Source organism: Carettochelys insculpta, chromosome 33, assembly GCF_033958435.1.
Source record: "Carettochelys insculpta isolate YL-2023 chromosome 33, ASM3395843v1, whole genome shotgun sequence".
In the NCBI taxonomy this organism is placed as follows: Eukaryota; Metazoa; Chordata; order Testudines; family Carettochelyidae; genus Carettochelys; species Carettochelys insculpta.
In genome coordinates, this window is record NC_134169.1 from 840,010 (window position 1) to 896,364 (window position 56,355).

Here is a 56,355-nt window from a genome sequence, read left to right on the forward strand (position 1 = left end):
GCAGGTGACTGACAAAGGGGAGAAACACCCCATCGTGTACCTGAGTAAGAAGCTGCTGCCCCGGGAGCAGAGCTACGCGGCCATAGAGAAGGAATGTCTGGCCATGGTGTGGGCGCTGGGGAAGCTGCAGCCGTACCTGTTTGGACGGCGTTTCACCGTGTACACCGATCACTCACCCCTGACCTGGCTGCATCACATGAAAGGGGCCAACGCCAAGCTCCTGCGGTGGAGTCTGCTCCTGCAGGACTACGACATGGAGGTGGTCCACGTCAAGGGGAGCAACAACACCATAGCCGATGCCCTGTCACGCAGGGAGGGCCCCGAACTTCCCCAGGTCACTGGCTAAGTGACCCCGCTCAGTGCGGTCTGGAAGGGGGGAGAGATGTGATGGAGTGGGGGGGGTGCATGTGTGAGTCAGGCTGGATGTCCGAGGCAAGCAGCAGCTCCCAGTGGCTAAGGATGACCCTGGGGCTACAACTGGCAGATAACACCTCTGCCTGAACAAAGAGCAGGGAGGAGCTGAGCTGGGTTTTGAATCGGGGGCGGCAGTTAGAGGCAAGGAGAAGGGAGAGCTGGAAGGCAGCCAGGCTGAGGAGGGGGAAAGCTACACCCCAGAGGGGCACCCCTTGGGGTCCTCTCCCCAGGACAGGTTGGAAGGACTGTCTCTGGCTGCTATGCTGTTGCTTCTGTGAGAAACTGGACATTTGTTGCCTAATAAACCTGCTGTTGTACCTGCTGAGTGAGAGTCTCTCCTGCCAGCGGGTGGGGTGCAGTGCAGGGGGACCCCTGAACCCCATCACAGAAGGGAATAAAGGACAGGGCTCCTCCCAGCAAAGCAAAGTGAAACCTCCTGAGCAAGACTCTGGTCTGGTCTCCAGAAGCCACTCAACTTCCTCCATGTCTTTGGACATTGCTGCCTATAGCAGTCCAGCAAAGGGTAACAGAGGAACACCCTGCACTTGTCTACTGCCTAGCAAGTGCTCCACCCCTTGGTTTTATGAGAACTGTGCTCTACCCACCTAAACTATCCAAGCTACAGAGAAACAGCTCACAAGGGCCCTTTCAGAAAGGAGCAACAGGCAGCTGTAGGTACAGTGTGGTTCCTGGAGTGAGATTACTGTCCCTCCCCCACTGTTCAGCATCCCACCCAGGCATCCCCTCAGCCCCTCCCCCACCACCCTGAACCCCAACCTGGAATCCCCCCCTCAGACTGTGTCTCCCATTTCCCACTGCCCTGAGTCCTGGCAAGGAATTCCCTCAGACCCTGCTGCCCCTCACCCGCTGTCCTAGGCCCCTGCCAGGTGTCCCCTCAGACCCTGCCTATCCCCTCCCTCTCTTCCCCTGAGCACAACATTAACACAGCCCATGTTCCCTGGCAGAGGGATAACACCATCACCTCCTGCTGCAATGTGCTTCCGATGGAGGGACCCCAGTCTGCTGCCTGCTCCTGAGCTCAGCTGCTCCCAGCTCACCTACAGCACATGGCCTTGGAGCAGCAGCTGCCCTGTCTGCTCTCCTACCCACAGACACAGAGCCCACAGGAGCAGACCCCACAGCTGTCACCCCAACTCCAGAAACTTTTGTATGTGCAGTGTGAAACCTGCCCACCAAAACGACCCACCGGTAACTCGTTCCTACCTGCTCCAGGGGTAACTTCCTCATCAGTACATGGCTCACCTGTGCATCACCACTTTCTCTCACCTGAGGCAGCCCATGGTCCTGACTCCCTCTTTCAAATCCAGCCTCCAGGTCAGAGCACTTCCTCTTCCCACCAGGTGGGAGACAAGATGTTGACAGTGCTCTCTTGTGCCATTGCACATCACTCTACACAGACAGCCCCAAACCCCCATGTACATTGTGAGTTTCCTGGGGGGCAAAAGGTGCCCTGAGGAGCTCATCTTGATTCCTTGGGCAGGTAGTTTCAAGAACATCACTTTTATTGGAGAATGTAGGGATCAATCCCACTATCTCTTGTATGCTAAGAAAGGGCTTTAGCATTTGAACTAATTTCCCTCTAAATGAGAAAAGATTCTGCCCCACCCATCTCATTGCAGACTCCACATGTCCCTGCAGCTCCCCTGGCTCCTTTCCTAAAATGACCCTTGTAAGCCCAATACCTACCAGCTGGCTGGCTGAACTGTTCAGACAGTGCTGCTAATAACATCAAGGAGATAGTTTCAAGCTCTAGGTGAGACCTTGGGGCATCTTGGCCTCTTCAGGGACAATGCTCTTAACAGCTTGGAGTATGATATCTTCATGGGGGATATGGATTTAAAGACCCTCTACATCCATGGTGGCCCGGCTGGTGTTTTCAGGAAGGTCATCGATGGACTGTAGTTTTCTGAGGAAGTTGGTGGGATTTTTGCAATTTGTGGGATTCTTTTGAAAAGGACCCCCATGTAGCCATGTCACATCTGGCAGCATGCTAATGCTAATGAGGCACTGAATATTCAACCCCATTAGTATTCATTTATTTGGCAATTAGCATGGCCATTTCGAAGTTTCCGCCAAGTGTGGCCACAGCCCCAGCGATCCATCCCCTTTTTCTAATTCTCCATGAACTTACCCAGCTCTTTTTTAAGTCTATTAGTGTCTTGGGCTTCACAGCATCCTCTGGTGGGCAGTTCCACAGGTTGGCTGTGTACTGAGTGAAGAGATACTTCCTTTTGTTTGTATTTGTTTCAACCCTGCTTCCTTTAATGTCATTGGGTGACTACTAGCTTTTCCATTACGAGAAAGAGGAACTATCACTTGGTTGGGTACCCGAAAGAAGATAATAGGTCAGCCCCATCTTTCTCATGTCCCGAGATGAATGAGGATAAACCAGCACTGCAAACAACAAGGCTCAAAGTCAGTAAAGTTAGAAGGAAGAATCTCATTTTTCATTCCTTATATTTTCATCTGTATCACTGCTCCAGAGGGTCTTGCATGCGTGGGGGCACAAGTCCTCTGGTGCCTTCTTAGCACAGCTGGTAGTGCATCAGTCTCACAATCTGAAGGTCCTGAGTTCAAGCCTCAGAGAAAGCAATTGGTTTTGCTTCCTGCTTCAGCTTTTCTGAAGGAAATCCCATGGGAAGTAGAGTGCTTTCTGGATCCCCTCTCGCCCACCAAACACACCCACACAGGTTTGACTAAGACATGTACTCTTCCTGTACTTTCCTGACTCTTGACTGCAGCTGGAAAGACCAAGCCCTGACTCCCATTTCCTTTTCCTCCTCTGTATTGTGGGGGACCTGACCTGTCTTTAGTACTTTGTGCCAGAACATTTTTTCATGGGCAGCATTTCCCAGGAGTTGGGGCTGCATTCTGGCACCAAACTGTCACTAGAATTTGATGGGCAAAAGCCTGTGAGACAAGGAGTCCTTTACTGGGGACTGAAATGCCGGGCCCTGTGTAACTGCCCCTCTCCTCCCCCATAGGCGGGGCTGCCCTGCTGTCATTGGCAGCACACTGAGCAGCACAGCTAGCCAGCACTTGACAGACAGGCTCACAAGTGTCCCTTTCGGAGAGGAGCCTCAGGCAGCTGCAGGGACATTGCAGGCTCTGGAACAGGGTGGGTGGGTCAGGGCGGCTGCACCTCAGCAGGGGAACTAGCTCATGTGGCAGAGTGTGAGCTTAGCCTGTGGGAGGCAGTGGGATAAACACCAATGTTATCCAGTCCCGTCCCTCCCCTCCACTGCCTACTCGATCTCCCCCAGTCCTGGAAGGCAGCTCCCAAATGCAAAGTGCTCCCTCTGTGACGGGTGGTGCGATTGCTCCCTCGTCGGTATACAGAGTTGGCCCCTCTGTTGCTCACCTAACCCTTATGTCAGCAACACACTTCATGCAGGGACCTTTGTGCTGGAGTGGGTGGCCAGAATGCAGGACTCAGACCCTTCCTCAGATATGGGCTGTTTGCCCCCATATGATACTCTTCCACTTAAGCTGTGTGTCTGCCTCTAGCGTGGGCTTTGCTCAGGGACCACGAGAGTGATCTGCCTACAGCTGGGAGGTCATCAGGCCCCTGCCACCAGTCTGTTCCATCACTCAGTGCAGCCCAGGGAGCTAAGTCACCGTATGCTTGAGTGAAGCCGGGCAGGGCAGGGCAGAGCTGGGTGTGGCCCTGTGTCCGTGGCCATGTTCCCTGTCAGCTGTGCACTTGAGCAGCTGCTCAGGAGAGATTCCAAAGGTGCTCAGACAACTATTTGCTGCTATTGGTGAGGCCCATTTGTACATATCTCAGTGCAAATAGAAATTATCCCACACACGGCTGGAGAAGCTAAGAGGGAACATAGTCTCTGGGTGTCCCACTAGGCTGAGAAAAGGCTGCTCACCATGTGCTGGGCCAGGGAGGTTGTGTAAGTCCAGATGGGGATCCTGAGCTGGGTATGCTCCTGAGATTGTCGGGTTCCATAAAATTGATATTCTCTTCTGAGGTGCGGTGCTTGTTCTGGGGGCTAACGTTAATCCCCATGACACACTTCATTCTGGGATCATGGCTGGAGCCAGGACTCTGTACCCCTTCCCAAAATATAAGGATCCTTCCCTGCATCTGAGACTCTGGTCTATGGAAGACCCCAGAGCCATACGTTTGCTTGGCTGATGTCTCAGCTCACTCCAAAAGGTGGGGAGCCAGTCGAAATGCTCGTGTTCAATGGGAAAGGTCATGGCATTCATTTCTGAGTTCCCCAAAGAATGCGATGGCATTCCTTCTTTCTACATCAGTGCTGTAACTCTTCCTTTCTCATCTCCTGGGTGGGCCTCCATCTTGTTAACAGCAGGCAGAAAAGCAAAAGGTGTCCGTCCCTGTGCCTTAGTGGGTCACAATTGAAAATATCAAAATCAGAACTGCTGAGAAATAGTCAGCCTGGACCCCAAAAGCAGTAGTTAGTCTCCCAGAAGTTGTAGGAAACCAGCTGCAAAAGGGAACATAACTCTATCACCGCACTAGCTATCAAAAAATCACACAAGCTGTCTCCTTCTGTGTTTTATCCTTATTTCACCCCCCAAAACATGGACTTTTCTGATGAGTGGCTGTTTGAAACCAATTCCACCATACAAAAGTATTCATCTGATCCTGAGGGAACAGCCACACACCCAGGTTGGTAGACAGCTCAGATCTTTCCATCTATCAGTCTGTGGCCAATCTTTCTTTAGCTAAAGGATCCTTGATGAGGAAAGAGAAAGCTGAGAGTCCAAACTGGCCAACGCACTCAAAAAACCTACACTCCAGAAATGCCATTCAGCCCCATTCCATTGCCTCAGCTTTACTTCACAAGGCTCAAGATGAGGAATAGGCCAGTCTTCGATGGAAAACGCTCTGCTTTCCATCAGCCTTGCAAAGTTGCAAATGCATTTCTATAGGAAAATGCACAAACAAACGTTGATGTATCACTATCAGAGAGGTCATGGTGTTAGCCTGTATCTTTGAGAAATGCATCTGATGAAGCGGGTCTCTGCCCATGAAAGTGAGTGGGAGAAGCCAGGTCAGTGGGGGGAAGCTGTGGTGTGCACCTGGAGAAAGAAAGTTTAATCAAACCCCATTTGTAACACCACTCTGGCTTGGGACAGACAAAGGAACCTGGAAAAGAAGGGTTTGTCCTACAGGGACCTGAAGGTCAGTAACAGAAGCAAGAGTGAAACGTGGGTGTAGGTCAGTGGTAGAGTTTTTGACTTCAGACCAAGTGGTCTTATTTCAAATCCATTCCCTGTCCCCCCAACTTAAAAGGCAACTACTTGAATGACAATAGCTGTGTCACCTTTCTCAATGCACTTTGGGTTTCTATTGTGTGGGGATTCTTAAAATGGAGATGAACCATCAACGTTTGCCAGAGCTGTTGCATATAAACCAAGCAAACCCCTCCCGCAGCTGAAATCTGGCTCCACAGGGAAACTGACAGTTGATACCGATATGAGGAGTTTTGGGTCTCATTTCTATAATGAGGTGCTCATTCATCGTCTATCAAATGTATCACATTCAGCGACAAGGTATCTGCACGCTTTGTAAATGTGTGTATAGAGAGGATGTCAATTACTCTGGGAATTCACACACAGGGCCATTATGTGCTTCCTCAACCAGATATTCATACACAAGTATCACCAAGCTCCCCAGTTTCTGCATTTCTGTTAATTCTTTGGCGGCTGCTTATTGTAAAAGAAAAATGAACCTGTTTCTTCACTCTGGGGGTTTCAGAGAAATGTTGCCCTCCAGCCAGGAGGGGTTGGCAGCAAGAAGGGCTGGGCTCAGTGGCTGTGCCCACACTTGGCCAAAACTTTGAAATGGTCACGGCCATGCAAAGATTGCTAATGAGGCACTCAATTGAATATTCAGCACCTCACTAGCATTAGGACACTTCTGGCTGCGGCGCTTCCAAAGCGCAACTTTTGAACGCTCGCAGCTCAGTGTGGCTACGTGGGGGTCCTTTTCAAAAAGACCCTGCACCTTTCAAAATCCCCTTATTCCTCTCCAAAACAGCTCAAATTTGTAAGTCCCATTGTGTAAATGGCAGCACCCAAGAGGCTGACTTCTGAAATCTGAATTCAAACCTCTGTGGGACCTTCTGATGCTGTCGTGGTTTGTTGTAAATGTCGCTCTCTCCAAGGGCTGGGCTTCTTTGTACACAGGTGTATCTGAGTTAGAGCTCTTTATCCTGCTAGATAAGTGAGGCCCACTGGAGCTAGGCCTCTGGTTGGGCTGACTCACCCACATGCTTGTAACAGATTGGGGTTCTGGAACTCATCAGACTGTGAAGAGATACAGGGGGACTGAGGCTGTGCATTGTGGATGGAATTGAGAGGTGGAAAAACAATGTAGTAAGACCTTCTGTAGTGTAGCAGTTATCCCATTGGCCTACCACCCAAAAGGTCCCTGGCTCAGAATGAGGCAGAGGTGTTAACGTTTTCATTCTTGTGCATCCCCTTTATGCCCAGGATGTCTCGTCTCCTTCTGCCCTGGCCTGTCCCTCTAATGAGTCCAATTCCTGTGGGACAGAAGGTGGTGACATCAGTTGAGCATTCCCTTTGCTGTCCGCGTGCGTAAGCTACACGAGTTAAACCAGTCATTTTTATGAGGCTTGTGGCCTGGATCTCCTGCCCTTGGATATTGGTCCCTGGAGGCCAGGTCTTCCTGCTGACCTCCTTTGCTTGAGTTGCTGAAGGAAGAAGTGAGGCAGGAAGGGGGCAGAAGAAATAAGCCAAGACCAGGAAGACAAGAGGAGACCCAAATGGGAAGAAGGGGTTTTCGAATTGAGGGGGATTGTTTTGAAAGGTCCCCAGCTACATGGGCAGCATACGTTTTGAATCTGGCACTTTTGAAGCACCTGTGGCCACCATTATGCTAAGGTTGAGACAAAGACAGGGGCGGTGACCAACCCCTGGGTGGGTGCTGTGGAACAGTGAGCATCAGATGGTCACCAGGCTCAAGGAGAAACTTGCATATGAATTATACTCAAAACTTAGGGCATTTGTCAGGATGGCCGAGTGGTCTAAGGCGCCAGACTTAAGGTGACGCTTTCTCAGTAATCTGGTCTCTGTAGAGAGGCGTGGGTTCAAATCCCACTCCTGACACACCCTTTCTTTAGCCTTGTTATGACCTTGGGGCTGAGGGGCTCAGCAATGGTGGAGGGAGGTGAGTCAACATTGTGCCCTTGGAGCCAGGGAGGCTAAAAGCATTTTGGGGGGCCTTGGCAGGAGAGTTTCTAGCAGATCTTGACACTTTATTATCTCCCCCTTGATTCAGAATTGGTGAGGCCACAGCTGGGCCTCATCTACACTAGCCACCTCCTGGGAAGGGGACATGTAAATGAGTCAGCTCCGTGAATTGCAATGAGGTGCTGTATTGCACACACAGCACCTCATTTGCGTAATCCTCACAGCCCAAACCTCAAAGTTCCCTTCCTCCCAAAACACGTACTGAGCAGCATGTTGTGCGTATGTGGGACACAGGTGATAATTAAAGATTCAAAGAGAAGGCTACTGGCCTTTGAGAGGAGTTGTAGTAGAAAGCTCCGGAGAATAGGATTGTTGCGGAAACTCGCGGAGGAGGAATTCTACAGGAAGGCACAGCCAAAAGAGAATCTGTACAAGGGAAGATACAGCCGTTCGGGCATATCTGCAGAATGAATGATGAATTGAAAACCAAGAGCCTGGTATTAGGCATAAGGGAAGGTTCAACAAGGAGAGGCAGAGCCCACAGAGAATGGGTAGATGACAAAGCAGATTGGTGCAGAGCTGGGCTACAAAAATGAAGCGACTCCTCATTGGACAGGGAAAGATGGAAGGAAATAGTGAGACAGGCATGGGACACCAACGGCTGCTGAGCCAATGGTGGTTGTTCATGATGATGATGATCCCAAAAGCATCCCTTGTGTGCTCCCTCAACAGCAGCACAGCCACTCTTCAGAGCAGGAAAAGGGGACCCGAAATCACTGATGGTTCTGGCTGGCAAAGGAGACAGGAGACGTTCACCTCTCCCACACCAGCGCTTGACTTTCCAGCAGGCCGTCACGGGCACCTCTCAGGACAAATGCCACAAAAACGAATGGCATTTCAGAGCTGGGGTGAAAGACCTCACCAGCAGAGGGGCTTGTGATGTGCGCTTGACATGCAAAAGGAGCCTGAATCAAAAACGGGCAGAAACACGGCCTGTGGTTCTCTGCAGTTCCCCCTTCTGCCCTGCCAGCTGCTCCTTCTTCATCTACTGGGACAACCTGGGAAGGAAGGTGGGAATGGGGCAAAGAAGTGGGCCAAGCTGAGGGGAGCAGGCAACATTCAGCTTGCCTGCAAGGGCCACAGGGAAGAGCTTCTTTCTCGTGCACTACGGCTGAGCCCGAGAAGCGGCAGTGGTGGAGGCTGCAGAGCAGCTGGCAAAGTACCTCAGTTGGACAAGTGTTGTGCTGAAGCTCTAAAGGTCTTGGGCCTAATCCCAGACTTCGCCAGAGACCTTTCTCACTCTGGAGAAGCAGCTATTTGGCTGCTTTCGGGAGACGACAGCTGCCTTTTCCTGGACTGTCATTGTCTGCTCGGTCACAGCGTCAGTGTGTGTTTCCTTTCTTCTTTTGTTTGGCAAAGTGGATGAAAAAGGACGTGCTCCTTCGAACTGGAGTTCAACCGGCCACTTGAAGATAACTTGGTGAACATTCCCTATCGTCTTGGGCTCTGCCAGCTGAGCTATTAAAGGGCAGCTAGAAGCTGTCACACTGTCCAGGGAGGCCCCTCTGCATGTGTCAGGTCGAGTGCCTCCCAAGCGGATGGCGTTTCAGGGGAGAAGCCAAAGAGGCCAGTGCAGATTGTGTTGCCCACTGGGCTCTCGTGTTGGCCAGGCATGCAAAACGGCCCCCGGTTGAAAGCGGATGGAAACACTTCATCTCTTTCTTTGCACATCCCCTTTCTGTTCTGTCAGGCGCACCCAGAAATGATGCTGTTCAGACTCTGCTCCTCAACACACGCAAGAGGCAACTTTCCTCGCTGAACACTGCTGTCAGCTCAACTCCCTCATTCTCTCATGCACCTCTTAGGGAAATCCCAGAGTACACACACTCCCTCGGATAGAGTGTGACATCACAAACGAGACAGTCTTCTTCTGTCCGAGCAGCCACCCGTGGGAGCAGGTCTGGCAGGGAGAGGGGCAGTGACTCCAGGGCCTAGGGCTGAGTGATAGCTGGAACTGGGGAGCCAGAAAGCTTCAGTCCTTGAGGTCATCTCCCAGTTATCTGTGTATTGGTGAGATGGACACAGAAGACAGTTGTTGGCAGATCCTCAGTGAGTGCTTGAGAGAGCCCCAAGGAGCCTGTGACATTCAAGCCCCACTGACAATTCCCAAAGAGATTGTGACAGTCCCTCTCCTGTTCTTCCACTTTCACAGAGTGCTTCAGGGTAGATGGGCGGCAAGACATCAGGATCAACAAGTCAACTCATCAGCAAGACAAGAGCCCTGCCAGAAGCTTCTTCAACTGGAGGGAACTTGCTGGGCTCTCCCTACAGTCCACTGCTCTGCTACGTGAGCTATTGAAAGGTAGCCATTAGCTGCTTCCTCAGTCACTTTCTCCAGGGTGGCCCTTCCAGGGGCACCAGGGTAAGTGCCATCCAGGAGCTTTGCATTTCAGGGGAGGGACAGAAGAACCCAGCTGACATTCTGTGGTGCATTGGTTATCACATTGTCTTGCCTGCAAATGTTCCCCAGCTAAAAGCAGGAAGGAACCCAGTAGCTCCTTTCTATCTTGGCAAGTGTTGCTGGCCTCTGACCCGGCATTCCCTGCCCCTCTCAGTGCTGGCAAGCAGACAGCACGCAGAACCTTTCAATGGGACAGGGACCACTCTTCTAATTAATGAAACAAAAACATCAGGCAACAGCCTTGGCCAGGTCGCTTGTCATCTCCTCACTTGCTGCTGTGGGCAAAGCCTTGAGAAGAACCTTTGAGCACTTCCTTCATCTCCTTTCCTCGGCTATTTCCTTCACCCTTGGACTGAGAAGGACTCAGGCTCTCAACTCAGGTTCTCCCTAACCAGCCCTTACCCCAATGGCCAGAGGGGATGTTGGTCACAGGGTTCTCATCTTTGCCCCATTGCATTCACCCCATGGCCCAAATTCTTGCTGCCCAAGTGCACCCCATGACACACAGGCTCTCCAGCCCATGCACCAGATGAAGGATTCATAATCACTCCCTCAACCTGAGGTAGAGGCTTCCTCGTGTACCTGGGCCAGGTGAGGTTCAGACATGCCTGGACCCAACCTCTCAAAGTTCAGAGCCACCTGCCCTAAGCCCACACTGCACAGCACTGCTCACACAGGAAGGAGCAGCAGGATCACTCTCCCAAGGGCACCAGCCCTCCACAGCAGCCCCATTGGCTTTCTCTGCTCCTCATTTCCTCGCCAGGTCTTCTGGCCTCAAGGACTCCCTCTTTAGGAGGTGGGGAAGTCATAGAAACAGGAATCCAGCACCTCAACCAAAAGTGCACAGCCACAATTTTGCAGAGAGTCTTTTGGCACCCTCAAAACCCCATTCAGCCTGGTTCAAGTGCCTCTGGGTATGTCTGCACTAAAAAATTAGGCTAAATGAGTTCAGGTGAATTTTGTATTGCCTCATTGTAGTAAGAGGGAAGCCAACCTTGGAGAAAAGAGATACATTTGCAGGCTGACAACACAGGGCTCTTGGGAGAGAGGCAAACCAGCAGCGGGAGAATATGGACATGGAACGGACTCTCCTCTCACCAGCTAACACCCCACATATGCAAGCAGTTTGAGACACCTGCCAAGCAAAGTGAAGGCTCCAGGGTTTCAAGTGGAAGAGGGTCAGGGGTGTGTGATGAGAGGCGAATATGTATATTCGCGGAAAGGATCCTGAGTGCCAGATCCCAGCCACATGCTTTAGCACAAAAAGCAATGGCCCCTGCATCAGGTGTGTCGGGGGATAAGAGTTACCCCCACAAAAAGCACCACACCTCAGAAAAGAAAACCACTGTGATGTTACCCAACAAGCCCAGCTGCACACCCAGCTCAGCATCCCCAGCTGGCCTTCCCCAAACGCTCAGTGAGGCGCAGCACACACTGAACAGCCCTCCCTTAGTCAGGCTGAACACCCGCAGACAATGGTCCCTCCAGCCTTTTCCAGCCTCATGTGGAATAAATTTCATAGGCTCTGAACTAGTCACCAATGTGTACCACCACCAATGGAAACCAAAGCCTCAGCGGTGAGCACTCTGCTAATCAGCTGAGTGACATTGGAGTCTCTCCTGAGCAGTTGAACAAGCCCACAGCTGACAGGGAACAGGTCCTCAGACACAGCGCCGCACCCAGCCCTGCCCCACATTGGCCCTGGGATGCACTGAGAGGCAGAGCCAAGTGCCCCTGAGCTCAGCCCATGCTGGAGGCAGCCAGACACCTAAAGCAGAACACAGTGTCAGAGCAGGGGTAGACAGATATATTTGGGGAAGGGGTCTGAGATCTGCATCCCAGCCCTGCCCTTGATCCATGGCCCCAACTTCCTCTTTCAAATCCAGCCTCCTGGTCACAGCCTTTCCCTTTCCCTCCCTGGGGGAGGGGAGTTGTTCATGGTACTCTCTTGTGCCATTGCAAATGGCTACGCATAGACAGCCCCAATCCCCCCCGTGTGCTGGAAGCCAGGTTACTGTTTGAATTCTGCAACCTGTCATTGTAGCTGAATGCATTTCCCCTTCCACCAGCACAGCCATCCCTGGTGCTTCTGTGCTTCTCGCTGCTGACTCCAACGGGCTGCAGGGCCACATTTCTCTGAAGGCCCCAGAGTGATGAGATAGGGCCATTCTCCTTTTACAATAACCAGCTGGAGACAAATAACGGAGGTGCAGAGATTGGAAAAGTTGGGGGTGATTGGAGAGGAATATCCGGCTGAAGGAAGACATAATAGCCCTGGCTGTGAATTCACAGAGTAACTGACATGCTCTCTGCACACACATTTCCAAAGTGTGCAGACACCATTCGGCTGAATGTGACACATTTGATAGACTCTGAATGATCATCCACCAAAAGAACAGTACAGCAGAAAGGGATCTAGGGGTTATAGTGGACCACAAGCTAAATATGAGTCAACAGTGTGATACTGTTGCAAAAAAAGCAAACATGATTCTAGGATGCGTTAACAGGTGTGTTGTGAACAAGACATGAGAAGTCATTCTCCCGCTCTACTCTGCGCTGCTTAGGCCTCAGCTGGAGTATTGTGTCCAGTTCTGGGCGCCGCAGTTCAGGAAGGATGTGGAGAAATTGGAGAGGGTCCAGAGGAGAACAACGAGAATGATCAAAGGTCTAGAGAACATGACCTAGGAAGAAAGGCTGAAAGAATTGGGCTTGTTTAGTATGGAAAAGAGAAGATTGAGGGGGGACATGATAGCAGTTTTCAGGTATCTCAAAGGGTGTCATAAGGCAGAGGGAGGGAACTTGTTCTTCCTTGCCTCTGAGGATAGAAGAAGAGGCAATGGACTTAAATTGCAGCAGGGGAGGTTCAGGTTGGACATTAGGAAAAAGTTCCCAACTGTCAGGTTGATCAAACACTGGAACGAATTGCCAAGGGAGGTGGTAGAATCTCCATCACTGGAGCTTTTTAAGAAGAGGTTAGACAGATGTCTTTCAGGGATGGTCTAGAAAGTGCTTGGTCCTGCCATTGGGGCAGGGGGCTGGACTCGATGGCCTCTCGAGGTCCCTCCCAGTCCTACTCTTCTATGATTCTATGAAAACGAGCAAGCTGCTGACTTTTGCAGTTCACAAAACCGTCCCTGTTGCATGTGCAGCACCTGGCCATGTAGCTCAGCAAACCTGTGAGAGCAGGTAGGTGACAGGCCCAGCAGCACAGAGGACACCAAGAACCCACACCCCATTCCCTGCCAGCCCCAACACCTGCCCAGCTTTGCTGGTGTTTGCATCCTTAAGGCAGCAGGGAAATCTTGGCTTGTGCTGGGTAGAGTCATACAGAACAGGCACGTAAAGGGGCTGTGAAGGAGTAAGGCCAGCACCACCAGTCCCCCCAGTTCAGGGTGTGTGAATCTGACTCTAGGCGGGAGGGAGTGTGGGGAAGGGTTTGGCAAGGTGAAATCAGGTGGAGTTGGTGTGAGAAAGGATGTTTGTTTTTCCTCCACAGCCTGGTTTGTTTTGCAAGGCCGAGTGTTACTCAGAGTGCAAGAAGTCTTGAGTTGAACTCCCTGATGGTCCCTCCCAGAAAAAGTGTGTTTGCTGCTCTCCTTGACTGTGTGTTTCCTGACGTTTTTCTCCCACACAGTGTGGTTTGTGATTTGTTCAGAGTGTGAAGTTGGTTTCTTGCTTCAGCGCTGTGAAGAGACCTTGGAAATGACCTTGGAAAGGTGAAGTTAGGTGTGGTACTTATCAGAGCACTGGCTATTTGTTCAAACCTCGTCATGGCACATATCCAGCACACACTTTCATGAAAGGTGTGTTTGGTCTGGGGGTTAGATACTCCCTTATGGTGCCATAAGTCCTGTGTTCAAATCCCAGGCAAGGCATTCATCTGCTTCTTCCAGATTGTCTTTGAGGGTTTTTTCTTCTTATTTATGTATTTATTCTTATTCTTTTTCTTATTCTTCTGATTCTCTTTCTAATTTTTCTTCTGTTCATTTTTTCAGTGTGATGGAGCAGTTGCTTCCCACTGCATGGCTCAGCCAAGGCATTAGCTCTGCCAGGATGTGGCTCCTGCCAGTGACTACAGCCCCTCGTGTTCACTGAGGTAGGACCAGTTGCTGGCGGAGGCCACCAATGCCCAGCGTGCGACTCAGCTGTGTTTTGGATAACTTGGCATTTCCCATCTTCTGGGCTAAAGGCCCTTCAATTCTCTGCCACTCCCCCAGTGCACCAGGCAGTCCCCTTTTTCCCTGCCACAAGCCCAGTCTATGCTACTCCATCAGTGGCTGTTGGGGGAACTCAGGCTCACCAACCTCTGGTTCCAGGCCAGCCTACACACCTACGCACCCCATGCCTGGCCCTGCTGGGTTCCAGCTCCTCTGCTGGGCAGACTCCAAGCACAACCTAACGGCGTAAGGGTGGGGTGGGATGGTTTAATTATCCCCCATAGAGCCCAGCCTGTCCCCTGTGTGAGCCCCACAGTGCCACACTCACCCCAGCTGAGCAGGGACACAAACATACCTGGGGGATATGGTGCTTCAACCAGGCACAGGCAAAAGGGCAGCTGTGACTCAGCTGCAGACAGGGACATGGCCAGTTGCTTGAAAGGGAAGGGTCTGTCCCCACAGCTGACTCAGGGGCTGTGGTCTCTCCCAGCTGCTGGGCTGGGCTGGGCTGTGCAGAGCTGGGGAAGGGGCAGATCATTGCCCTGAGGGAGTGAATGTCACACTCCCCACTCTGCCTCTGACAGCAACAGGTCAGCCTGCAGCACCAGCCACAGGACCTCCTGTATCTCCAACCAGAGAGGACATTTCTGGGGCCCCAATGTATCACAGAAACGTTGGTGAACCAGCCCAAGCAGAGACCCAGCTGCAGGGGAACCAATTCAGCAGGCAGGAGGGAGAAGCCCTCACGCAGGGGCAGCTGGGGAGAAAGAAGCCCAGCCCTGACAGAGATGTATCATAAACCACACACAGGTCCCACTGAGAGCTGAGCTCAGAGTGCTGAGCGCCAATCATTGCACCATGGAACCTGCAGTTTAAGCCCTTTCTGAGCACCTCTGACTCTTGGCAGGCTGCTCCCCTGCCCTCCTTGCCCCCCTCCTGCTCTTTCACCTCTCAGGACACTGCTTCCTGCTCCACTTCCCCTGCTCTCCTCGTCAGACGTCCATCTCCGCCCCTCTCGCTGCAACTCCAGAGTGAGGAGGCAGGTTCATTTCTCTCTGAAAGTGACCAGCCTGGAGAGAACTGGTGGAGAAGGAGAGACTGGAAAGGCTGGTGGTGATTGTAGAGGAGGATGTGGGTGGGGGAGGACACCACAGCCCTGGCTGTGAACTCACAGAGTGATCAACATCCTCTCTACATGCACTTAAAGCTTCACAGATACACAGGCCTGAATGTGATACATTTCGTTAACCAGGGACAAGCACCTCTTCATAGGTATTAGGCCCAATATTGCTCATGTCACTATCTACTGCCAGCTAAGGGACAGGTTTGCAAGATTTATGTGTGTCAACACTAGCAATTGTTGAGGCTTCAGCTCTGTTTAAAGAATTCCCATAGATTAGAAAACCAGAGTGTGTCAGAAACAAGGAGATCAGTAACCGTCTTTGAAAGGGAGTGCTTGGATTTGAACCAAGGGTCTCTTGATCTGCAGTCAAATGCTCTACCACTGAGCTACACTCCCTTACCCAAGCCCCCTTTTGAGTCATTGATCTTGAGTATCCTGCAGAACAAACTGTTTTCCCACCTCCTTTCCCTCCCTGAACCCAGAGTGGTTTCACAAACGCGCAGACGGGGTTTGATGAAACTTTATTTCTCCCTGTGCATGTTACAGCTTGTCCCCTGCTGACCTGGCTTCTCCCACTCAGAGTTACAGCCCCTCAGGGGGGCAGATTACCGGCATACGGGGGACAATTCTCTCCCAGCCACTTGAAGCAACATCAGTGGTTACAAAGAACGAGGAAAAAACCTACTGCAGGACACCCACCAATCAATCAGATATAGTTGGGTTTGCAGTCAGTGTCAGTCACTTCTCTACCTGGCACAGGTGGTGACCCCACAGCCTGGTTCCCTGAGGTGCTGGACAGCAGATCTTTTTCAGTGCTAACACGTCAGCCCTCGTGACAATATGAGCGCACTGTTTTCAGTAAGAAGGTGCTGGGATGCATTGAACATGCCCGTACCAGTGACATTTAATCCGTTTGGGGTTCAATACTTTCACAGTGTCACACACCTTTTAAACTGCTCTGGCAGCACAATTTCCAACAGTCCCTTTCCCAGTCATATAGTCAGAGGCACGTTGCTGCTAGGAAAGCTGGAGCGGCCTCTGCATAATAACAAACCTCTCACCATTTTCCAGTGATAGAGAGCCTGGCTCAGTGGTGGAACACTTGACTGCAGATGAAGCTATCCCAGGTGCCCCTGTTTGGATGGTTTTCTTAATGGAAATCCATTTTCACCTCTGACTCCAGTATGTTTTGGGGTTGCACTGGATGCTTGACATGGATTTAAACACTTCACACTTTCCTCTGCAAATGTGCGAAAACTGAGCAAACCCGTCCCTCAGCTACCTCAGTTCCCAGCCTCCGAGGCTCAGGTTTCTGTTTCCATCGATCACACAAAGGTGCAGTACGCTGCACATGCGCAGGGCTCTGCTTGCCATGGGCTGCACTGGGCAGGAGAACCAGACCCACAGGTGGGAGACTCAGGAGTGTGACACAGAAATGCCCTTGGTGCAGGCTGACACACCTAGGCCGTGTCTCACTCAGCCAGCAGCAACAGGGACTGAACCAGGCCCAGGAACAAGCCTGTGGTTCTGAGCAGTAAATAGTCACCAGGCAGGGGGCAGAGCTGGGCAGAGGGCCAGGCAGAGTCCTCCCACAGAGGGAGCTGCAGAAAGGACCAATGCAGCAGAGAAACAAAGAGACATAACTGCCGAGTCTCACACATTGGCTCAGAGCTACCGAAGCAAGACACGAGTGAGCCAGGCTGATGCCAGCCCCACAGCCATGGGTCAGTAATTCACCCTGAGACTGAAGGGGCGAGAGGTCCCGTGAGTGACTCCTTCCCCCAAAAGGCTCATTTGTGAGTTTACCTCTGGGCACCCAGAGGGAACAGACCCCTTGGGGCACAGCCCATGCACAGCACAGTTTAGTAAGCAAGAAAGGAAGCACAAAAATCTACCCCACGAGCCCCAGTTTGAACTCTTATTGCCAGAGACAACGACATCTCCACTGCGGCTGCTCCCAGAAAATGGAGCATCCACCAAAATGCTCGCAAGTGGCAGACTTGTGCGGTTGACACAACCAGCCCTGTTGCATGTATCTCACCTGCCCAACTAGCTCAGCAAATCTGTGTGACCAGGCAGGTGAAGGGCACAGAAACACAGAGGATGCCAAGAACAGTAACAGCAGGTTACTGCCAGTCACCAGTACCCCTGGACAGAGGCATTTGGAATTCTTTTGGTGATACCAACAGTGACACCCAGCAACCCCCCACCCTCCAGGCTGACCCCTGCACAGCCCCCTGGGCATCGTAGAGCCTATTTGTCCATTGCAGCCAGGACAACAAGCAAAGGTGAGCTAAAAGGTACCGCAGGACTTGAACCCCTCATGGGAGCATAAGGAGACTCCCAATAACCAGTTCATCTCACCAGCCTCGGTGGAAAGGAGCCATGGGCAGCTGCAGAGAGTTTGTGGTCTCTGGAATGAGCTGTGCGGGTCAGGACATTTGCTTATTCTGAGGGTCATGCGCTCCAGGGGTAGAACATTTACTAGTGCTCGTGGGTGAGTGCCCAGGGCTGGGGCTGGGAAGTGGCCATGTCAGTGTCTCACTCAGGTCAATGCTGGAAGGGAGTTTAGCTGGTGAAAACAGCCCAGGGGCAGGGAAGTGTTTCCCTGGACTCTCCAGCATTTCAGTGGGTCTGGCTGCTTTGGGGCTGGAACACTGACCTCTCCTGCTGCAGTCGTTACCCCAAAGGGGCTTGGGGGTTCCAGTCTCAGACACAGCACACAAAGCCGGGCTCAGCAGCACTGCAAGAGCCACCCCACAGTGTGGCAGCCGCCATGTGCAGTTTGACCTGAAAGCCCAGAGCTCCTCCTTTCCCAGAAGGACAGGAGTGTCCAGGGGGCCTGAAGCACTGGCCTGTCACCAGCATGTGAACCTTCAGAACATCCATTGTGGGTCAGAACAAAGGTCCCTCCAGCCCCATGTCCTGTCAGGGCCAACACCAGGGGCTGCAGAAGGTAGCAGCCTGGCACCCCTGGGTGCTGAACCCAGCAGCTCCTGTGTGCTCCTTTCAGCTGTGGAGCAGGAGATATGTCCCAAAGAGGCTTTTCCCCAGCTGCTGAGAAGCACAGAAGAATTCAGGGCTTGCCCAGGGTGAGACAGTGGAATGGAGACCTGCCCCAGGCCCTGTGGCTGGATCTATTGCTGTCAGGGGCAGAGAAACATTCCTTCCCCCGGGCAAGTATCTGCTCTTTTCCCAGGTGTGCACTGCCCAGCCCAGGAGCTGGGAGAGACCAGAGCACTGCATCAAGCCTTGGGGAACCAGCCCTTCACTCAGAGGCAGCTGCACCTGTGCCTGACCTCAGCTGAGTCAGGGCTGCCCCTTCCTTGCCAGGGAACTACACCCCTGGCTGTGTTTGGGGCCCTACTCGGCCCCACACAGCAGCCCTGAAGGGGGCAGAGCTGAGTGGAGCTGACACTTCAGTCAGGCTTGGCACTTCCAGGGCAAATGAAATCATCCCACCCCCCAGCTCTGGCAGCCAGAGCTCAGCTCAGCCTCACAGAGGTGTCCTGTGCTTGGAGTCTGCCCAACACAGGAGCTGGGAGGCAGCAAACTCACGTGTGCTGGAAGTTGCAAACAATGGGGCTGGAAATCAAGAAAGAAAGATGCAATGAGGATGGGATTTGAACCCCTGTAGGCAGAGCACAATGGATTAGCAATCAATTACTTTCACCACCTCATCTTCATGTGCTCCAAGTTTTTCATCCTTCCCAAAGTCAATCCTGCCAGGAACTTTTCTGCACCTCGCTGGTTGGCCAGGGAAACAGGATGGGCAGATTTGGCCCAACAGTACCACTCTCACTCCTGTCCCCTGCAGTGCGGCTTCCTGGGGTGAGCAGGGCCCCAAACACAGCTGGGGTGCAGTGCCCCGGCCAGACATGGGGATGAGGTGGGGGAAGCCCTGGTTCAGCTGCAGCCACTGACATGGGCAGCTGCCTGTGAGAGAAGGGCCTGTCCCCAAGGCTGGCTCAGGGGCTCTGGTCTCTCCCAGCAGCTGGGATGAGCTGGGCTGTGCACAGCTGGGAAAGGGGCAGACACTTGCTTCTGGGGTTGAATGTCAAACTCCCCTCTCTCTGACACTGAGAGCAATAGATCAGCCTGCAGCACCAGCCACAGGGCCTGAGGCAGGTGTCCGTGTGACTGTCCCTCCCTGGAGCCCCTGGGGTCCTGTAACCAGACACAATCCCCCTGCTCTACTCCATCTTGCCCCTTTTCGGTGCCTCTGAGCACACAGCACAAAGGAACAGCACAGTCTTAGAGCGTTTGAAAGCACAGACGCGCCTATCTCAAGCCCAGCGTTTAGATGCTTCAGAACACAGATGTGCAGTGTCAGCATGACCCTGGACTGAAGAGTACAGACAAGGGGGCTAACAGGCTAGATGTTGACCACAGGGCCTCAAATTGCCCTCGGCTGCTACCGATAATTGAGACGCCCACACTTCATGCAAAGCCGAGCTGCTGAGCCTTCAGCTGTACCCCTCGCTTTCCCAATGAGCCAACAAGACAGCAGGTGCTACAGGATGGGACATGAAGCAGGCGAGGCAGCGTATTGCCCAATCGTCTGCGAGTGTGACCCACAAACCTACCACACGCTGTGTAGCACACACAGACAGACGGACAGACACATCCTGCACCCAGCTACAAAGGCTGTTCACACACAGAAAAGAGGTTCTGATATTTGACAGCTAAACCATTTCCCTCAAATGTCATATTAAGCACATCTGCCCATCACACAGGCAGGTGGAGGGTTTGTGGTCCCAGTTGCTCACAACCAGACACATCCAAAGCCATGAACCACCAGCCTGGCTCAGTCACAAAGGGACAGTGGTCCCTGCTGCCCCAAGGCTGACAGAGAGCCCCTCAAGACCACCACTGCCCAATCCACCCAGGACCTGCTCCTTACTCACTCAGACAGAGCTTTGCTTGTTTTCCTTCCACCCAGAATCCCACTTCTCTTCCTGGGTTACCAGGGGCCATTCCTGGAGCACCATTGGACAGGCACAGGATTCTGCCTCCCTGCAGCCAGCCTCACCTGCACAGGCTTTGGCAGGAGAAAGAGTGGTGCTCCATTAACTGCACTGAGGTGCTAAGCTGCTCTCCTGCCTGCCTCAGCTTTACTTCCTTCTTCTGCCCCGTTCCAGCCTCACTTCTTCCTTTAGCAAGTCACGCAAAGGAGGCCAGCAGGAGAGCCGGCCTCAGTCAGTCAATCCTCAAGGGCAGAGGAGGCCAAGACACAAGCCTCCTGAAAAAGACCGGCCGAACTTGTGTAACTTCCCCAGTCTGAGAGCGACGTATATGCTCTGCTGATACCTCTACCCTTTTTCACACAGCATTTGGGTTTACTCCGGAGACAGAATGAGACCAGCTCTTCTCAGCCCCAAAGGGGAGCAAAGCAACCAAAGCACTGGTGTTTTCATGGGGCTTTAAACAAGTACATTGCACGTGTAAAGCAAATGTAACAGCCACAAAGCTACAGAAGTTCTATCTGGGTTGGGTTCCCCTCCCATCACGTCCATCCAGAAGTCACTGCTTACCCTGGCCCACGTGGGGAGCCCTTCAAAGGCTCAGCTGCTAGAGCAGAGGATGGCAGCTGCACCCAGGAACTGTGACTCCAGCTTTAAGAGTATCATGACCAGTAATCCCTATCACCTTCCTCTGTGTGTCAGTGTGATCTGGGATAAAAAGCAGCCAAGAGACACGGCAGGGGAAGGTTAGGATGTGCTAAAAGCCATCTTTTTGGAATACTGTGTCACAGCCCCCTTTTATTGAAAACTTGCTGACATTTTCACTAGGCATGACATAGGAGGCGTTTTAAAACTTCCTATGTACTCTTGGTGTAAACTGTTCTGAAACTGAGGAACTGTCAAGAGAGGTTGATGCTCGTGGGAGGTACCTTTTGTAGGTAGTGTGGCCGAGTGGTCTAAAGCACTAGATTTAGACTCCAGTCTCATTGGAGGCGTGGGTTCAAATCCCACCACTGCCGTCTTTTTATGAACTGGAAGATGGATAGAAAGCTGCATTGATGGCCAGACCCCAACTGTTGGAACTGACATCTCTGTTTGGAGATGGGTTTCAAGTATAATGTCCTCATGATCAGTTCTCTGTCTTGCAAGGTTCAACATCTTTATTGAAAAGCTGGATGAGGGGGAATACTACACCCTTAGCAAATTTGCAGATGACCCTAAACGAGGGGAAGAGGTAGATCTGCTGGAGGGTAGGGATAGGCTCCTGAGTGACTTGGATAAATTGCAGGGTGGGGTCAAAAGAAATGTGATAAGGATCAATAAGGACAAATGGGCTGTGTCCACATTTGGCCAAAACCTCAAAATAGCCATGCTAATGGCCAGCTACTCTGCTGATTGGAATAGGGGGATTTCAAAGTCTGCGGGGTCCTTTGGAAACCTGCCTGTGCACCAAAAGGAGATGATGCCAACACCCAACCCCACTGGATGACTTCACCGTAGTTGCCAACACAAGAAGATATTGCATCAGGAACTGGATTTGAGAGAAGGTCTGCCAGATCCAAACGACCACCTGTCGAGACTAGAGACCATGTTATGTCGTATTTCCAGTGCTTTCGATGTAGGATTTCTGCCAACAGTATAGTGGCTTATTCCATATTTGTTGCTGTAGTTAGAATCAGTTTTATTTTAAAATGAAGAGGCTTCTCAAGAGGGGAGGGAATGTGGTGCTTTAGGTGTAAGACTGCTTGTAACTACTAGAACTGTGAATCCAGGCTGCTGGCAGTCTGGAAACACAGAAAACATGAAGAAGAAGTTAGAAGATTCGCAGGGGCCTTACAGAGAGCTACAAAATGGTGCAGCAGCTTTGTCAAGAGGTCTCACTTTTGGAAATAAAGTGTGTGGATGTGTGTTAGTGCCGTGCTTGTACGGTACCACAGGCTGGTGGGAGCAGGTCCCTCACAATCCTGGGTGTCCCTGAGGAGCGTCACACTCAGCTTAGAAGATTGAAAAGCTGAGTTCCCTTGTTCCTGCTCTGCCCTCTTTGTGTGCAAAAGGACACTTGCCTCCTCTGTCTGCCTCCACATCAGCTCCAGTAGCTCCGCACCACAGCAGTGGTTCACAATCCGTGACCTGTTTGCAGCTCATTCAGCACCCACTTGTGACATCCTCACAAACACACAGGTAGTATTGGACACAGCCCACATTACGCACTGTGGTTTCATATGCAGCCTACAGTAGTGAACAAGTTGAGAACCATTGTGCTCGAGATGCTCAGAAGAGCCAAGTTTGGGTTAAAATTCCCCTCTGGCTGGTTCACCACCCGTTCAGCCCAGCCCAGACTCTGGGAATGGGAAAGAAAGTAACTTCTGGAGGAGATGAAATACCCTCAACAAGTTCAGCAGCTCCAGATCAACCAAGAGATTATCAGAGTGAGAATCGGGTGCCAGATAGAGGGGTCTGTAACTGTACCCGCTGAGCCCCAGGGGAGGGAAACCAGCATTCGTTGCTTCTGTGAACTCCAGCACAGACAGAGAACTGCTGCCTGGTTCTTCTTCCCCCTGCAAGTTGTGTAGGGACAGAGGTCATCAATGGCCTTGGAAAGAAGCTGTAACATTTGTAAGTTCTCCCTGGTTGTTTACACAGCTTTTCATTCCTGTGCTGGCTAAAGTAGGGCCAGCCAGCCAGTCAGCTGCTCTGGGACTGTCAATAGGGCTGCAGGGAGTTGCCTCATCAGAGACCTTGGCTTCATTACCTGCTTGCCAGAGGGTGGTCTGGAGGGTTGTTACTCATTTAAACCCTGACAGTCTGACATTGGGATTTCTGAGTGCCCCAGAACACACCTTACTGTCTCCTCTTCACTAGCAAGTAGCCCCTTTTTGCTTTTTTGTCACATGGCTGTCAGTGTGAAGAGGCACAGCTAGGTGAAGTGCATGTACGGTCCCCCGACCTGCTCATGAACTCTCTGCAGGGAGACACCAGCTAATCTCCTGCTTCTCAGAAATGTTCTTCTTCCTGTAAAGAATGTGCCAACAGGAGCTTTGTACTGCTGAAGGATTTGGGGAATGTGTCCTCAAATGTAAAGGTGCGCCCATGTAATGCCTTGAAAACAAAGCCTGATGGGAGCAAGTGAAGCAAAGCATTTTCCTCTCTTGTAAATAGCTTGTTGTTGGAAAGTCACATTTTATGACTTTACCCAGGGTAAGAATTGTGGAGTCTCACCATTGCTTGAAGTTGTTGTGGGCTACAGGGCACTCATGACTGCTGTGTAAGATATGGATTACAGAGGGATCCCTTCATGGAAACATTATGAAGTGAGAAAGGGTAGGACTAGTGGTTGATTCAGCTTGCTGGAAGCCTTTGGGCTATACAGCGGTAAAACTGGTTTGACTATTTCTTCCCCCCGCTGTTAGAAGGTGGACCTAAAAATGGGTCAATAACTATTCTGCTAGAATTCATCCTGGTGAATACCGAGATGCTGCACCTCGATGCAGAGCTGAATACCAGTGTGAACCGAAATCCCCTATGAGCTGGTAGCTGAAGCCCTGGAGTGCTTCAAACACAGGGTTCTGTCTATTGCAAAACCCACAAGACAGGAGAGGGACGTCTGGTGTGAGATGCAGCCAGCAGGTGTGAGCAGCGGGTGGGCAGCTGGCAGGGGATGCGGAACGCCGGTCCAGCACGAAGGTTGCGTTACCTCCAGTTCAGAGAGGGAATGCAGCAAGGGCCATGTCCACACTAGCCTGTTCCTTTCGGAAGGGGCATGGTGATGAGTGAGGTCGGAAGATGATAATGAGGTGCTGCCATCAACGTGCAGTGCCTCGTAAGCATAATGGAGCACAGGGCGATTGAAAAGTGCCACTTTCGAATCTTGTACCATTTGTTTGGGGGGGCCTGTCGAAAGGACCACATATTATTCAAATGTCCCTTCTTCCTGTTTTGTTTTATGAAGGGGTGAGTGTAGACAAGTCGAAAGTGATGTGTCAGGGAGTGCAGGGACTGGGGAGACTTGGAAGTGGGGCATTTGAAGTGGATAGGGAGAAAGCTTGGGTGTGTGGATTGGCTCTTTCCAGTATAGGACGGCTGAGCCTGAGAGGCAAAGGGCACTGCTCCATCTGCTTGAGCTGGGATACTTACTTGAGGCTTGGTTGTGAACTCTGGGTGTGGTATTTTCCCCAGCTTATGCCATATGACTTTTCTGCCTCTTTCATTAAAAGCTCATTTTCTACACTCAGACTCTGTGCTTGTGAGTGGGGAAGCATTGCCCCTGCGAGGCACCCAGGGCTGTGCAAATTTCCCAGGCTTCTGGGTGGGGGCTCCAGCCGGTTCTATGTGAAATGGATGAAAAGGGACCCCTCGATGTTGAAACAGACCCTGGTTGCTGCCGACTCATTCTGACAAAAGGCTTACATTACACAGCTGTAGACCCTCTTATCAGACTGAGCTCCTTCATGAGTCCCTCAGTAAATCAAAGGGGTGACTATCCTCCAGTCTCTTTCACAGAGTACTAGAAGTGGAAGGGACCTCACGAGGTCAACAAGCCCACTTCCCTGCACGTTTCCTCGCACAGAGTCCCCAAATGTCAATCAAAACTCCAGTAGCTGAGATTTATTCCCCACAAAAAGATCATTTGCATGTGTTTCGAGGTGATATTGGTGCAGGAGTCCAGAACTGTTACAAGAGAAAGAAAAGAGAAATTCCGGTCTTATTCCTAAATGTGCTCATGCTGAGCCAGATTGGAAGGTTTCCCTTCCTCATAACTTCTAGCAGTTTGTGCTTCCTGGGATACTTTTCTGATTAGGCCACGTCAAAGGCTTCTTTGTCTTTCCAATATTGTTGCTGCCTTCATTGTAGGTACAGGAGGAGAGGAGAAATGATCATGACAACGTCCCTTTCTTTACACGCTCCTCTGGGTGCCAGAAAGATCCTCGGTGTGTCTCAGAGCCAAGCAGCTCATGGTGTCCAGCCCATTGAGCAGCTGCCTTTCATGGCCATTGTGAACCTGTCACCTACATGTCCCTTCCTAGTGAATGACCAGGGATGGTAACTTAACATCTAGCTGGGTGTGGGTCACTGCTTTGTTGCTACTGCAGAGTTAATCTCTGGGCATTTCTCAGATTCTGAACAAAGAAAGAACAAACACAAAGAAAGAGCAAATGTTTTGTCTTCCAAGGTAAGAAACGTACGTTTTTGAGAGAGAAATTTATCCCTTATTGCTTCTACCTACCTGAGTGGCCTAATGGATAAGGCGTGGGCCTCTGAAGCCAAGGATTCTGGGTGCAAATCCTAGCTGGGGTAAAGCCCTTTTTCCTGACTGTCAATCTCAAGATAAATGAAAATGTGGGCTTTTAAAATCAGACAGGGTCACTTCAGCAATTGTGCATCACTGGTGCTCTTGAAGTGCCTGAGGTTGGCTTCATGTGAATGAGTTGCTGCATATTCATGTCACTGCCTCATTTGTATCTGTCATGGGGTTCAGGCTTCCCCAAACTTTGCACCCCATCTACAGGCAGGAGTGACTCTTACTCAGCAGGAGAACAGCAGGTTTATTAGCTGACAGGACACAGCATCTTACAGAAGAGTCAGTACAGCAGGCAGAGGCAGCCAGTCCAATCCATGCTGGTGAGAGGAGGCCCTGAGGGCCCCCAGAGCTGGGTCCTTCCCCCCTCCTTTGTCTCTCTCCCTCCCAGCCCAGACGAACTGCTTCCCACCTCCCAGTTTCAATTTAAACTCCTTGGGCCCGACCTCCCCCTTTGTCTGCAGTACAAAGGTGTTACCTGGTTGCCAACTTACCTCCAGCAGGAGCCCCACACCCTCTGTGAACCACTCACATAAACACACACACATACCCCCCACATCACAGCATCTTCTGAAGTGGCACACTCCCATAGCCCCTGCAAAAGAGAGGCTAAAGTGGCCCCACATCCTGCATGTATCAGACAGAAGTTGGGCTGTGGAGAAGGAGAAAGGGGTTGCTTGAGAAGAAGCAGATCCTGAAAATAGGCCACTGTGGGAAAGGAAGAGACTCAAAGCTGTGGGTACCCAAAAGGCTCCTGTTACCACCTGCCTTCAGCCCGAGGAGACGGATGGAGTGAGACCTCTCCTGCTGGCAGCACAAACACTCTCCTGTTCCTGCCCTGGGCTTTGCCGTTCCTCTGCATGCAAGTGACAAACACTCTCTTTTGAGTCATTGATCTTCAGACCCCTGCAGGACAAACCCGGCTTCCCCAGCTCCTTTTCCTCCCCACGTCCAGAGTGGTTTTACAAATGGAGTTTAATTAAACTTTCTCTCTCTGGAACAAAAAAAGCAGTAAAGTAGCACTTTAAAGACTAACAAAATAATTTATTAGGTGAGCTTTCGTGGGACAGACTCACTTCTTCAGACCAGAGCCATAGCAGAACACACTCAATATTTAAGGCACAGAGAACCAAAAATAGTCATCAAGGTTGACAAATCAGAAAAAAATCATTATCAACGTCGGTAAATCAGAGAGAAGAGGGGCGGAACGGAGGGGGGGGGAGTCAAGAATTAGATGAAGCCAAGTATGCAAAAGAGCCCCTACAGTATCTCAGAAAATTTGCATCCTGAGTGAAACCACATGTTAATGTGTCGAATTTGAATATGAAAGAGTTCATCACGAGCATGGAAATTCTTTCCCAGAACAACCATTCCCATTGCCTGCAGCACCAGTGCTCCACAGAGCAGCCTGGGAATGACTGGCTGAGAATCAGCACACGGGATCATTTCCAGGGCAGAAGGCAATATGCCGCCTCTGTGATAGACCCAACCTGGAAAGCAGCCTATGGAAACTGGAAACACAGAAATGATCCAGGCGCACGGACAGTGCAGACAGAATGCCTGTCCACACTGGAGCTGGGGACAGGAGCTGGCTGGCTTATGTCGGTGCACAGCAGCAGCCTGGAGCTGTTTGCTGCCTTTTGACTCTGTGCAGACGAGAAAGGACAACTTGTTTCCAGCCTCAGCGGAGGGTGGGGAGAAAAGAAGAGCTCTGCAAAGACAAGGGCCAAGTTATCCCTCCCACCCACCCCATATGCTGTGGCTGGAAGCAGCTCCTGTCCCTTTCCTCCCACACACATTACAAAAATTGCTGCTGGGCACATTCTGATGGGAACCCTGACAGAAATCTGGGCTGGGCGTGTGACCCTGCAGGCTGCGTTCTGCTGGAATCCAACTGAACTTGCTCAAACTTGAGGAATTTTACAGGTGTCCCATATTCAGCAAACGGAAACATGGTCACTCTCGGAAAAGTGCTGCCTTGGATTGTGGAAGAGACTCCTTGAGAAGAACCCGACCTTGTCTCTTGCAACAGTGAAGATCTTCTCCAGCTCTAGCGGGGCTGGGTACAGGCACCTGACCCATTGTCATTGCCTCTACAAATACACGTCTACATCCTTAGCCGTGCACAGCCTCGCCCTCCGCTTTGGAGCCAAAATCAACAAGCCACAGAACTCTACTGCAAAATCCTGGCCTCCATCTACATAATCTTACAGTCCTTCACCCAGTCCCACTTTCTCCCTCTTCTGCGTACGGCACCTCTGACAGCTGTGGAAAATGGATCTTCATTGCAGTGACTCCTCGGTCACAGCACGGTCACCGCAGTGGTGTTGCCCTTCTGCACAGGAAGGCAGCCAGAAGTTGATTGGCCCTGCACCAAAACATGAGTAAGTAGCAAACCAAACCAAACCGACCAACCCGCTCACCTGAGAGGAGGAGTAACAAATAGACAAATAAGGTCTGGCGTATTGGAGCACTTTCTGTTTTGTCACCTGATAGCAGCAGAGTTATTTCCCTGGATGTATCATTCCATAACCCCAGCTGTGAGCAGGCAGGGAACTCAGGGCTCTGACTAGTGCAGCTCTCACTGAGTAGAGGCAGGGAGGTGCCATGGCTGGTTTAAATCTCCGCAGTGTTCTGGTGACAGGGGCCAATCAAGGAATCGGCCTGGAACTGATCAAGCAGCTTCTGGGGAACTCCAACCCACCAGAGTGGGTCTTTGCCACCTGCCAGGACCCAGCAGGGGAGCAAATGCAGGTGAGAACGGGGCAAGGGGGGTGGAGTTAGCAGTAGCTGGAGGGGGAAGCAGAAGCTGCGCAAGGGGCTTCCAGTGTTGCAGCACTTGGGGCTGAGACCCACACACTGGAGCAGGCAATGACTGCAGACCCTGCTCCAGCTCGAAGGTGCACAGTTGCACCCCAAACCCTCTACACCTGGCAGCTCAGGTCCCAGAGCAGTGAGGATGTGGCAGCATTTGGTGAGCCTGGGGCACCGACCCAGGGGCTGTGGATCGTCTTGCCCAGCATAGGTGAATAATGACTATAGCACAGCAATACCCAGTCCCACCAGCCTCCAGTGAGCCTAATTCATGAGTCTGACACCTCCCTTGTCTGCCACTACCTCAGGTCCTCTGTCTTCTCAGCTCTGCTCCCACACCCAGCCTGGAGAACTGCAGATTCTGAGTAACTTCTGGGTCATGGCACCAGCTCCTTCCACAGCTGACAAAATCCCCACTCACAACCAACTCCTGAGAACTTGAGACACTGCCAGATCCCAGCGGCTGGGGGGAACCCCCCTTACCTCCCCTGGGGGAACTGACCTCCAAAAGCCTCCTCCCAGTCCCCATGAATGATGGGGAAGTGATTTGTGTCCCAGACTCCATCACACTGAGTTAGACAATGGCACTGGAAATGCTCAGGGGCAATTAGAAGCCTCCTACTGGTACAGAAACCAGGGCAGGTTGTTGTACAAGGAGGCTTGGTGGAGAAAAGCAGTTAAGACATTGACTTGGTTCCCAGGGTCAGTGGGGATCTGGATCCTGCCCAGCATGGCCCTGGGCATGGGCCCAATGTCAATAACCATTTACTTCATTCTTTTTCAGGAATTGCGGAAGCTGGAGGCCAAACATCCGAACCTGGTGATCATTGCGCTGGGTGGGTGCCCGGCCCCAGGCCCAGAGCTGAGGTTCCATCTCCCTGCAGCATGTTCTTCCTGTTCCTATCCCCCTCTGCATCCCCCCTCCCAGGTTCACCCAGTCCCAGTGAGGAGAACAGGACCAGAGTCAATAATCGCTGAGAGCTCATTGATACCTTCACCAGCCCCAGAGGAGGCAGGTGTGAGTGGAAATTCTGGCAGGGTTGGTTGGCTCTGGAGAGGCTGGAAAGCCCCAGGACCACCATGTGGCAGGTTCCTCCTGTGAGAGTCACACATGGGCAGCTCTGTCTGGCATTCCCACCTCTGGGATGGAGCCCTGCACGTCCAGCTGGGGACTTCTCTCACCTACAATGCATCACAAGCAATTCTAAACCATCCACTTCCTTTGTCTAAGTGAGATCAACTCCGCGCGTATGAACTAACCACTAACTCCAGCACATTTCCATTTTCTTGGCTACTCAGATTGTCCAAGGAACTGATCATAATTGTCTCTCTGAATTAGCTTTTCCTCTTGTTGCTCCAGCACAGCTCCCCGTGCCTGGACCCAGCAGCAGTCCCCAACCCCCACCTCCTTTCCCCAACCCCCCTCCCACCTCTGAGCCCAATGGAAGAAGCCCTCTGGCCCAGGGGGCTGTGCTCTGGTGGGGGTGACATTGGAGAGGAGGAATCATGCTCTTGACCCCCTGCTCTGTCGCTGTAGATGTCACAGACCCAGCCAGCATCAAGGCGGCGGCAGCCAGAGTTGAGACACACCTGAAAGGCTCCGGGCTTAATCTGCTGATAAACAATGCTGGGATAGTGAAGTTGAACACACTGGAGTCAGAGACACCAGAGGACATGGCCCTGGTGTACGCGACCAACGTGACGGGGCCCTTGCTGGTGAGCCAGGTAAGGGCCCTGACAGAGAGCACGTGGCCAGATGCACCAGGGTTTGACAGTGCTTGGGCCAGGAGTCCTCCCTTCCCTGGGATTGGGTCACTGGGTCAATATGGGGCCTTGGCTGGGAACACAAAGGCTGCAAGTGTATTGAGGGACTTGAACCTCTCAGAAATGAAACCTCACCCCAGATCCCTGCATGGCCCTGGCTCTGCACACACACTGCTTCAATCCCTCACTTTTCACACCCAGAGCGTCAGTGCAAGGACAGCGTCATTCATGAAGCCCCAGTTCCCTTACTTGAGAGACCTCTGTCTCCCCAGTCCCACCACTATGTGTGGCCTTAAGAGGACTCTCTCCCCGTCCCCTCAGATGGGGCCCAGCCGGCAGAGGGGCATCTGTCTGCTCCGGGGCTGAGGGTGACTGCAGCACGGAGCTGCGAGATGGTCTCTGGCTGGCCGGGCTGGGGCTCATGGACGTAGGTCCACAGCCAGGAACTACGGCCCTTCGAACTGTGAGGACAGAAACGTGTCCTTTCTCCTTGACAAATAGTCCCCAGTGGGATAAGCAGCAGGAAGGGGCTATCAGGGCTGGTTCCCTCTTTTACCAAAGGCACTGAGTGCTTGTGAGCATCTCTATAAAGCCCCTGGACCCCCTGGGCAGCCCATGAGGCTCACAAATGGGCACCTGGGTGTGAGTGGCGGCAGGAACTGGCACAAACTCGACAGCCCAAAAAATGAGCTTCCCCATGTGTTCACTACAAACCCATCTCTGCTAGTGCTCAGCAGACTGATGGCCCCAAGTGGGCTCACTCCAGGTGCCATACGAGCTGCAAGTGGCAGCACACAAGGGGCTGTGGGGGGCAGGACAGGCTCGGAGGGCTCCACGCTGGGTGGGTCTGTCACTGGCCTGTGTACAGAGACCGAGTGTGGCACAGGCCGGGGAGTCAGGGCTTGTGTGGCCAGAGGCCGGGGGGTTCAGGCACCTGCTGCGGAGACGGCACAGACCAGTTAGCTTCACGCCAAGGGCAGCTGGTAGGGAGATGCCTCAGAGCAGGGGAAAGAGATTCTTCCAACCCCGGCAGGGCTGTGGGGAGGCTCTGTGCCCTCCCTGGTCCTCATCCTTCCTCTCCTCTCCCCACACACCCTGGCTCCTGGCCAAGCCACAAGCTGTAGCCTGGCTGGGCAACTCAAACCATTTACCTGCCCAGGGTAGGCAGGTGGGGGAGCAACATCCAGCCTGAGTCCCTGATCCCAGGGCCTCCTGCTCAGGATATAGGGGGGGTTCCCACAGGTGTCCACATGACTCTTCCCCTGCCCTGGCTCTGGCTTGCAGCCTTGCCCAGCAAAGACTCACAGCTGAGGAGCTGCAGCTGGGCCATGCTCAGAGCCATGTGGGCAGCTGTGGGGAGCCGCAGACCCCCCATCTATCTGCCCTGGATGGGGACTCTGAAGGCGGGAACATGAGTTGCGTCATTCTGGGCTCCTACCTGGGCATGAGCAGGGTCCACAGCTCCCCACACCTGCCTGTGTGGGGCTCCTACTTCTGGCCTGGCCGGGAGCTGGGTTTCCGGGGGAAGAGCAGAGACCCACCGCATTCTGGTGGCCTGTCTCACGAGCACGAGGCTGGTTCCTTTTCTGACCTCACGGCTGCTCTGCTCTCCCCACTGCCCAGGCCTTCCTGCCCTTGCTGAAGCAGGCTGCCCAGGGAAGCCCCCAGACAGGGCTGAGCTACAGCAAGGCGGCCATCGTCAACATGTCCAGCGAGGCTGGCTCCATCCGGAATCTCTACCTCTGGCATCTGGGACAAGTCATCTCCTATCGCTGCAGCAAGGTACAGGGCACACCCAGCAGGGCCGGACTGCTGCCTGGGTCTGCTACTTGCACAAACCCCTGTCAGTCGGTGTCTTCCCCTTGTTCCCCATCCTACTGCCACCACTCCAGCCTCCAGCGCTGTGCTGGGCAGGGCCGGCAGATTTTTGTCTGCCTGCAATTCACTTGGGCTTCAGATCAGAGTTCCCATCCGGTGAGGAACTTTCTGTTGTGCCTGTATCCCGCTGGAGAAATCCTCACACTCTGAGGGGCCAGGGCAGCTCAGTCCCAGTCCAGCCAGTCTCAGCTGAGGGAAGGTCACTGCGGAGCTATGAATTCTATCCCCCCTGGGGTGGACATACCCCATTTTGAGACCATCCCCAGTTCAACTCAAGGGGGTCAGATCCTTGCTGCGTCTGGCTCAAATGTCGGGTACCCCAAAGGAGCATCGATGTCACATTTCCACTTTCCTCTAACTGCCCAGATCCTGCGTAACAGAGAGCAGCCTCAGCACAGCTCTCATGTGTGCTCACCTGTCACGGCTCACTGCAGGCCTGTCAGCATCAGTGGCTCATCAGAGTGCAGCCACACCTGCATCTCGGTGGCTTGCTGTCCTCATTGAGCCCATCAGAGACTGCAGCTCCCACGAGTGTTTTCTTCTCACTAGTGTTTCCAACAGACTGAGTACTTGGGCAGCCATCTGGGAAAAACTCACATGCCACCCAGGTGATCAGCAGAGCGCGCACAGCCAGCAGCGTGTGTTTTCATTGGTGGGTGCCATCCACACATGCTTCAGTGCACATAAAGTTTATTCTGCACATAGAAGGACAAAAACAAAAGGAGCTCTGCTCTCACACCTTTGTCTCTCTGTCTGTCCCATCCCTCCCTTCGGGAGGGTGGGTCGTTTCCTACAAGGCTCATTCCCTCCCACACACTCTGCTGTCTCTGCTCATGGTGTCTCACCTGCAGGCTGCTCTGAACATGCTCACCAAGTGCCAGGCCTTGGGGTATGGTGGAGACGGGATCCTGAGTGTCGCTGTCCATCCTGGCTGGGTGCAGACAGACATGGGGAATTCTGACTCCATCCAGGTAGGTGCCTCGCTCGGAGAGGACAGTGATTGCCAAGTGTTAGGAGCAGATGTTTATTGTAGGGGTAATGGCTGTGCTGGAACCCATCCTGCCCTCCGCCTCTGCCCTGCGTGGAGGGATTGTGTCCCACTCAGAGGCCCTCAGGGATTCCATGCTGTGCTCTGGGCTTCCAACCTCCTGCTGCCGCTTGCTTGGTTCCTCAAGCTGCTGGCATCCCCGAGTGAAGGTGAGCAGAGCTGCTGCTGCTGCTGCTGCTGCTGCTGCTGCTGCTGCTGCTGTGGGGTTTTTATGGGCACCAGCTCACAGGTACTTTCATGCAGTCATGTCTGTGCTCTCCACCCAGTATCTTCATGTACCCCCAAAGCCCAAATCCCATCCTGGACTCTGGACAACTTCAACTTACCACTCTCTAGCCAAGAGCTGAAACCCACTCCAGCTCCCCAGCCCAGATCCTGGACCCCCATCCTCACACCCACCCCCCAGTCCTGAGCACCTTCCACATCTTCTGGTAGCCCAAATCCCTAATTTCCAGCTTTTCCCTAAAGCCCAAACTCCCAGGCAGAGCCCTCACACTCCTGCATCCCAACCCTCTGTCCCAGCCCAGAGCCCCTCCCCCACTCAGACCCCTTGGCCCCACTCCCACCGCATGAATTGTGTTACCTGCACCAGGGTGAAGGTCATGCATCACAACACAGCTGTGTTTTGCACACCCCCTGCCTTGGGACACACAAGAAAATTCATGCCACTCGGGAGGGACAGTTCAAGGGAACTCCAGCTGGGCCAAGGGCTCAACTTGGTCCTGTCTCTGAGCCCCTGGGGTCCTGGGATGCTCCCAAAGTCAGCTCCCTCACCTCACTCTGCTTCCCCCAACCCACAGGCCCCAGTGACGGTGGAGGCAAGTGTCAGAGGGATGCTGCACGTGCTCTCCACGCTCTGCGAGAAGGACAATGGAGGCTTTGTGAACTGGGAAGGGAAAGTTCTTCCTTGGTGAGATGTTCCCAGCCCTGCGCCAAGAGCCCTGGGCCAGGCTTTTCCAGTGACCGTGCTGTCAGCTGTGCCTCTGGCCTCAATAAACCCACTGAGCTAACGCAGGGGCCCTGATTGAGCCTGGCCTGGTCTGTCCTGTCCTGGAAGCCACCGGCTGCACCTGGGTGGAGATGCCATGTGACCACTGGTACCTCCCTCCACAGCCAAAGCCCAGAGCTGGTCTGTGAGGCAGGAGCTTTGGGTGTCCAGCTGGGAGAGGGTGGCTGAGAGTGAGGAAAACACCCAGGACCTCACTGCTGCAGGGAAGAGGCCCAGGGAGAGCTCACAGGCAATGACACCCCTTCTTCCACACTTGTGCAGTATATTGAATTAGCCACCCTGAGTTATCTTGGCCAATGCTACCTAACCTGGGCCAAGAAGCCCCTGCCCCTGAGGCAGCGCAGGGGGCACTGGGAGGGGGAGGCCAGGAGCCTCTGGATACACTGGGTGTCTCTCTTCATCAGTCTGTCATACAGGAGGATTGTCTGGGCACAGCTGAGAAAGCCAAACCAGGGCAAATTGCTAACACAGTGTGTCCCGGTGTGGGCCAGGGTGTGCCCCAACTGGGGTGGAGCAGGCCACAAGACCTCCCCAACTCTCAGCCCTGCCTTGTTCTGGGCAGGCAGCAGTCCCCATAGGGCCCAGTCCTCCTTATCTGGGCTGCAGGTGGGCAGAATATGGGCCCTGGCCCTGAGGCAGGATTGGCCACATCCCACTTAGGCAGTCAAGGTGTAAGCCACAGACCTAGGTCAGGGCAGGGTCACAGTTGATTAGTCAGGCTCAACCCCTTCAGCAGGGCAGGGCACACACAGTCTGTGTAGCAGCCCTGGATCTGGGGCAGGGCTGGGCCACCTTTAATCAGGCTCAGCACCTTGTTAGCAGCTTGTGAGCAGCCACGGCTAACCTGCCTTTGCTTTGAAGTAGCCCAGGCACTTTGAAGTACCGGCGGGTTACTCACTGTGACAGACAAGCTGGCACTTCCAAGTTTGTAGCTTCAAAGTTGCGCGGGGGGGTGCGGGGAGGAGAGAGAATTAGCTTAATGAAGTGCTGCATTTGCATTACAGCACTTCATTAGTAATCTCCCAACACCCTATTTCCCATGCTCCCTTCCAAGATGGGAGCCAGTGCAGACACAGCCTGAGATACCCGGGCAGGTTACTGAACGAATTTAGAAATAGTGGATGGCTTTTTTTGAGGTCTTTAAACCTCATTCTACTAGGAATAGTGCCTATTCCAAAAGAGAGAATGGGGCTGTATGGACAGGTAACTGGGGCTCTTTCAAAGAATAGTTTATTCCGAAATAATGCTGCTGTATCGCCATAGCGCCAGTGTGCTTCAAGGGCTCTAATCTGAACTAGGCTGTCTTGTGTGGGGACGTGCTGTTTTCCAATAGGTTTTGTTTATTCTGGGCCTTCCTTGGTGCGTGAAGGCGTTATTATCAAATGGCTTATTTGGGAGGAATAATTCTGAAATAAGCTGTTCTGAAATAACTCTGTAGTGCAGACAAACCTGGAAAACCTCTGCCCTGGGGAATAACAGCGGTGGTGAACTGGCAATGTGTAAAGACAAATTCCTGATTACAACCAGTCACAGTGTGGGATTATTTTGGGTGTGTGGACACTACAGAGTTTATATATATATATATATATATATATATATATACGTATGAGGATACAGATGTCACGGAAGTGTAAGGGACCTCAGGAGGTCATTAAATCCAGTCCTCTGCCCTCCTGGCAGGACCTAACACCTTCCCTGACAGGCATTATTTTTTTTTATCTCTATATAGGGCTTGTCTACACTACCTCTCCCTCCCTACTTGGAAGGGAGCATGTTACGTAGGGTGTAGGGAGATTGTTAATGAAGTGCTGTGCTGCACAGGCAGCGCTTCGTTAAGCTAATTCCCCCCCACCAGCAACTCTTTAGTGTCGGCTGGTGTGTAGCTGGGGCTCACCTGCCCGTACTTTGCACTGCCTGGGGTACCCCAAAGTCCCCTGAGTCCTCAAAGTTTGGAGGAGTTTAACACTTTGGAGTTGCCGGGGGCGGGGGAGAATTAGCTGAATGAGGTGCTGCGTATGCAGCACAGCACTTCATTGATGACGTCCTCACGCCCTGCTCACCAGCCTCCCTTTGAAGGAGGGCAGGGTTGTAGACAGACCCATTTGCCCCAGACTCCTAAATGGCTCCCCACAAGGGCTGAGCTCACCCCCCTGGGTTGAACAGGCCAATGCTCAAAGCACTGAGCTCGCCGGCCTGCAGAGCAGGACCTTGGAAATGAGCAACAGGCAGCTGCAGGGCCCCTGGCCACTGAATGAGATTTCCTCCCCTCCCCCACCAGCCTGGCCTCCCCTTTCAGACTCTCTCACCCATCCCCCACTGCTCTGAGCCCAGCTGGGGGTTCCCTCAGCCCCGGCTGCCCCTTGCCAGCTGTCCTGGGCCCTGCAGTGGGTCCCTCAGATCCTGTCTCTCCCACCCCTCCCCAGTGCCCTGATCCCCTTGTCCCCTCAGACCCTGCCAACCCCCCCACTGCCCTTTTCCCCTCCTCCCTCAGCCACAAGCCCTGCCCGGGTTCCCCTTCACACCTGCCACCCGTCCTCCCTGGCACCCGGCCTCCTCCTCCCTCTGCACTGTTTGTCACCCACTGAGGTCTTGGGCCCTGCCACAGGCTGTGTCAGAACAGAGACAGCCCGTGGGTGCAGCCCCTGCCTGGGGGAGGATCCTGCGGCTCTGTCGTCACGTGCCGCTTCTTCCAGAAGTGGCGTAATAATGAGCTGTCCAGGAGATGCGAATGAGGCATGGATGGAAATGTTCTGTACCTCATTAGCATATGGGCTCATTATTTGGAGTCCAGAAGAAGCTCTTCCAGACTCCAAAACACACGTTCAGACGCGCGGCCCACGGGGATCTTACAGAAGGAAACGCTCCCTCCAGAAGCCCCTTCTGCCTCAGTTTTTCTTTCCTTTTTTATTCTTTAATTTTTATTCATTTCATTTTTTAATTCCTCATGAGGCCGTTCAGTATTTTCACATCATTGATGCATTTGGGGACAAAATTCTTTGCAACAAGATTCCAACATTTTATCTCCTCCTCAAACTGCCATACCAAAGCTAATTATTTTCTCCAGGTCAGACTGGGGGAGGTCTCAGGGGGTGGCCAAGCTATTTTGTAGCATCACAAAACAAGCAGTTCTGTAGCACCTGAAAGACGAACACACACCTATATGAGGGAAAGAGCTAACTGATAGTTTCATTCATGGTCCCAGTTAGATTATTGCTTTGGTAAGAGGGCTGATAATAGGAAGATGGGTCCTCGAGCCCAAAGGCGTGTGGCCACCACCAGAAGAACTGTGGGACATGCAGCAGAGCCAAGGGATGGGAGGGAAGCTGGAACATGCATGGAATCAACTGTGACCTTCCCTTTCCTTTCAGAGATGGGGGTTCGTGATGTCCTCATGCCACAATGCCTGGCTGTGCGTTTTCTTTTAATCATTCTCAGTTCTCCGTATTGCCTTACACGCATTGCTGCTCAGCAAACTTTCTCTGCTATTAATCTCTGTGCCTATATATGCTGTATGGTACTGCTATCTTTCCCAAATCCCACGTGCTTGTCTGCTAGATGTTCTTTTTGCGGTGATCTCAATCTCTCCATCAGTATCATCAACAGCATCTTGCCTTGATGACTCATTAGTGCAATCGTTCTGTGCACTTCCTTTCTTCTGGACTGTCACTACCACGGACCTTGTCCATTCCTTAGTGGCCTTTCCTTCTTTCCTTGCGATGCTACAGAGTTGGTGTATTTCCTGAATCATACTGAATCATACTTTCTCTGTTGTATTTGATCATCTCTCCCATGAGCTTATCATTTGCAGGGCTTTTGTTTTTCTTTAGTCGTCTCACTGCTCTTTCTACTTCCTCCTTCGAAATACCAGATGAAACTCTGCTACCTGCACACACCTGACCCCTGCCAGCCCCAACTCCTGGTCCTGCCCAGATTTGATGGTGTTTGGATCTTGTAATGCATGGGAGCAAGCTGAGCTTGTTTTGGTGGAGTCACATGGACCAGGCAGGTGAAGAGTGGTGAAGGACTGAGCCCAGCAGCACCAGCCCCCTGTGCTCATGAATCTCATGCTAACCAGGAGGAAGTGTGGGGAAGTCCTTGACAAGGTGAAGTCAGGTGCAGCTGGTGTGTGGGGCTGTTTGGTTTTACTTTTGTCTAAAATTGTGAGAAGTGACGTTCGCTTTTTGTCAGAAGCCGGGTTTGTTTTGCAAGGCCAAGTGTTGCTCAGGGAGCAGGAAGTCTTGAGTTGAACTCCCTGATGCCCCCTCCCAAAGAGTGTGTTTGTTGCTCTCCCTGACTTTGTGTTGCCTACATTTTTCTTACACACGGTGTGGTTTGTGAACTGTCCCGAATGTGTAGTTGCTTTCTTGCTTAAAAGCTGTGAGGAGAGCTTGGAAATGACCTTGGAAAGGTGAAGTTAGGTGGAGTGTTTATCAGAGCACTGGGGGTTTATTGAAACCTGATTCTGTGGAAAGCCCAGTGCTTTTTTTTTCAGAAGAAGGGCTTGTTGGTCTAGGGGTATGATTCTCCCTTAGGGTGGGAGAGGTCCTGGGTTCAAATCCCAGACAAGCCCTCTTTCTGCCATTGTCTGAGAGCTGACCCAGACAGATCAGGGGCTCCTCTCCTCTGACATGATTTTCCTCTGTTCATTTGCTCAGAGTAATGGAACAGCCACTTGTTTCTGGATGGCTCAGCTCAAGCATCAGCTCTGTCAAGATATGGTCCTGCCAGTGATTCCACTTCTCCTGTTCACTGTGGCAGCCCCTCTTGCTGGGAGAAGTTGCAACTGTCCAGCTTCTGATTCTCCCTTTTGTCTGGATGACTTGGCTGTTCTCCCTTCTGAGCTACAGTCCTTCATTTCTCTGGCACCCCCAGTCACCCAGACAATCCTCTCATTCCCTCCCACAAGCCTGATCTATGCCCTCAGTGGAGTTGGTGGAACCCAGGTGCTCCCTCCCTCTGGTTGCAGCCCAGCAGGGACCCTACACTGAGCACTTCTGGGCTTTTTCCTCCCACCTCTCCCTGCTCCTTCCCTGGACTGCTTCCTATAACTCCCACTTCACTGCTCTGTACTGGCTATGAACCCTCAGCCGTACCAGTGTAAGGAATGTGCCAGCAGGAACTCAATGCTGCTGAAGGCTGGGAGGAATGTGTCTCCCAGAGATCATTTGCATGAGAGTGCAAAGGGGTGCATATGTGATACCTTGCAAACAAAGCCTGATGGGTAGCAAGGAAGCAATGAGCATTGTCTATTTTAAACACATTGTTGTAAAATCACAATTTATGCTCACACTCAGCATAAGAATTGTAAAATCTCACCAATGCTCCAAGTCATTGTGGGGGAAAGGGCAGTCATCCTAAATGCACAAGACATGAATTGCCCAGGGCTCCCCTGCTTTAAAGCATTGTAGAACAAAAGGTAGAGAAGTAGGGTTGGAGCTAGTTATCTGAATGTTTTTGTCATATTGTTCTCAACGTGGTTTTTTTTTTACTTTTCTCCAGCTAATAAAGTTAATCATGAAAACTAGTGTTTTAGTGGTAGCTAAGATCACCAAGAGCTGCTATCATAGGTCTTTGTCTCAGGAGAACACCCCAGCAAATACATAGAGAAGCAGTAGGTTATTAGCACCAGCAGTGGATCGGTGGGGCAGCGGAGAGGGAACAGACTGAATGCTGGAGCAGTGCAAAGGTGGCATTGGCTCAGGTTCAATGAGCGAATGCATCAGTGTGATGTGTGGAGTCTGCTTAAAATACAGACTTCATGGGTCACTTTTCAACCTTTGTCATCTGAATGCTAAAACCAAGATGCTTGAGAGGCGTGTCATGGAAGCCCTTTTGGCTGGCGACTGTGCACTTTTGGCACACAAGGAATCTGATCTCCAGCTCATCATCAACAAGTTTGCTGATGCCGCTTGCCTCTTCGGTTTGTCCATCACCCTAGGAAAGACTGAGGTCCTGTTTCAACCTGCTCAAGGAACTGTGGGTCTTCCCTGCTTCAAACTTTATTTCAGGAAGAGAATTAAAAACAGTAGAGGAGGTCAAGTACCTTGGCAGTGTGATAGCCAATGACGGCTCCCTTGTCAAATACATGAAAGCCAGAATACCTGGGCATTAGGATGTCTTTGAGGAGGCTTTTCTACAGAGCTTAAGAAAGACTCAGTACCTGTAGTTTTACAGCCCTTCCACTTGGAGTTTTGCTGAAGTCTGGGATTGAGCCAGGGACCTTTACATCTTCAGTCTAATGCTCTCTTTACTGAGCTACTTCAACAGCTACTTGAGTGCTTCTGAGGACATCCGTTCTCAGCTGGGGATGATTTTGTCAGCCATCCCAAGCAAGAAATAAGTTATGGCAAGTGGCCATGCCTGCTTCCCTCAGCTTGACTCACTTCATTGTCCTTTCCTACTTTATTTCTCACATTGTCCCAGTGGTCACAGGGGACTGCAGCACATTGATGGTGGGGAAGCAGCTGGGATGTGACATGACACCCTAGAGGCAAAAGGATCCGACTGCCTCCTTCTAACAGGATCCTGGTGTGACCTGCGGGTGGCCAAGCTTTTGGGGAGGGGAAGGAGATAGGCAGGGCTACTCTTGTGTGAAAGGGCTAAGAGGTACAAAGATAAAGCGGGTGTTTGCCCACAAAAGTTTATGCCGCACAATGTCTCTCAGTCTGTCAGCTTCTTCAGAACTTCTTGTTGTTTTACTGAAACAAAGCACCCCCGAGATGATCCTTTGAAGAAGTGACCTGTAGGAAGGAAGGACCCTGTTCTGCCACTGCCTGAGGGACGTTGGGAGAGGATGAGATTTCACCTTCCCTCTGGGAAATCAAACAATCAGCTGGTTTGATCTTCTGAAAGTGAAGGTCTCTGCCCGATTCTCATCCTGTTTCCTTCACCTCTTTTGGCCTCCCTGACTTTTGCGGTCAGGTAACTAAAAGCGGGGAATCACCTAAAAATTGGCTTCACCCCATCACTTTAGCACTGTGAGCACCATGTTCAAAGCAGCTGAGCTCGCTAGCTGCCTCACAAGGAGGAGTTTTGTAAAGGAGCAAGCGGCAGCTGCAGGGATATTTTGGTCTCTGGAATGAGATTGCTGCCGCTCCCCACTGCTCTGAATCCCATCCAGGCAGCCCGTCAGAGTGTCCCCCGCCATCTGAACACCCAAATGGCATCTCCTCAGACTCTGTCACCCATTACCCACTGCTCTGAGCCACTGCCCGGAGACCCCTCAGACCTGGATGCCCCCATCATGCTGTCAGGCTGGATACCCCTCAGACCCTGCCACATCTCAACCACCCACACGACCCTGGGCCAGACCTCACTATCCCCTCAGATCCTGCCACCTGTCTTCCACTGCCCTGGGCCCTGGCTGGGTGCCCCTCAGATGCTGCCCCTCCTCCTCACTGCCTTCATCCTTGAGTAGGTATCACCACAGACTGTTAGACACACGGCTCAGCAAAGGGACCCCCCCCCAGCTCTGCCCATGCGCTGGGAGCCAAGTTTGCTGTTGGAAGTCTGTGTTTCTATGATGGTAACCCTGGGCCCTGTGATTATTTCCAGTTTATCTGGTCTTGCGAAAGCATTGGCGTCCTGGCTGAGTAGATAAAACTGTGGGTAAGACGTCCTATTGGATTTCTTTTCTCAAGTCCCAGGGAGTCTCCTTCTTGAGAGCTCTGCCCTGGAGGCTGGAGAGAGAATTCAGGATAAGGAACGTGATCAGGAGGAGGAGCCTTTTTGGCGTCTTCTCCTTTCCCACCACTAACTGCGCTGGACGGCAGACATCTGTGTGGGGAAGGTCAGAGTCTGATCCAGCTGGTGCTGGGCAAAGGGAAGGCAGGGAAAACACTCGGTTAAGGTTCTGCAGTCCCCAATGATACTAAATAGCAGAAGTGAATGAGGGACCTCCTTCCAGCTCCCTTGGCCTAGTGCTATTCAGTGCAACTGTCTGTGAGCCACTAATGTCCCTTGCTCTGGAGAGGAGCAAACAGGCCCAAACAGAACACACACCACACAAAACTCTCTTCAAAAGTGCAGTGTAGCTGTGTATGAAAAAGAAACGTGTTCTACTGACTGCACTGGCTGCACGCTGAGGTAAATTGTGTCAGACTTAATTTGTTGGACCTACATTGCTCTAGGTGCATGAATTGTTAGGAGAGCTAACAGCACCGGTGAGTGGCAAGACCAACGTTTTCAAATACAGCGTCTGCACACAGGAAGCCTATTTCAAATACAGCCATTAGATGCACTACAGTGGGTTGCTTTGTGTAGATGCTGGGATAGTTATTTTGAAATAAATTTGCGGTGCAGAACCCCCTTTTGAACCCAGGGCTGTGAAAGGTTCAGCAGCAGCTCCTCAGAAGACACCCAGCACTGCAGGTTAGGTTGTCACTCATCAGCACCCCAGTGAAGGGGCATTAGGAAGGGTAATAGAGTGAAGGGAATAAAGGGCAGAGACCCTGCCAGCAAAGCAGAGTGAAGCCTCCTGAGAAAGACTCTGGTATGGTCTCCAGAAGCCACTCAACTTCCTTCATGTCTCTGGACATTGCTGCCTATAGCAGTCCAGCAAAGGGTAACAGAGCAAAACCCTGCACTTGTCTTCTGGCTAGCAAAGGCTCACACCCTTGGTGTTGTGAGAACCATGCGCCACCCACCTAAACTATCCAAGCTACAGAGAAACAGCTCAGAAGAGGCAGCTGCTGTATGGCTCCTGGAGTGAGACGGCTCTCCCACCCTCCCTCCCTCTTCAGCACCCCAACCAGGCATCCACTCAGCCCCTCCCCCACCACCCTGAACCCCAACCTGGCATCTCCCACTCAGACTGCGTCTCCCATTCCCCACTGCCCTGAACCCTGGCTAGGAATTCCCTCAGACCCTGCTGCCCCGCTCTGTCTGAGCTAGTCCCCTGCCGGTGTCCCCTCACACCCTGCCTATTCCCTCCCTCCGCTGCCCTGAGCACGACATTAACACGGCCCGTGTTCCCTGGCAGAGGGGTAACACCATCACCACCTGCTGCAATGTCCTTCCTTTGGAGGGACCCCAGTCTGCTGCCTGCTCCTGAGCTCAGCAGCTCCCAGCTCACCCAGAGCACATGGCCTTGGAGCAGCAGCTGCCCTGGCTGCTCTCCTACCACAGACACAGAGCCCACAGGAGTCACCCCAACTCCAGAACCTTCTGCCTGCTAAACCTGCCCACCAAAAGTGACGCAGACACAACTCCCCCCGTCCCCTCCAGGGGTGTCTCCCTGTTAGGTGCATGGGTCACACGTGCATCACCACGTTCTCTCACTTGTTTCTTTGCTGGTGCCTGGCAGCCTGGCTTTGCAGTGCCTGGTGCCCTCTGAACAGCTGCTGCTGGCTGGCTCACCTCCCTGGAGACATAGTTTTGCTCAGCTACAAGGACAGTGTCACCAGATCACACCAGCCTGAGGCCTCTCAGGATCTCTGGGCACACTGCCAAGTTCCAGAGCACCAGCTGATTGCCCCAACCCCTCCAGCCAGCTCAGCCAAAGACCTGGATCCAGCAGGCATGAGTCACCTCGCTGTCTCTCACTCATGGGATGAGAGAGGGAAGCAGCACAGACTGCTTGCCAAGGCAGCGCCAGCAGGTGCCTCTGACCTTGAACTTGGGCTGCAAGAAACAGAGTCCTGAATGGTGGCCTGCACCCCTCCCCAGTTGCTTCTTACACCTTTGAACAGGCTGGCATTGCACGCTGGGCACCTCTCACCCTCAGCTGGCAGCAGCACTCTGCCCTCATTGCTTCTCTGCAGCTGCTCTTTCTCCCAGGGCTCCTTTTCTCCATCCTGGGCTTCCTGAGCACGTGGCCCCACGGCACTTCCCCAAATCAGAGACTGAGCTGTCCAGGCTCCTTCCTGTGGAGATGAGATGAGAATCATAGAATCCTAGAGCTTGGAGGGACTTCAGGAGGTCATCCAGTCCAGCTCCCTGCCTAAAGCAGGACCAACCCCAACTAAATCATCCCAGCCAGGGCGTGTACAAGCCAGGACAAGAAAACTTCTTGGGATGAAGATTGCACCACCTGTCTAGGTAAAGCATTGCAGTATTTCACCATCCTCCTGGTGAAATAAAAGCAGCACTACCCAAACACTGGACTATTACTGCTGTCTCTTGGATCTGAAACCAGGTTGCTATAGCCACAATGCAGAGTACAAACCCTTGTACGATCACAGCAAGCTAGAGAAGGCCGGTACTGTGCTTTTTTACTTTCTCGGGTTTCACCTGACAGTCTGGGACCCAGCACATGGCCCCAGGCATGAGCAGGGTTCTTGGGTTCCTGACGCACAAGGCAAGGTGAATGCAGCTTTCCCAGCCTGGGACTCAAACCCTGAAACCTCCAAATAAGGTTCTAACTCTGAGAGAGCTGGGCAGGTTCCTGAAATAATTTAGAAATAGCAGACAGCTTTTTGCAGGGCTGTAAACTTCATTCTCCTCGGAAGAGTGCCAATTCCAAAACAGAGATTTTGGAATAGGGGCTGTAGAGTCAGGAAATTGGAGCTATTAAAAACTAAGTTATTCAAGATTATTGGATTCCAAAACAACGTTGCTGTGCAGTTATATCCCCGGCATGCCTCCAGGGTCTCTATTCACAGACAGGCTCTGTTGTGCATGGACGTGCCGTTGTGAAATATGTTTTGTTTATTCTGGGGCCTCCTTGTAGTGTGAAGGCGTTATTGTGAACTAGATTATTTTGGAGGAATAACTCTTCACCTCTCTGGTCAGTGCCTGTCAGCATCATGTAAGGAACGAGAATGTCCATTGTGGCCTGTGACAGCGGCACGGGGGAGGCTGGTGCCAGTGCTGGAAGCTCCCGAGGAGTGGGAGGGGATCAGGTTTGCTTGGCCTGTTCCCTCTGAGGCCACCTGTGCTCCTCCTCCCATTTCACCTCTTTCTATCCCAGCTCTGCCTCTTCCCCTGAGCTCTGCCACCAGCTGCCTGCTGCTCTCTCCTCTCCTCCCCACAGGCCTCTCCCCCTTCCCCAAGGGCTGCCAGCCAACCCCACCTCTGCAGAGAGCCCCCACAACCCATCCTGTCACTTGTACCTCTCTGCCCATCTCCTGAGCTCCCATGGGCAAAGCTGCTCATCATGGACTTCCTCCAGGGCCTGCTGCTTGTGCTTCTGCACCTCACCCCCAAGGGCCCTTCCTGTGCCTTCCCCAGCCCTCAGCCCACCAGAGCAGCAGCTGGGGGACCTGAGTGAAGAAGCAGAACTCATGCAGGAAGAGGAGCAGGGCAGGCAGGGACTGGCACCACTGGTGAGTTACCTGGGCCTGTGGTGCTGCAGTAGCAGGTGTCCAGGGAGGGAGCCTGTGAGGCCAGAAGTCCTTTGTGGGGAGATGGGGAGCAGAGAAAGCCAATGGAGCTGCTGTGGGGGGCTGGTGCCCTTGGCAGAGGGCTCCTGCTGCTCTTTCCTGTGGGAGGTGTGTGTTGCAGAGTTGGGAATCTGGGGATCCTCACCTCCCCCAGGCCCACTCTGCAGCCCCTCCCTCTGCCTGGGGTGGTGACTCTGACTTGCTCCCTGCCAGCCTCTCAGCCTGGTTCCTTCAGCTCTTTGGGCCTCCAGAAGGAAAGCAGAAAAGACCTGCCCAGGGCTTGAACCCATGACCTTGGCATTATTAGCACCACACTCTGACCAACTGAGCTAACCGGCCAGCTGCAAAAAGCCTCTCACAAGGGGCCTTTTTGGAAAGGAGCAACAGGCAGCTGCAGGGCCACTGGACTGAGATTTCCTCCCCTCCCCCACCAGCCTGGCCTCCCCCTATCAGACTCTCTCACCCATCCCCCACTGCTCTGAGCCCAGCTTGGAGTTCCCCCAGCCCCGGCTGCCCCTTGCCAGCTGTCCTGGGCCCTGCAGTGGGTCCCTCACATCCTGTCTCTCCCACCCCTCCGCAGTGCCCTGATCCCCTTGTCCTCTCAGACCCTGCCGACCCCCCCACTGCCCTTTTCCCCTCCTCCCTCAGCCACAAGCCCTGCCCGGGTTCCCCTTCACACCTGCCACCTCTCCCCCCTAGCAGCCAAACTCCTCCTCCCTCTGCACTGCACAGTCACCAGCTGAAACCTTGGGCCCTGCCCAGGGGCTGTGTCAGAGCGTCTCCCACCTGCACAATTCATGTCCACTGCAGGGGTTTTGCTTCCCAGCAGGGTGAGGAAATGTTGGTGAGGAAGCAAAAGGAAGCTACAAGAGGGATCTCAGGTGTGTCAGGTCAGCACTGGGGACAGCTGGGGTGAGAGGTGAATTACCACTGGGGTGGGGGCAGAGCTGGGTGGGCCTGGGAGTGAGGCGCCCCCTGTCACGCACTAGTGTGTGCACATGGTGTGCAGGGACAGGGCTGTGGGATGTCTCTGCAGAGGCAGGTCGAGGGCAGGAGCTGCTCCCGCAGACAGGGCAGAACAGAGCTCCTGCCGACAGGGAATTGTGTCTGTGTTACAAACATGCTGGAGGAGCTGGCTGGCACAGGTAGCCCCCAGAACCACAAAGCTGTGAGGCACAGACTGTCTTCTGGCAGCCACAGCAGCACCTTCCCCACACCAATCACAACAGCCTTTTCCCGAGCTCCAGGCTGTGACTAGATTCTTTCCAACGCTCCTTTTCCATCAGCCTTTACCTTCCCCAGCAGGGAGAGACATTGCCAGGGGAGGTCTTCTCTGCTCCCCAGCCAGACGTAGGGAAACATTAAGAAAGACGTACAACAGGGCAGCACTGGGAGCTGAATCCATGATCTCCTGTTTATTAGTCAGGTACGTTAGCCAGCTAAGCCACCTTATTATGTCCCTGCTTGCTGATAGGGAGGTGACTGTGATAGTCTGTATCTTAAACCAAAAAAATGGTCTTGTTGCACTTTAAAGAAATGTGTCTTTGTGGGGCCAACGCACACGGTTGGACTGTCCACAACACCACCTTCCCATTCCCCAGCACAGACATTGTGCCAGAGGGAAGCTGGAGTTGCTGCCCAGAGCACATTGAGGACAGGAGGAGTTAAAATGCTCCTTTCACATATTGTGCCCTCTGCAGAGTACAGGTCAGAATCCACCAGTCTCCCCTCCTCCCTCCCCACCTGCCCCAGTGCCAGGATCCCACAGGACACTGAGGATGGGAGGAGTTCGGGTTTTTCGTGTTTTTTATGTGCCTTTTTTGTTGCAGACCCTTGGGGTGCGTTTGCAGAGGGGGCTGCCAGGGGCAGGACATGAGCCCTGCAGGGCACTGGTGGGTGTGTCTGTGACATCACAAGGGCCTTTGGAAGAACCTCAGATGATTGGTTAAAGGAGGTGGGGAGGTGGTGACCTCACAGACAGTCCAGCACAATGGCCAGGTGGGACAGGCTGCAGGGCCGGGGCCATCGCAGAGACCCCCCAGGGAGTCTCCTTCTTGAGAGCTCTGCCCCGGAGGCTGGGGAGAGAATTCATGGTGAGGAACGTGAGCGCAAGGAGGATCCTCTTTGGCCCTTTCTCCTTTCCCACGACTAACTGCGCTGGACGGCAGCGTCTGTGTGGGGAGGGTCAGAGTCTGATCCAGCTGGTGGTGGGAAAAAGAGAGACAGGGAAAACACCAGGTTAAGGTTCTGCCCTCGTCAGTGCTAAATTGTGTCAGCCTTAATGTGTTGTGCCAATATTACTGTGGGTGCATGAAGTGTTTGGGAGAACTGCAGCACCAGTGAGTGGCAAGACCAAGATTTCCTAATACTGCATCTACACACAGGAAGCTAATTTCAGATGCATCCAATGGACGCACAATGGCTTATTTCAAAATAGGCTCTAGCCCCATCTCCACAGCCCCTGTTTCCAAATAGCTGCTGTTACTTGTACTTGTACTTGTACTAGGAGGTTTACCCATTTCAAAGTAAGCCTTCCCCTATTTATTTCTGAATTACTTCAAAGCAGCGGTTGCCTTGTGTAGATGCTGGGATGGTTATTTTTAAATAACTTTGTTGTGTAGAACCCCCTTATAAATCCAGGGCTGTGACAGGCACAGCAGCAGCTGCTCAGAAGATAACAAGCCCTGCAGGTCAGGTTGTCACTCATCAGCACCCCAGTGAAGGCACATTAGGAAGGGTAATGGAGTGAAGAGAATAAAGGGCAGGGATCCTCCCTGCAAAGCAGAGTGAAGCCTCCTGAGCAAGACTCTGGTCAGGTCTCCAGAAGTCACTCAACTTCCTTCATGTCTTTGGACATTGGTGCCTATAGCAGTCCAGCAAAGGGTAACAGAGCAACACCCTGTACTTATCTACTGGCTAGCAAGGGCTGGACCCCTTGGTTTTTTGAGCACCATGCGCTACCCACCTCAACTATCCAAGCTACAGAGAAAGAGGTCACAAGGGCCCTTTCAGAAAGGAGCAACAGGCAGCTGTAGGTGCAGTGTGGTTCCTGGAGTGAGATTGCTGTCCTTCCCCCGCTGCTTAGCATCCCACCCAGGCATCCCCACAACCCCTCCCCCACCACCCTGAACCCCAACCTGGAATCCTCCTCTTAGACTCTGTCTCCCTTTCCCCACTGCCCTGAGCCCTGGCTAGGAATTCCCTCAGACCCTGCCGCCCCTCACCCACTGTCTTGGGCCCCTGCCGGGTGTTGACTCACACCCTGCCTGTCCCCTCCCTCTCTTCCCCTGAGCATGACATTAACATGGCCAATGTTCCCTGGCAGAGGGGTAACACCATCAGCCCCTGCTGCAATGTGCTTCCTTTGGAGGGACCCCAGTCTGCTGCCTGCTCCTGAGCTCAGCTGCTCCCAGCTCACCCACAGCACATGGCCTTGGAGCAGCAGCTGCCCTGGCTGCTCTCCTACCACAGACACAGAGCCCACAGGAGCAGACCCCACAGCTGTCACCCCAACTCCGGAACCTTCTGCAGGTGCGGTGTGAAACCTGCCCACCAAAATGACTCACCTGCTACTCATTCCCACCTGCTCCAGGGGTATCTCCCTCATCAGTACATGGCTCACCTGTGCATCACCACTTTCTCTCACCTGAGGCAGCCCATGGCCCTGACTTCCTCTTTCAAATCCAGCCTCCAGGTGAGAGCACTTCCTCTTCCCACCAGGTGGGAGACACGATGTTGATAGTGCTCTCTTGTGCCATTGTGCATCGCTCTACACAGACAGCCCCAAACCCCCATGTACATTGTCAGCTTTTTCCTGGGAGGGGGGAAAGCTACTCCCCTTCATTTCTTGGGGAGGAAATTACAAGAATGTCAGTTTTATTGGAGAATGTGGGTATCGATCCCACTGCCTCTTACATGCTAAGCAAGTGCTCTACCATTTGAGCTAATTCCCCACCTCTTTGCTCATTTCATTTGTTCCAGAAGCTCCCCTGGTTCCTTTCCAAAGATGACCCTTGTTAGCCCAGTTCCTACCAGCTGGCTGGCTGAGCTCTTTAGACACAGCTGCTAATAATGCCATGGTGACAGTTTCAAGCTCTATGTGAGCCCTTGGGGCATCTTGACTAAGTGGCCTGGCTGCTATGGACAGGGAGGTTCCAGCACACACAGGGAGCTGTGCAGTGCCAGCCTTGTGGGAGGGCTCTATGGGCATCACTGCCCACATCACAATGCCACTGCCTGGGGCTGCTGGTGCCTGGCAGCCTGGCTTTGCACTGCCTGGTGTTCTCTGAACATGTTCTACTGGCTGTGTCACCTCCCTGGTCTCAGAGTTTCACTGGTCTACATGGGCAGGTGATATACATGCAACAGGGGTGGCTCTGTGAGCTGCAGAGGTCTGTCACATGCAGTGCTTTGGCAGATGCTTCATTTCTGAGAGCAGCTGCTGATAAAAAATCAGCCACTCCCCAAGAGGGGCCTCTTAACTGTGGGGCTCCTTTCAGTTGTGGGGCAGCAGATAAGTCCCAAAAAGGCTTTTCCCCAGCTGCTGAGAAGCACAGAAGAACTCAGGGCCTGCACAGGGTGATGCACTTGAATGAATTGTTGTTCCAAAGGCTCCTTTACAAAGGGATGGCTCCATCAGCTGCTTGTTGTGAGCCTACTCATGCCCTGGTTATGGGTTCAACTCCTGGGATGCCTTTGCTAGGTGTCCTACCTGCTCTGGCCAGGGGCTCTCTCCCATGCTCAGGGCATTGTGCAGGGCCAGCCTGGTGGGTGGAGTCCCTGGGCATCACTGCTGACACAATCATAACAATTCCAAATGCCCCTGTGCTGGGGTGCTGGGGATTGGCAGCCTGGTGTCACAGCTCTGGGTCTCCTCTGCGCTGCTCTGCCTGTCCCCTCCCTGCTCTCACAGGTTTGCTCAGCTCCATGGGCAGGTACACCAGGGATGGTTTTGTGAACTGCAAAAGTCTGTGTCTGATGAGTGTTTTGGTGGATTCTCCATTTTGTGAGAGCAGCCGCAGTGGACACGTAGTTGTCTCTGGCAGAAGCAGTTTAAATTGGGGCTCTGAGGAAGATTTCTATGCTTCTGTTTATGCTCACTAACCTGTGCTCTGCAGGGGCTGTGGTCCCAGGACTCTGGCCTCTCTGGAAGCCCCAAGGTTAATTAATAAAGAGCCTTGTCTGCAGGAGTCCCTCCAAGGGCATCTCATCCTTTCTTCTCAGGGGGACTTACTGACTCCTGGTTCTGGAGTGGCATTTGTCTGGCTAACTGTTGTCTTGCTTTGGGAGCTCCAGGCCAATGCATGTGGCTTGGCAGCTCTGAGCCATCAGGTTCTTTTCTCTCTGGTATTGGTCCCTCCTGCAGCCCCCACTCAGGAAGGGCTCTGCCTGGCTCTGGGCTCAGGGCCTTTCTGGGACTCCTGGCAGCTCTGCCCCCTGCCTGATGACTAAATTCCTGCTCAGAGCCATGAGCTTATTCCTGGGTGAAGGGCAGGCTCCACTGTGGCTGACTGTGTGTGACAGAGCCAAGGTGCTGTGAGCTCAGCCTGCACCAAGGGCATTTCTGTGTCAGACTCCTGAGAGCCCTGCCTGTGGGTCTGGTTCTCCTGCCCAGTGCAGCCCATGGCCAGCAGGGCCCTGCACATGTGCATTGAATTGTACCTTTGTGTGATCAATGGGAACAGAAACCTGAGCCTCGGAGGCTGGGAGGTGAGGCAGCCGAGGGACAGGTTTGCTTGGTGTTGGTACATTTGCAGAGGAAAATGTTAAGAGTTTAAATTCTTCTCAAGCATCTAGTGCAACCCCCCAACATACTGGGACAAGAGATGAAAACTGATTTCTGTTCAGAAAACCACCCAAACGGGAGCACCTGGGATATCTTCATCAGCATCAAGTGTTCCACCACTGAGCTGGGCTCTCTTTATGGCTGGAAAATGGGGAGAGATTTGTTACTGTGGAGAGGCCACTCTGCTTTCCTAGTAGGAACATGGATATGACTATGAGACTGGGAAAAAGATTGTTGGAAATTCTGCTGTGAGACCAGTTTAAAATGTGTGTGACACTGATCAGTGAGGTCCAAATTGCACTGGTTTCTGTGTTGGGTCTGAACAGTTTTTCTGCCTCATAATACAGTTCGGCGAGGTCATTCATTGCTATTTACACGATTGCCTCAGCTGTCAGTTATTGATCTGTTATTGGTTCTGTTATTTCTTGTCCTTTAACCCTGCATATTTGTTTAACCACATCTCAGCATGCAAGATAGGTGCATGTTGTGCCCTTCCTCTTATCTCTATCTACAAATTGACCTGCTGCAATGCCACCACTCACCATGTTTGGTAGTTTTTGCCCAGAGGCTTGCTCCTGGTTCATTAGATAAGGGGTTGGGGGTGGGGGGGTGCAGGCTTCACCATCCCTAAACTTTCATGAACAAAGTTTTTCCCCAATTGATCACTGCAGGATTTAAGTCCAAACTCTAAATGGACTAATGGGTTACATTTCACTGGAACTCTACTGGGGACTATCCAACAGGTCACAGCACCTTCTTACTGAAAACATATTGACATTGTCACTAGGTCTGACATTTTAGCACAGTTGAAGCTCCTTTATTCAGCAACCCCAAGGAAGCTGCAGGATCATCAAAAGTGCCAGATAAAGAAGTTACTGCCAGTGATTGCAAACCCAGCAGCATCTGATTGATTTGTGGGTGTCCTTCAGTAGGTTCTCTTTATAATTATTCATGATGCTCCAAGCAGATGAGAGAGAGCTGCCCCACATATGCTGGTAAGCTGTCTCCCTAAGTGGTGGTAGCTCTGTTTGTGGGAGAAACCAGGTGAGCGGAGGATGAGCTGTAATATGTGCATAGAGAAACAAAGCTTAATCAAACCCCATTTGTAAAACCACTGTGAGCTGGGGAAGGGACAGAAGCTGGGGGAAACAGTGTTTGTCCTGCGGGGGGGATGAAGATGAAGGAATCCAAGGGGCACTCTTTGTGTGGTGGTACAGTTCAGTGGTAGACTGTCTAAATACAGTTTAAGAGATTTTTTGTTCAAATCTAAAGTCCTCCCTTTTCCCATCACATTCTGGATTTCTATTCTATGTGTATTTGTCATATGGAGATGAACCCTCAACATGTGCTACTGCCAATGCATATAACCCTAGCAAACCCTTCCCTCAGCTGACATTAGAGAGTGATGTGAACAAAGAGGTGCTCATTGAGAGTCTATAAAATGTATCACATTCAGTAACATGTATCTGCGCACTTTTAAATGTGTTCTGGTCTGGCTGTGGTCTGAAGGAGTGAGTCTGTCCCACGAAAGCTCACCTAATAAACTATTTTCCTAGTCTTTAAAGTGCTACTTGACTGTTTTTTTGTTCTGATAGTGTATAGACTAGCACGGCTTCCTCTCTGTTACTATTTTAAATGTGTGTGAATTCAGAGCCAGGGTTATTCACCCAGATATTCCTCAACAGTCACCACCTGCCTTTCCAGTCTCTGCTTCTCCATTAGTTCTCTCCAGGCTGGTTACTTTAAAAGAATAATGAACCTGTCTAGTCTCTCTGGGCTTAGCAGAGAGAAGGGCAGGGATTGATGTCTGGGGGAGGACACCATCAGAGATGTGGCAGGAAGCAGTGTCCTGAGAGGAGAAACAGCTGGAGGGTGGCAAGCGCTACAAGGTGCCAGCCCAAAAAGAGTTACTGGAGCTGAGAGAAAAACAAATGGGAGGTCCTATGGTGTAATGGTCAGCACTCAGGACTTTGAATCCTGTGATCTGAGTTCAAATCTCAGTGGGACCTTCTGGTTCTTCACTGTAAACCCCTTTCTTGTCTGTCAGATAAAGGGGATTCTTTATGCATGTGAGTGAGGATTTCCTTCTCCTGGTTGATGAATGAGGCACCCTGGAGCTAGGTCTCTTGTTGGGCTGGTTCACAAATATACCTGCAATAACTTTGACCTCTATAGCTACGTCTACACTTGCACGCAACATCGAAATAGCTTATTTCGTTGTAGCGACATCGAAATAGGCTATTTCGCTGAGTAACGTCTACACGTCCTCCAGGGCTGGCAAGGTCGACGTTGAGCAGCACCACATCGAAATGGGCGCTGCGAGGGAACGTCTACATGCCAAAGTAGCACACATCGAAATAAGGGTGCCAGGCACAGCTGCAGACAGGGTCACAGGGCGGACTAGCACTTCCGGGGCAACAGCTAGCCGCTCCCTTAAAGGGCCCCTCCCAGACACACGCAGCCTGCACAGCACGCGGTCTGCAGAGCCACAGGCACGCACACCTCGAGCGACACAGTCATGGACCCCCAGCAGCAGCAGCAGCAGCAGCAGCCAGAGGTCCACCCAGCCGCCCCTGCAGGAGCAGTGCTCGCCCTGATCCATGCCATGTGGGAGGCAGCTGAGCACCTCCTTGCCACACCGGAGGAGAAGCAGCCTGCAGGAGAGCAGGACTCAATCCCCAACCATGCAGCACCCTGACCCCCCCCCCCCCGCCTCACACACCGCCGCCTGTGGAGCTACCCCACCAGCACCAACTGGTGGGAGCGGCTGGTGCTCGGAGAGTGGGACGATGACCGCTGGCTCAGGAACTTTAGGATGAGCCGGCAGACATTTATGGAGCTGTGCCAGTGGCTCACCCCCACACTCAGGCACCAGGACACCGCCATGCGGCATGCCCTCCCAGTGGAGAAACGGGTCGGCATCGCTGTCTGGAAGCTGGCCACTCCCGACAGCTACCGATCCGTGGGACAGCAGTTTGGCATCAGCAAGGCCACCGTCGGGGCTGTCCTCATGTAGGTAAGAGGACCCACAGGGGGAGGGGGAGGCAGCTCTGGGAGGGCAGGGGAGGGGAGGGCAGGAGAGGGGAGGGGGGCCCTGGCAGGCGAGGGCCACACACACCCTGCTCACCCCTCATTGGTGCTCTCCTATGTGCTTCCCCTGCAAGTCGTCCGCGCCATCAAAGCCCTGCTCCTCCACAGGCTCGTGAGGCTGGGGGACCCGGATGCCCCCATCGCGGGCTTTGCCACCCTGGGCTTCCCCAATTGCTTCGGGGCTCTGGATGTGACCCACATCCCCACCCGCGCCCCGGAGCACAGTGGAGGACGCTACGTAAACAGGAAGGGCTACCACTCAGTGGTCCTCCAGGCCTTGGTGGACAGTCGGGGCCATTTCCAGGACGTTTATGTGGGCTGGCCTGGCAGCACCCACGACACCCGGGTATTCCGGAACTTGGGCCTGTGCCGCCGGCTGCAGGCGGGGACCTACATCCCCCAGCGGGAGATCCCTGTGGGGGACACCACCATGCCCCTCTGCGTCATCGCACATGCGGCATACCCCCTCCGGCCCTGGCTCATGCACCCTTACACAAGCCATCTGTCTGCCAGCCAGGAGTGCTTCAACCAGCGCCTGAACCACGCGCGCCAGGTGGTGGAGCGCTCATTTGGCCGCCTCAAAGGGCGCTGGAGGTGTCTCCTCACCTGCCTGGATTCAGGCCCCACCAACATCCCCCAGATTGTGGGTGCATGCAGCGCCCTACAGAACCTGGTGGAGAGCAAGGGGGAGGCCTTCTTTCACGGCTGGGCTGTGGAGGCTGGCAGGGCCGATGTGCAGCCATCCGCTGCCCCCAGTCATCAGGTGGACCCCGAAGGGACCCGGGTCTGGGAGGCCCTGCGGGCCCAGTTCAACAAGGCCGCGGGGTGAACGCTGGCATGCCCCCCCACCCTCCACAATACTCCCTGCCCCTACACCCACACCACAGAGCACCCAAGAGCACCCCCCCCACTTTTCTTGTAAAAATAAAAGCAGAGAGTTGTTTGTCAAATCAAACATCTTTTGAACTCTTATTATAACAGAAATTCTAACTTATATATGTATATATTATAAAAACAGGGATAATATGAAAGGGGAAGTCAAGGAAGGGGAGAACTATTTACATGGGGCGGGGAAGGATCAGCATTGGAAAACGGGGGTCACAAATACAAACTATTTAAAGCAAAAAAAGACTTAAAAGTGGGGGGAATATATACAAAGGGGGGGCCACGTCCTGGGCCCCAGGCCCCTACAGTCCAGCGCTGGGGGTGGGCGGCCGGGATCCCTGCCTCGGCCTCAGCCCTGGCCGGGGCTGGCTGGGGGCCAGGTGGACCAGGAGATACGGCCGGCGAGTGTCAGCTGGCCCCAGGTCCCCCTCGGTGGAATGGCCCTCGGTGGCAGGTGGCGGTGCAACGTCGGACAGCGCGGCAGCTGGAGCAGTGGGTGGTGCAGCGGGTGCAGCTGTGGGTGGATCACTCAGGGCGGGCGCAGCGGCAGCCGGCATGGCATGGGGGGGCCAGGTAGTCCGCAATGCGGTTGAAAGTCTGCATGTAGGCCCCCAATGCCTCCTGGCACCAGGCCAGCACCCACTCCTACAGGTGGAGGCGGCGTTGCTTCACCCGCAGCCGCTGCTCGGCGACCTCCACCTGCCGGCGGTGGATGGCCAGCAGCTGGGGGTCCGTCGCCGGCAGCTGCTGGTGCTGGGTCTGCCATCTTGCCCGCCGTGGGGCCGGTCGGTCCTCTGCCGAGGGCCTGGCCTGGAGTGATGGCCCTGGAGGGCTTTCTGGGACCACTGACGCCTCGCTGGTGCTCTCCGGTCCTTCGGAGGGTGCAGCTGCGGAACACAGGAGGAGGGGAAGAAGATTGGAGACAGCCATTAGTGTGGACCCCGAGCCGTGGCCCTTGTCCCCCCACCCCTCTGCTGCAGGTTCCCCATCCCCGTCCCCGGGAGATGCTGCTGTGATGGGGTTCAGGGGTTCCCCTGCACTGCACCACGTCCGCTGGCAGGAGCGACTCTCACTCAGCAGGTATGACAGGAGAGGTTTATTATGCAACAGATGCCCAGTTTCTCCCAGAAG

The 56,355-nt window shown here is 53.0% G+C and overlaps 1 protein-coding gene and 7 non-coding genes across 8 annotated transcripts; 6 read left to right on the plus strand and 2 right to left on the minus strand.

The window, feature by feature from the left end:
• Positions 1 to 2,954: 2,954 nt before the first annotated feature.
• TRNAV-CAC (transfer RNA valine (anticodon CAC)) lies at positions 2,955 to 3,027 on the plus strand. Its single transcript has one exon. It is a non-coding gene; the product is annotated as a tRNA-Val (tRNA).
• A 4,417-nt stretch (positions 3,028 to 7,444) lies between these two features.
• Positions 7,445 to 7,545, plus strand: TRNAL-UAA (transfer RNA leucine (anticodon UAA)). Its single transcript is given in 2 exon segments — positions 7,445 to 7,482; positions 7,500 to 7,545. It is a non-coding gene; the product is annotated as a tRNA-Leu (tRNA).
• An 8,149-nt stretch (positions 7,546 to 15,694) lies between these two features.
• TRNAC-GCA (transfer RNA cysteine (anticodon GCA)) lies at positions 15,695 to 15,766 on the minus strand. The gene has a single exon. It is a non-coding gene; the product is annotated as a tRNA-Cys (tRNA).
• Positions 15,767 to 21,271: 5,505 nt separating this feature from the next.
• On the plus strand, positions 21,272 to 21,353 carry TRNAL-UAG (transfer RNA leucine (anticodon UAG)). Its single transcript has one exon. It is a non-coding gene; the product is annotated as a tRNA-Leu (tRNA).
• Positions 21,354 to 28,237: 6,884 nt separating this feature from the next.
• Positions 28,238 to 34,048, plus strand: LOC142005143 (C-signal-like). Its single transcript, XM_074982832.1, has 6 exons — positions 28,238 to 28,384; positions 29,229 to 29,280; positions 29,982 to 30,169; positions 31,832 to 31,990; positions 32,938 to 33,057; positions 33,935 to 34,048. The coding sequence occupies exons 1-6, from the start codon at positions 28,238 to 28,240 to the stop codon at positions 34,046 to 34,048; spliced, it is 780 nt and encodes a 259-aa protein (XP_074838933.1).
• Positions 34,049 to 38,641: 4,593 nt separating this feature from the next.
• On the plus strand, positions 38,642 to 38,713 carry TRNAP-AGG (transfer RNA proline (anticodon AGG)). The gene has a single exon. It is a non-coding gene; the product is annotated as a tRNA-Pro (tRNA).
• A 10,631-nt stretch (positions 38,714 to 49,344) lies between these two features.
• TRNAA-AGC (transfer RNA alanine (anticodon AGC)) lies at positions 49,345 to 49,417 on the minus strand. The gene has a single exon. It is a non-coding gene; the product is annotated as a tRNA-Ala (tRNA).
• Positions 49,418 to 53,186: 3,769 nt separating this feature from the next.
• TRNAQ-UUG (transfer RNA glutamine (anticodon UUG)) lies at positions 53,187 to 53,258 on the plus strand. The gene has a single exon. It is a non-coding gene; the product is annotated as a tRNA-Gln (tRNA).
• Positions 53,259 to 56,355: the final 3,097 nt, after the last annotated feature.

Bases quoted from the DNA above. Each gene is read 5' to 3' on its own strand.
- LOC142005143 (XM_074982832.1), top strand. From the start codon at position 28,238: ATGGCTGGTTTAAATCTCCGCAGTGTTCTGGTGACAGGGGCCAATCAA. The intron at 29,281-29,981 runs GTGGGTGCCCGG...CTGTCGCTGTAG, and splicing joins CCTGGTGATCATTGCGCTGG to ATGTCACAGACCCAGCCAGC. The intron at 30,170-31,831 runs GTAAGGGCCCTG...CCCACTGCCCAG, and splicing joins GGCCCTTGCTGGTGAGCCAG to GCCTTCCTGCCCTTGCTGAA.